At 41.7% G+C, this 72,089-nt stretch overlaps 4 protein-coding genes and 1 long non-coding RNA gene across 8 annotated transcripts in view; 2 read left to right on the top strand and 3 right to left on the bottom strand.

Moving 5' to 3' along the window:
* Nucleotides 1-1,607, bottom strand: part of LOC139422556 (multiple epidermal growth factor-like domains protein 8) — a 28,489-nt gene extending 26,882 nt beyond the window's left edge. The window contains exons 1-2 of one of the 2 annotated variants that reach the window (XM_071173710.1): nt 1,253-1,607; nt 1-203 (exon numbers count right to left, since the gene is read on the bottom strand). The exon at nt 1-203 is cut by the window's left edge and continues 49 nt beyond it. In XM_071173710.1, coding sequence (XP_071029811.1) covers nt 1-126 — 126 coding nt within the window. In that variant the 5' untranslated portion in view covers nt 127-203; nt 1,253-1,607. The remainder of the gene's footprint in view (nt 204-1,252) is intronic. The other variant, XM_071173706.1, reaches the window with a different exon arrangement.
* Nucleotides 1,608-14,113: 12,506 nt separating this feature from the next.
* On the bottom strand, nt 14,114-19,486 carry LOC139379900 (zinc-binding protein A33-like). Of its 2 annotated transcripts, none has more exons than XM_071122505.1 (6): nt 18,891-19,486; nt 16,486-16,581; nt 15,797-16,027; nt 15,591-15,613; nt 15,380-15,498; nt 14,114-15,195 (listed from the first exon to the last, which is right to left on the bottom strand). In XM_071122505.1, exons 1-6 carry the CDS (start codon nt 19,314-19,316, stop codon nt 14,657-14,659), a joined length of 1,434 nt encoding a protein of 477 aa, XP_070978606.1. In that variant the 5' UTR covers nt 19,317-19,486; the 3' UTR covers nt 14,114-14,656. The 2 variants fall into 2 exon arrangements, with proteins under 2 accessions (XP_070978606.1, XP_070978607.1); XM_071122506.1 differs by having other exon boundaries at nt 14,420-15,141; nt 18,891-19,470.
* Nucleotides 19,487-36,881: 17,395 nt separating this feature from the next.
* On the top strand, nt 36,882-37,860 carry LOC139379889 (uncharacterized). The gene is made up of 3 exons (XR_011628426.1): nt 36,882-37,235; nt 37,532-37,602; nt 37,690-37,860. It is a non-coding gene; the product is annotated as an uncharacterized lncRNA (long non-coding RNA).
* A 21,946-nt stretch (nt 37,861-59,806) lies between these two features.
* On the top strand, nt 59,807-64,691 carry LOC139379862 (C-X-C chemokine receptor type 3-like). Of its 2 annotated transcripts, XM_071122504.1 has the most exons (4): nt 59,856-59,876; nt 62,875-62,893; nt 63,118-63,273; nt 63,457-64,691. In XM_071122504.1, exons 2-4 carry the CDS (start codon nt 62,891-62,893, stop codon nt 64,189-64,191), a joined length of 894 nt encoding a protein of 297 aa, XP_070978605.1. In that variant the 5' UTR covers nt 59,856-59,876; nt 62,875-62,890; the 3' UTR covers nt 64,192-64,691. The 2 variants fall into 2 exon arrangements, with proteins under 2 accessions (XP_070978604.1, XP_070978605.1); XM_071122503.1 differs by having other exon boundaries at nt 59,807-59,876; nt 62,875-63,273.
* Nucleotides 64,692-67,186: 2,495 nt separating this feature from the next.
* Nucleotides 67,187-71,274, bottom strand: LOC139379846 (C-X-C chemokine receptor type 3-like). Its single transcript, XM_071122502.1, has 3 exons — nt 70,965-71,274; nt 69,890-70,249; nt 67,187-69,425 (listed from the first exon to the last, which is right to left on the bottom strand). The coding sequence occupies exons 2-3, from the start codon at nt 70,241-70,243 to the stop codon at nt 68,655-68,657; spliced, it is 1,125 nt and encodes a 374-aa protein (XP_070978603.1). The 5' UTR covers nt 70,244-70,249; nt 70,965-71,274; the 3' UTR covers nt 67,187-68,654.
* Nucleotides 71,275-72,089: the final 815 nt, after the last annotated feature.

Here is a 72,089-nt window from a genome sequence, read left to right as displayed (position 1 = left end):
GTCTGTGACGTACCCTGGGGGGCCCCTGAGCACCTGTCTGTGGCCCTTACAGTCTCCTGCCCAACACCCAGGGGCTACAGCCACCAGCAGCAACCCCAGCAGGGGGACATGGAGGAGGGAGGCCATCCTCTCCCCCACCTGGAATAGGTGGAGGAGGTGAAGAAGATGGGGTTGTCCGATTACCTCGCTCACAAGCCGGGAACCTAGAAACGGTTCAAACAAACAATGCAACTTCAATGAGATGGATTACATATGCTAAAAATATTTTACAAAGAGGTTACATTTCAACATAGGATGAAAGATGCTCTAGTTTTGCCTATATGTCACAGAGTAAAACATCTAAAACTCTGCAAGATAGCCTTTTGGCAATAACTTGCAATCAAACATCAGCCAAATACATATTGAAGTCACATACAGAAGTAACCAAGAGATTCTTTAATTTATGTCCATGGCATGGTGTCAACTTAAGGAATGTGCTTTTCATATGAGACTAACGTTAGTGTTATTACTTTTCCAATTATTTCTGTCTCTGGGAAAGGTAAATTAATGATTCACGTTTTGTAAAGTGGCAACGTGTACCCCGCAAATTGTGGAATATTCGGCTTGTCAATATGACAAAATCTCATTAATTTGAATTACAGACATATACAAATAGTTACTTACACTTGCCAACACATTAAGACGTTTTCTAGATATATATTTCATAGCTAATCATCATCACAGTTATGTCTATGGGTGCTGCTCTGTTTCTAGCTTACTAATTAGCAAAAATCTCAATTGAATCACGTTTAGCAAATATTTTTTTTATTAAATGCCATGGAACGGTGAGCGAGCAGCTAGCTAACGTTACTAGTAGCTAGCCACTATCAAACAATGCTTACTATCCGCAGACAAACGATAACTAGCTAGCTAACGTTAACTGTTATTGCTATGGCTAGCTAACGTAATGTCATTAGTTGGCTAACGTTAACATAATAGCTAAATACAAACTTTGCACGTTGTTAGTTGCTAGTTAGTTATAACCAGCTAGCAAGCGAGTATTGAACGTTAGTTAGCGTAGCGGATTTGCTGTTATCTTGAACGCGATACCAGTCACCACAGTAGCAGAGGACCGTTCGCTTAGCCTTCCCATTCATTTGTCTAACTAACCAGATCCCACATCTCCGTCCCCATGATATTTTACATTGTCAGATAGTTATGAGCGACACACTGCATAACTGAATGTGAGATAGCTAACGTTAGCTAGCAGTACCAAAGAGGATCGTCGGACTCCAGCACTGGACTCCAGTACTCGATGTCCGGAATCACAGGACACAGACCACCCTCCGCAGGGGCTCGCGCTTACTGGATGGCTGCTAGCTAGTTAGCGACCAAGCTAACTTTACTCCAGATGCAAAAGCGCAGTCGTTGGCCATTTATTCAATGATGGTTAGCTAAATCATAATAATAATTAAATACATCTGTCGCAGCTTCAGACATATCCTCATTCTTTTTGCCATAAACGATCCTCTTACGCATAAGCACACTAGCCAGCGTGAAATGTTACTTTCTTATTGCCTGACCTCATGAAATGTTTATTGTTTTTGTATATGACAGCCTCCCACACAAAAGGCTCCTCCTCTTCTTCTTTTTTTTTAAGGGTTTATGGCAGACTACATATATTGGTGTATTACCGCCATCTACTGTACAGGGCATTGAAACAAAACATATTCCATTGCGGGAAGGGGGGGGGGGGGGGGGGGGGGGGGTGCGGCGAGGGGACCGACAACATACAAAATACAAAGAAAAAATAAATAAATCATCCCACTCCTTCAGTCACAGATTCCCTGTCTGTATGCACCGTGCAGTTGATAACCAATGCAATAAACAATACAAAGTCCACCTTCTTAACATGCAACATGTTGACAAGGAATATTATCTGGTGTCTCTACTCCTACTACCATTAGTTCTTCAACTTCACTCCTTTCTTCCACTCTTCTCACCGACTCCGGATAGGAGACATGCTGGACAGCCCTTATTCTTGACACCTCCGTCTCCTTCACCCTAACAGGACACTTCAGAAATTCAGTTGTATGTTCACCAACACAATTGCAGAATTTAGGCTCAGCTAGCATATGATACCGCTCATATCTACATACACTTGACACATGACTAAATAATTTGCATGTATTACACTGCATGGGTTTGGGCATGAAGGCTCTCACAGGGAATCTCATAAAACCCAAATACACGTGAGAAGGGAGAGACTTCATCAGAAAACAGTAGAACGGATGGAGTAGAACGCATCCACCATGCAAGTCAAAAAGTGTGCACCAACCACTTCATCCAATTCTTCCCATATACTCTTGGCTTTTACTTCGAGCACCACCCCATGTGTTGATACCATTCCATTGACTCCATTCCAGCTATTTTTATGAGCTGTCCTCCCTTCAGCAGCCACCACTGATAGATATATAAAAAACTAAATATACCCACTTCCCGTTACTCTCATCTACGCCACCTCATCCAATGCATCCACAATTTTCTTCTTCTTCTTATGTTTTTAAATGGCGATTGGGAATCACAAGGTGCATTACAGATACAAATTGAACTGGAGTGTAAATCCATTACACTTTGTAAAACAAAAGGGAAAAAACAAAACAAAACATGCTTCTGACTAACCCTTCCCTCATTAAAACCCATTACCCCATTCCACTACTTTGACCCTATCTGCTCCTACATCATGCCAACGGCCTGTGAGGACAGGACACCACAATTAAACACACCCTGTAACTCTACTGAAGTCAAATCTCGTAAACCCAAGTACTTCTCTGCAGCCATGAACAATAAGAACCTAACCTTGTTGAAGCATATATCACTCATTGGCCAATCCCTCTGTGCTGGCACAGATCTACTACTCACAGGGATCCTCTCAGGATTCCTCACCATTGACCCATCCTCCTCTACTTTCTTCATTGCCTCAACAACGACACCTTCTGCACTACTCTGACCCTGGCCACCGCAACCTCAAAAAGGCTCCTCGTCATCTCAACATCACAACAATTGTAAACCTCAGCATTGCCTTCCAGTGGCGATGTATGGTAGAGAAACTCACCTTAGAAAGTATGAATATTGACAACTAGAAACTGTGTAACACAAAGTGTATTAGTTTGATTAGTGTATTAGTCTGATTTCTAATCAGATGTAGTGTCCATCAGTTAAACATTTATTACCATAGCTATAGCTGCTGTGCATCACCCGACGAGTGCATTATTTGAAGAGTGCAGTGGTTGTGAATCTGGACTATGTAGACTTCAAAACACTCAATCCATTTATTCATCATTATTTTACAAAATCAGTATCAGTATATACAACTTATTCCAACATAGATTACTGGTTAAACAAACATTGAATTGTGTCTGAACATCCCCCAGAGCAAAAGCTTGACTGATTCAACTGTTCTATCGTTTCAAAAAAATAATTCAACATTAAAAAACTAAGTCTAGTTTCCCATAGTATGTTTATTATTTTATAATAAATGAATAACATAAATACAATCAATTTGATTGAGAGCAAAACACTTTGGCATTCACTCAAACCTAAGACAATGAAAAGTAGGAAATCATCATAATGCATGATTTCATATAATCTAATTGTCACTTCAATGTTTCTACGAAACATTACATCAAGTCATTATAGTATCATACAACACTGTCATGACAATATGCAATCATGTGCCTTACTAGATTGTTTTTAAACATTAGATAAACAAATAAAGCATCACATAGAATAGGCTTATACAAAGACTAAGACAGTTTGGCATAGACTAATTAGTAAATTAAAGGTACTGTACCCGAACTACCTGCACTGACTCTATCTTGCACTGACCCTACACACACTCCCTAGACCAGTGCATCCCAAACTTTTTATAGTCCCGTACCCCATCAAACATTCAACCTCCAGCTGCGTACCCCCTCTAGCACCAGGGTCAGTGCACTCTCAAATGTTGTTTTTTGCAATCATTGTAAGCCCGCCACACACACTATATGATACATTTATTAAACATAAGAATGAGCTTGAGTTTTTGTCACAACCCGGCTCATGGGAATTGACAAATAGCACTTATAGGACCAGGGCACAAATAATAATATAATAATAATCAATAATTTTGCTCTTTATTTAACCATCTTACATATAAAACCTAATTTTGTTAATTGAAAATGGTGAATAACTCACCACCCGTTAATGAGAAGGGTATGTTTGAAAGGATGCACATCACTCTGCAATGTTGAGTTGTATCGGAGAGAAATTCAGTCTTAAATCATTTTCTACACAGTCTGTGCTTGTATTTAGTTTTCATGCTAGTGTGGCCGAGAATCCACTCTCACATAGGTACATGGTTGCAAAGAGCATCTGTGTCTTAACAGCACGATTTGCCAAGGCAGGATAGTCTGAGCGCAGCCCAATCCAGAAATCTGGCAGTGGCTTCTGATAAAATACAATTTTCACAGAACTGCTTGTTGCAATTTTGATGAGACTCTTGTTCAGATATCAGTAAGTGGACTGGAGGCAGAGCATGAAAGGGATAATGAATCCAGTTGTTTGTGTCATCCGTTTCAGGAAAGTACCTGCGTAATTGCGCACCCAACTCACTCAGGGACTAAGCTATATCACATTTGACATTTGCAAACAAAAAAATCATACAATGATTGAAAGACCTGTGTGTTGTCCTTGTTAATGCAGACAGAGAAGAGCTCCAACTTCTTAATCATAGCCTCAATTTTGTCCCGCACACTGAACATAGTTGTGGAGAGTCCCTGTAAACCTAGATTCAGATCATTCAGGCGAGAAAAAACATCACCCAGATAGGCCAGTCGTGTGAGAAACTCGTCATCATGCAAGCGGTCAGACAAGAGAAAATTATGGTCAGTAAAGAAAACTTTAAGCTCGTCTCTCAATTAAAAAAAACGTGTCAATACTTTGCCCCTTGATAACCAGCGCACTTCTGTATGTTGTAAAAGCGTTACATGGTCACTGCCCATATCATTGCACAGTGTAGAAAACACACAAGAGTTCAGGGCCCTTGCTTTAATAAAGTTAAAAATTTTCACTGTAGTGTCCAAAACGTCTTTCAAGCTGTCAGACATTTCCTTGGCAGCAAGAGCCTCTCAGTGGATGCTGCAGTGTACCCAAGTGGCGCTGGGAGCAACTGCTTGCACGCTCGCTACCACTCCACTATGTCTCCCTGTCATGGTTTTTGCGCCATCAGTACAGATACCAACACATCTTGACCACCAAAGTCCATTTGATGTCACAAAGCTGTTCAGTATTTCAAAAATATCCTCTCCTGTTGTCCTGGTTTCCAGTGGTTTGCAGAAGACGATGTCTTCCTTAATTGGATCCCCATAAATGTAACGGACATATACCAGGAGCTGTGCCAGGCTCGCCATGTCTGTTTACTAATCCAGCTGTAACGCATAGAATTCACTGGCTTGTATGCGAAGCAGTAATTGTTTCAAAATATCTCCTGCCATTTCACTGATGCGTCGTGAAACAATGTTGTTTGATGAAGTCATTGTCTGTATTGTTTTTTTGGCCTTTTCCCCCAGCATTGTCCCAGCCATATTTTATTTTTTAACCTTTATTTAACTAGGCAAGTCAATTAAGAACAAATTATTATTTTCAAAGACGGCCTTGGAACAGTGGTGGGTTAACTGCCTGTTCAGGGGCAGAACGGCAGACTTGTACCATGTCAGCTCGGGGATTTGAACTTGCAACCTTTCGGTCCAACGCTCTAACCACTAGGCTACCCTGCCGCGTCAGCAGGAAGAATTAAGTCCTCCAAAACAGGATGGGGCTTGCCTGCCCTAGCCACTCGGTAGCTCACCATATAAAACGCTGCTAGCCCCTTCTTATTAAGGGTATCTGTTGCTTTTATACATGTATTACTACTTGAAAGTAGTCTTAATTCTCACTCAAAAAACTTGTGACATATTTTTCAAATTGGCATGTTTTGTTTTAGTGTCTGCACAAGAGTGAAGGTTTCATCGAGTTGTGAGGTAGTACTTTTGCACATCAAAAGTACTGGCTGAGGGAAGGTACTACACCTAATATAAGTGAACCTGTTAGTGTTTAAATACTGGAGAGTTGAGACCAAATCACGGACGCTGGACAGAGTGGATTTCAGTTGTAGCAAAAGACAGTTTTAATGAGTCAGAGATATCTTGTCCCGCAGTTTTACGTGCACAGACCTAGTTCACATAACTCGGCAAGGAGCCAGGTGAAAAAGAGGCCTTATACTACGGTTACATTCATTTTTATACATAGAATAAAGTAGGTGGAGTCTTGTCGTTTCGGTCTTCTTGACTGGTCGGAGGGTTGGAGGCGGGCCTTGCTCTAGCCAGAGCGGGCCCCATTGGTGCACAGCAAAAGTCCTTTGCTCTTGGGACCGGCCAGTAGAGGGAGATGAGATGTGTGTTTCTACAAGGAAGAGGGGTCAGTCTTATGGCTGGGTGTATGTGTTCTTACGACGGAATGTCTTTGTTTATATGAGCTATGTGTATGAATATTTATATAACAAATCCCCCTCTTCACGTCTATTAGACGTGAAAACTATAGTGCAATGGTGGTGGTTGCATTCGTGGTGCTTCTAACCTTGTCTGGTGTGTATGGTGGGTCTGTAGGTGTAGTGCTACGTTTGGGACGGGAGTGATTGGAGGGAGTGATATCAGGAAAAGAGTTAGGGACATGTGTAGGGGTTGGTGTACGTGATGTGGCAGGGTGAAATAGTTGTTCAATTAACCATGTGAAAGTCCTAGGGTTACTCCAAATATCAGTAGGAATATCACAAATAAGGGACCAGATATCCCCAGCCTCACCCAGAGAGGGAGAAATGTCCCTCTAACTGGGCGAGGTTCCCTTCTCAGGGGAGGCGGAGTTTGATGCCGCATCACCTGAGGAAGGAGTGTCTTCATTTGGAATCGAATTTAGGCCGCTCAAATCAGCTCTGACTTCAGTCAGTGTTCTAGAAGGAATTGGGGCTGGGGTGCAATGTGTAAGGTGGTGCCAAGGTGCGCCTGATTTACCTTTGACCTGGACTGAGTGTGAAGTAACCTCCTTCACTTCGTACGGTCCAGTCCACCTGGGTTCCAGCCACTTTCTCTTGTGGACTTTAACCCTCACCCAGTCACCAACCTTTACCTTCAGTAGTGGCGTGTCCCCCGGCAGCTCCCCCTCCTGGACCTTGTGAACCTGGGTAGAGAGTGCTGCAGAGAGAACCGTCAGTTTTTTCACATAATTAGACATTACAATTTGTTGTACATCAAGGGCGGGCATATGACCTCCCTCCCTTGGTGGACCATGCATGACTCTACCAGTCATTATCCCATGAGGCACATACTTTAGCTATCTTAGCTTTTGCTTTTGGTTTGACGTTCCACCAGATTTTGGGATTGGGGCCTGTACACAGATCCAAATCTGTGGGTTATGCCAAATCTTTCTTCCACCTGTCTCAGGTGTTTGTTAAATGTGAGCCATTTGTCAAATTTGATTTGTCTTGGGATGCCATACCTGGGTATTAGTTTGGTTTGTAGCCACTCAAAGACTGACCTAGCATCCTCCCCTTTTGTTAGTATTGCCTCTACCCATTTGGAGAACCTATCTACTATGACTAGGAGATAGAGTTTGCCTTTAGATCAATTTTCGGGGCCCATGTCGGTGTAGTCTATACTAATATCCTGAAAACATGCATTAGGTATTAAGTATGAGCCCATTGGTGTTCGATATAGTTTCTTTGGGTTGTGTCTGTCACAACCATTGCATTCGTCACAAAATAAATCATTGTCATAAAATAAGTCAGTCATATTTTTTATGTGAGGGTGCCACCAGATGTGCAAGGCCTTTTTGGAGGGTCTTTAGTTTGCCTTCGTGTGTGGGGCCATGTGTTTCTCATAAAAGTTCTGGGACCATCAGTGTGGACTGCTTCATGGGCATGGGCTGAGTCTGTATAGATATTCAGTCTTTCCTTTTTCTCTGATGAGGGCCTGCGTCAATCCGATGATTTCAGCTAATTTGGCCGATGCTGGTTGAGGGATGATGGCTGATTGAAGGGTGACATCACGAGGTGAGCTGTTTTTTCAATAGCTTTTGCTACTACAGCAACGTATCTGGAGCATGTTGACTGTCCTACCTCAATGTGGTCAAGTTGGAAGAGTAGTACATCAAGACCCTTCTCTCCCCCTCTTGTTTCTGGAATAGGACGGATGAGGTGAATCCTTCCCTTTCAGAAACATCCAAATGGAACTTGTTCTTGTAGTCAGGTGCAGTCAGAGCTGCTGCCGCTGATAGATCTGTTTTCAGGAGTGCTATGGCTGTTGATGCTTCAGCCGTCCAGGCCAGGGGTGCATGGAGGTTCCTTGACCGTAGGATGACCGGTGCTGCCACCCCCTCTGGGCCACACCCAATGGTACAACACCTGATAGGTGGGGTCAGGTGCATCATGTCTTCGTCCCAGTCTGCAGTGTAGAGACAGTCATCAGTTTCTGTTGCATTGAGTGTGCAATGGATCTCAGCTTGGGGAGTCTTATATGGGTGCAGAGTGTAGATTTGAGCTTTCAGTTGGTTGAACTTAAACTGGATGTGAGGGGTGGCAGGCCCTGTGGGTAGGCATTTTAGCCAGTACACTTCTTGGGCTTCAGACAGTGTGGTCATCGGCAGGAGTGGCATCCTCATCATTCTTACTGGGCGATCAGGTGTTGAAGTGGGAGGGTTGGTTGTAATCTTGCTGCTCCTGCTGCATGTGTCTAGGAGAGGGTCCTCTTCCTCTTCCTCTTCCTGGTGCCCCTCCACGTCCTCTTTCTCTTTCTCTCCATTGCTGTTGCTGCGGGGAGAGTGGTTTCGTGCAATATCTGGCATAGTGACCGGGAATTCCGCAGTTATACCACTGGTAGTTTCCCCCTCTGTATGGTCCAGTGTAGGGGCCTCGTTGAGCCCGTTGCCGTTGCAGGATATACCGCTGTGGGGGAGGGTAATGGGGTGGTGGGGCTGCCTGCTGTTGGATCATCTGAGAGACAGTCTGTGCCACGATCTGAGTGTTATCTGGCTGCTCCCCTTGGTCTTGAGTTTCTACTGCAATCATTTGTTTGGGCGTGATGGCTGCAGACATTTTATCTAAGTTGTCTGATAATGTGTATAATGCGTTATTTAGGTATATTCAATCCTTACTATGTGGTGTTTATTTCTATCGTTGTATGCTTAGCCCGTCCCTGGTCGAGACCAGGGATGCACTGCTGTACTGGCTATGGCTTATCTCTTCCACCCCCACCCTCGCATACAAAGGGGGTTATCAGTATGTGACGCCCGCCACGTGTGTGTTTCTCCGGTATTTTATTTGAATTTGTTCAGCGATTCGTTTAGGTATTTTCTAGAAATGATTCGGCGATTTCCTTTTGGAACAATATATCAGTGAATATATGCGGTTCTATAACAATTTTCAGAGTAATTCTAGCTCTGTAGGAAATATAGATAGAATTTCTAGACAACTAAGAGTTGTTCAGTGAATTATTTAAATACTTTCTGTAAACAATTCAGTAACTTCCTTTATGAACTTATATCAGTAAATTTGAGCGATTCTATAGCAATTGTCAGAATAATTCTATATCTTTAGGAAATATGGATAGAATAGAAAAACCCAAAAATCAGTGTGTAGCTTTTAGCGTCTGTCAAACAAAGTCTGTACTAAGCTCGGCGGCTTATTTAAATACTTTCTAGAAACAATTCAGTAAGTTCCTTTATGAACTTATATCAGTAAATTCCAGCGATTCTATAGCAATTGTCAGAATAATTTTAAACTTTAGGCAATATCAACAGGAATGAAAAAAGCGAAAATCAGTATTCCAGCCCGGCTGCTGTCAATCAAAGTTGCACGGCCATTCGATACTAAGGTGGCTTTGTCTATCAGCACGTGTGCCTAATAGCCCAGTTACGTATCCCAACCTACTCCGCGACAAACGTTTCTTTCAATTTAATTTCCCCCATCTCCAAATCATGGAATGTCAACTCTGGTTCATATTATGTTTATTGTTTGATGTGCAATAGCCACATCATTCCCGATCTCTGTCTTGTGGAAGGCCAAACTTACATATCCTATATCTATTCGACTACACCTCTAACATAACCAATTAAACAGTTTACAACTTATTCAATAGGATCTTTTACATGCAGATTCAGTCGATCTATTAATTAACTACACCTCTAAACACAACCAATTAAACAGTTTAGAACTTATTTAATAGGATCTTTTACATGCATACTACACTTCTAAACACAACCAATTAAACAGTAAGCACTTATTTAATAGGATCTTTTACGTGCATACTTATTCGATCTCATAATAGGCCAATTGATAAAAAAATAAAAATACAAATAAAAAATAAAAACGAGCAAAACAAGATCTCCCCGATCAATGTCTTAGGTTCTTATGTAAAAAATTGGCACCGATTCATACTCACGCCCAGTACTTTCTGATCAAAATTTGGTTTAGGCTATAATACAATATGCAGATTTCGATAAAACAGGCTCTGCTCACCTTATATAGAGCGCTCCGATCAGATTTCCTGAGGCAAGATGAATGGCTGGGGAAGTCACTCTTCCGTCTGATTTTTTAGCCGTGATCAGTCTCGTCCTCTCACACTAACTTATAATAGATCGAATTCAAGAATAACCATCCTCTGCTACCAAGTTCTGTTAGTGTTTAAATACTGGAGAGTTGAGACCAAATCACGGACGCTGGACAGAGTGGATTTCAGTTGTAACAAAAGACAGTTTTAATGAGTCAGAGATATCTTGTCCCGCAGTTTTACGTGCACGGACCTAGTTCACATAACTCGGCAAGGAGCCAGGTGAAAAAGAGGCCTTATACTACGGTTACATTCATTTTTATACATAGAATAAAGTAGGTGGAGTCTTGTCGTTTCGGTCTTCTTGACTGGTCGGAGGGTTGGAGGCGGGCCTTGCTCTAGCCAGAGCGGGCCCCATTGGTGCGCAGCAAAAGTCCTTTGCTCTTGGGACCGGCCAGTAGAGGGAGATGAGATGTGTGTTTCTACAAGGAAGAGGGGGTCAGTCTTATGGCTGGGTGTATGTGTTCTTACGACGGAATGTCTTTGTTTATATGAGCTATGTGTATGAATATTTATATAACAAACCCCAAATCAATGTAGTTCTCATCATATTTGAGCCTCTTCGATGGACCAACGTCCCTGTCGGTTGTTCGGTACTTTCCCGGGTAAAGGGGAAGTAGGTCTTTGGCTGCATCAGATTCACAACTGTCAGTGTCCGTGCTAGCTGGGTTAAAACAAATGTATAATTACTGATGCTATCATTGGATGTGCTCGTGGAAGCAGAACACCTTGTGTCGTCGACAGGTGCAGGTGTAGTACTGCTGGTAGTAGTAGTACTACCAGATGAGCTGGTATGTGTCTCTATGAGCCTTACTTTAAAAAAAAAACATGTATCCATTTTCGAGCGAACGGAATGAGCAGCAGCTACGTTTGGATACTACAGACTGTTAGTGGAATTCCCGCGAGAGTAATGGTTAACGTGATTGGATGTTAATTATTTGACTAGGCTGCCTTAAATACACACGATACCCCATCACAACAAAGCAAAACGTTTTTTTATTTTAGCAAATTTACAAAAAATAAACAGAAATACCTTCTACGTCAGTCTTCAGAACCTTTGCCAAGAGACTGAATTGAGTTTAGGTGCATGCTGTTTCCATTGATTATCCTTGAGATGTTTCTACAACTTCATTGGAGTCCATCTGTGGTAAATTCAATTGATTGGACATGATTTGGAAAGGCACACACCTGTCTATATAATGTCCCACAGTTGACAGTGCATGTCAGAGCAAAATTCAAGCCATGAGGTCAAAGGAATTGTCCATAGAGCTCCGAGACAGGACTGATCTGGGGAAGGGTACCAAAACATTTCCGCAGCATTGAAGGTCCCCAAGAACACCGTAGCCTCCATCATTCTTAAATGGAAGAAGTTTGGAACCACCAAGACTCTTCCTAGAGCATGCCACCTGGCCAAACTGAGCAATTGGGGGGGACGGTTCTTGGTCAGGGAGGTGACCAAGAAACCGATGGTCACTCTGACAGAGCTCTAGAGTTCCTCTGCAGAGATGGAAGAACCTTCCAGAAGGACAACCATCTCTGCAGCACTCCACCAATCAGGCCTTTATGGTAGAGTGGCCAGATGGAAGCCACTCCTCCGTAGGAGGCACATGACAGCCCGCTTGGAGTTTGCCAAAAGGCACCTAAAGGACTCTTAGTCCATGATAAATAAGATTCTCTGGTCTGATGAAACTAAGTTTGACCTCTTCGGCCTGAATGCCAAGTGTCCCATCTGGAGGAAACCTGGCACCATCCCAACAGTGAAGCATGGTGGTGGCTGCATCATGCTGTGTGGATGTTTTTCAGAGGAAGGGACTGGGAGGCTAATCAGGTACGAGGGAAAGATCAACAGAGAAAAGTACAGTACAGAAAAGTACTCAGGACCTGACTGGGGTGAAGGCTCACTTTCCAACAGGACAACGAACCTAATCACACAGCCAAGACAACGCAGGAGTGGCTTTGGGACAAGTCTCTGAATGCCCTTGAGTGGCCCAGCCAGAGCCCGGACTTGAACACGATCAAAAATCTCTGGAGACCTGAAAATAGCTGTGCAGCGATGCTCCCCATCCAACCTGACAGAGCTTGAGAGGATCTGCAGAGAAGAATGGGAGAAATTCCCCAAATAGAGGTGTGCCAAAATTGTAGTGTCATACCCAAGGAGACTCAAGGCTGTAATCGCTGCCAAAGTTCCTTCAACAAAGTACTGAGTAAAGGGCCTGAATACTCATGTAAATGTGATATCAGTTTTTTACTTTTAAAAAATGTATACAGACCTGTTTATGCTTTGTCATTATGGGGTATTGTGTGTAGATTGAGGGGGGGAAAAAAACAATTTAATACATTTTAGAATAAAGGCTATAACGTAACAAAATGTGGGGGGAAAAAAATCAAGGGGTCTGAATACTGAATCCGACTGCACTGTATGTATGTGTATACACGCAAACCATATATTTGCACTCCCACACTTTCACTACATCACACACACCTTTACACTCATTTACTGCTGCTGCTCTGTTCTTTATTTTACTCTTATCTATCCTGATGCCTAGTCACTACCTTGCCTTCATGTACATTCCTCATACCCTGCACATTGATCTGGTACTGGTTCTCCCTGTATATAGCTCCACATTGATCTGGTTCTTCCTGTATATAGTTCCACATTTATCTGGTACTGGTACTCCCTGTATATAGCTCCACATTGATCTGGTACTTCCTGTATATAGCTCCACATTGATCTGGTTCTCCCTGTATATAGCTCCACATTGATCTAGTACTTCCTGTATATAGCTCCACATTGATCTGGTACTGGTTCTCCCTGTACATAGCTCCACATTGATCTGGTACTGGTACTCCCTGTATATAGCTCCACATTTATCTGGTACTCCCTGTATATAGCTCCACATTGATCTGGTACTGGTTCTCCCTGTACATAGCTCCACATTGATCTGGTACTGGTACTTCCTGCATATAGCTCCATTCTTGTGTATATTATTTTATTTCTTATGTTACTATTTTATTTAGATTTTTAACTTCTTATGGCTGGGGGCAGTATTGAGTAGCTTGGATGAATAAGGTGCCCAGAGTAAACTGTCTGCTACTCAGGTCCAGTTGCTAATATATGCATATTATTAGTAGATTTGGATAGAAAACACTCTGAAGTTTCTAAAACTGTTTGAATGATGTCCGTGAGTATAACAGAACTCATATGGCAGGCAAAAAACAGAGAAAAAAATCTAACCAGGAAGTGGGAAATCTGAGGTTTGTAGTTTTCAAGTAATTGCCTATCCAATATACAGTGTCTATGGGGTCATATTGAACTTCCTACTGCTTCCACTAGATGTCAACAGTCTTTAGAAACCTGTTTGATAATAAGTTTGATAATGTTTGATAATAAGTTTTTAAACTCTATTGTTGGGTAGGGATGGTAAGCAAGCATTTCACCGTGTTCGGCACAGTTGTAATTGTTATTAGTTTATTAGTATTTTATTAGTTATTTTTCACATAATTCCATACAGAAACATAATTAAATCAGTAAACATATCAATAAATCTCAGAACGCAGTAAGATTTGACAGAAAATACGTTCTTACCACTGGAATCCCTCTAGTCCTAGAAAATGTATGTATAATAGCTCAGCAATCTAAACATACCAGTTAAAGAATCAAGGTCAAAAAAAAATCCCTCATGTAATAAATGCCTGCATTATGTACATCCTATGGAAAGCATAGGAATAGTGCTATGGCACAATTTCAAAGATGATTGTGACAATACAAAAGGCCTTGATCCAAACCTCCTCAACGCAAACCTATAGCCACAGTAAAACTACTAGAATTCAACCACACCAGCCTGACAGCTGAAACAGTGGAACGCCCCATCTATTCAAGTGCACATATTAGGCTACCTTCTGACCATAACATGTTATGTCTATCCAAGCGAGTACTACTACTGCCCATCGGCTATTGAACCAGACACTTAGCAAGCTGTAGTGACTGTCACACTGCCCTGTCACGCAGTATGAATGGTCACCTTGGCCGGGTTAACCTCCATCGGGGTGGTGTGGAGCCCAGGACCAAATATGGGGAACACTCTCTCTGTAAACTTGTGTGTGAAGGTGCACAGGTGCTTCCCTCCGTTGCCTGCATCCCAAAATGATACCTCCCCCTTATCCATGTTTAGCTTGACCCGGATCCTCTCTGGCCGCCTCTCCACGACCAGTACTGTACGTTGGCCCGTCAGGGCGTTGTACACCCCTTTGCTCAGCCCGATGGTCCACACGCCCCTGTCTGTGGACACGGTGAACTTCCTCTTGCGAGCCACAGACTCCTTACAGATTCCCAGGATCCACTTCGGGTTGTCTCCCACATGGACCTCCCAGCGGTGCTTGCCGGAGCAGAAGCCCTCAGCTCCAAGGACAAAGACACAGGGGTCGAAGCGCTCAGGGTTGTCCGGGAGAGACTGGCGCTCTGGGCTGTCCCGTACGCTGGCCAGGTCTGGGGACATGGAAAGCCAGGGAGAGGCTGTGTTAGGGTCCATCACCACTGGGACTGGAGAGAGAGAGGGAGACGTGTTACGACACATTATGATTGAAGCGTAACTGTTGCTCAGTGTTTCCTCCTTCATTCAAAACATTGATCCCTTACATGTTATATAGCCATCCACACCCATTTTATTGTGTGTCATAACTTATGTAGCAAGTTAGAACCCTAACCCTTCAGTACATGTACTCACTGCATGTGACGTGAGCCTGCATGCTCTTCCAAATGCTGTAGCCCAGAGAGCCCACGTGTTTGGCCATGTTCAGGAGAGCATCTGAGGGATTCTGGGGGTCTTCACGAGGCCACTGGGTTCTGTGAAAACATGACATCATAGAAGATGACCATGATATTAGAGGGAGGGTACCCGAACTGTTGGGCAACTGATAGGATGTTACTGTACTTACTTTTTCTTTAAGGCTTGGAAGTTCTGAAAAACAACACAAATGAACCCATTAGTTCATTGTGAATAAGATTGACAAATGCTTGCATTCAAAAATGTCTCACTGTCATGCATAGTGACAATGTACAGTTAGGATGAGAGAGGGCGACCCCCACCCCACGAGAGAGAGACCCATGAACCCCCTCCATGAGGGAGACCCCTCCTGCTTACCTGCAAGAAGGTTAAATCCTCCGCCCCCATCTCCCTCTTTACTGTTTGGACCAGCTTAGTGAGGGCAGCGATGTCACTGGTCAAGGAGCTGATCCTTTCCTCCATACCGGATCTCTTGTCCTCCTCCTCGTCTGCCAGGGCCTTCAGCCTGGCAGCCTCCTCTACACACAGCACCTGACGGAGCCTCTCAAACTCTGCCTTGATCTGCTTCTCTGCCTGCTCTGTCTGGATCTGGGTACGAGAGAGGTTGGAGGAAGAGTGCCATTTTGTAATGATACGGACATACCTCTTGCAATTCATATCTCACACAACATTACTCATCTATAGGCTATAATTATAGTTTCCTCTAGAGGCTTTCCTGGAGTTTTTCCTTGTCAGGACTCCAGGCCCTAGGTTTGATCTACAGTCAACTATTTTGTTATTTCCAATTCTTTCTGGAGGCTCAAGGAATCTCAGTCTGTCCCTACCAGTCAAACAGGTTGGTTCACATATCTCATTACAGAACAATGATGAACATCAAACTGTTGGGCTCTGGATAGGCTACACACGTCTGGATAGAACTAGTGAGGGCATCAAAGAGCTCCAACAAATCCCATTATCTTACACAAAACCTTCACCATTAGTCATGGTCATGGATAGGCCCTACAGTGTAGATGTCAGCAGGTCAAGCAGATACAGTATTATAGTACCTTCATGAAATCAACTGTGTTAGAGTATTTCTTTTTCATTCTCTTGAAGGTCTCCACTTTCTCCTCCAATATGTTGACTTTAATGGTCAGTTCTTCCTGCAATAGAACACATAAAACACAATTAATATGCATATTAGTTTGTGATCTAGTGACTACCAGATAATAAAAACATCCAGCAACTTATTTTTCAGTATTGTTTCAGGTCCTAAGCTATTGGGTGTTGATTAAGGCCTTGTTCCATAATAACAATAAAGCCTTGTTCACACTACAGGCTTTAAATGCTCAAATCTGTTTTGGAATACTGATTGTCCAAACACCAAGTTACAAGTGACCAAATTAGATGTGTGTGTTCAGACAGCAGTCATTAGCTGACATGGCTATGCTAGTTGTCATAGTAACAACAGGTGTGTCCACAATGGTGTAGGATGATTGGTGGTGGTGCTCATGGTTCCTATCACTCAGAAGTTATATAGCAAGCTAAGGTGACAACAATGCCTGCCGGGAAAGTTTGATTGTTTTAAGCATTAACTTGGGGAGGGAGAGCAATGGCGGAACCAGAAGCAATGCTTGATTCTGTTGGTGCGAGTGAAGACAGATATTTCCGTATTCCAATCATTTCCTCTAAGAACGGAGCTAAAAAGGACTAAAGTTGTAAATCAAGATAAGCCTCGGTATGATACTGCCTCATTCCTTGTTGGAGTGCGATTCATGAGCAAGGATATTTTTTGGGGAAACCCGTTTGGTCACAAAAATGGTAAAGGATGCATTGGGAGAAGTGGAGTCAGAGTGACCAGGAGTGGTATGATGTTGATTTCATGTGTGTCAAAGGAACAAAAAGGAGAATGCACAAATGATCGACGCACAAAGTGGAATGCTATGATTATCGGAGTAGGTCACCAATAAAAGGTGTCATATCTGGCTATTGAGGCTATATAGCCTTATCTGGCTATTGGATATTGAGGCTTCAATGGTTTAAGATTAACATGTAAGGAATAGTTTATTCACGTTGCTTAATCCGCACTGTGAATGGAAAGGAGGAAAGCCTTTCTGTGTTATTGATGTTCGATTAAGAATTTCTTCCAACCCATGTAAAGCTGGGATATATGAGATATGTGGTGCGAGTTTATGTACAAAAGCAACTTCAATGTCATAAATGTAAAAAGTTTGGTCATGTGTCAAGTGTTTGCAAACGGAATATCATTGTTGAAGAGTCTGAGGATGCACAATGTTGCCATTGTGATGGGAATCACATCCCAGAGTTCCCCGAGTGCCCTGTTAGGATGGAGGAGGTCGAAATAGGAAGGATCAGGGCTGTTGAGAAGGTCTCCTATGCAGAGTCAGTGAAAATTGTCAAAGCAGCAAGTAGAGATGATGAAGCTATGGCAGTGGATGCCCATCAGTCTGTGAATGTCAGTAAGTTGAGAGATCCTGAAACACTAATCGTGAAGAATGTTGATTTTTTTGCGTTCATTGCGCAGGTGATTAATTGTATAGGACAAACAAAACCAAAAAAATATAAATATTGTGAAAGCGGCTAAGAGGTTCTTATAACTCCAGGATTTCACATCTGAAACATTGCAGGGAAATAATGTCTGGAGACACATCCCCTCTCAGGCCCTAGAACCTGTGTAGGGTTCTGAGTACATTTTGACTAAGTGAAGGAGTCCATAGACTTTGTTATGTTTTTTAAGAATAATATGAGTGTTTTATTATGTATTATTATTATTTATTTTCGTTGTCAGTTCTATCCCCCCCCAGTAGGTGGCGACAATACACCTTTCGGATGTAGTCTGCCAATAACATCTTGAAGAAAAAGGCCTGAAGAAAAAGCCCTGCCATGGACGTTTCCCAGTTGCTTTGAATGTTCAAAATCATAGTGTAAGAACACGCTTAAATCCTCAAAGGACAAGACGATCGAACGTTTTGGCTAGCCACTGCAGTTCATACAAGTCACATGGCCAGGAATCAGATTTGTACCTGACTTCAAACCACCTATCAAGGGCAAAAGCGGTGAGGGAGGAGAGCCCTTCTCAAATGAACAGTTATCTGTAGCGCTTGGTCATGTTGTCAACAAGGCAGCATGGTGCATCGTTCAGAAACATACAACATATATTTAACATAAAAGAAAATGTTCTAATTTTCAAACGAGTTTTCATTGGGAATGCAGATAAAGCGCTATTAAACGCAATCGCTTTGCATGTTAAAACACAGCATTCTATTAATTACTCCACGTTCTTAATTAACCTGTCACTTTTTTTTGCCAACTTCGCCGCCGGCCAGATCCGGGCACCTGGCTCAAGCCCCGGAGGAAAATCGGTTCCAAAACGATTGCAATCACTTTTCACCCAAATCAAACCCCTCTCACCTAGGAAACCCGGCCCAGATAATCAAATCTCCTCACTTACCTTACACAACGGCGCGCCCTTGTTGAGTGGCAGTAGCTCGTGAGTTCGATGTAGAGTGACACAGTCAACGCACACGGGCTCCTCGTCCTTTACGCAGTAAAGTTGAAGCTCCAGACGGTGCAGGTTACAAAGAGGCACGTTATTGATTGCGTTCGGTCCCCGCCAGCGCTTCTCCTTCTGAAAGGACTCGGTAGCGGCCATCAGCGCCCGGTTAGAGATTGGTTGCTCCCCGTCACAGCTCTTCCTGCACACGGGACACCTCTGCACCATCTTTCGGCTTTGCTCCAAGCACTCCTTGCAGAAGCTGTGGCTGCAGGAAAGAAGCACGGGCTCCCGGTAAAGATCTTTACACACCGGACAGGTCAGATCTTCCTGAAGGAGGTCTGGACCCTCTGACATCTCCTCATTCCAAGCACATTCAGCCATGGTGTCGCTGTCGGCAATGCAGGCCCCTTCTGAAAACGCGTAAAGTTTACTTTCGCTTTCTTCAAAATGCTCCTTTTTATACGCGGACTCTTCCGTTCTGTTTGACGGTTTACCTTTATTGTTTGTAGGTTTGTTAACACCAACACAAAACTTCAGTTTGTAAACAGGTAAAATGTGTATTTTTGGAGAGCCATCGCTTACAGTTTCAACTGTAACCTCCCTTCTGACTTCCTTCCGCAATGGAGTGGGTGTGTGTATGGTGCGCACCTTTCTTCTTCGATGAGCTTCAAATAAAGGCGGTTGCCACCCAATAAACGTTGCATTACCGCCATCTACTAGACTGGAGTACTACTTTCCTTGAAAAAAAATATAAATAAACAAATACCCTACCATCTAACACTAGTCTCCAATAAAATAATACAAAAATAACACCACCCTACTCCACAATTTAAATCTATTTAGTCCTACCTCAGGCCAACAACCTGAAAGGATGGGACACCACTTAACACACCCTGTAACTCTGATGTCAAGTCTTGCACACCCAAATACCTCTGCAGCTGCCAACACAACCTCAATTTTCTGTGACTTACATTCCATCCCTGCAGTACAGTTAATAACCATTGCTTTAAATGCTAAAAATCTAATCTTACTGAAACATCACTTGTTGGCCTATCCCTCTGTACTGGTACAGATCTACTACTCACACCACTCCTCTCAGGATCCCTCCCCTTGACCCGTCTTCCACACTGCCTCAGCATATGATACCTTCTGCACTACTCTAACCCTGGAAACCTCAACCTGCCTCTCTCTCACGGGACATTTCTCGCACGGACTTTCCCCAATGCTACACATTCCTTTGTCTCATGCCCTTCTGCACACTTCTCACATCTACTAACCTCCCTCCTACACATTGCTTTCACATGTCCATAAGCTTGACACCTGTAACAACGTAATGTATTCAGCACAAAAGCTTGTGCGGGATAACTTACATATGCTAACATCACTTTGTCAGACAAAGACTCAACATCAAAACTCAAAAGAACAGACAATGACTCTTCTGTTTCACCACTCCCACCACACTGTCTGTGTCGCACCAAATGAAGAGCATCAAAAACCCAGGGAATCTTCCCCTTCAGTTGGTCAACTTTTACATTTACTATTACCCCAGCAATCACTCCTTTCAATGGTGTCCTTTTCTTGAGACCATTCGTTTAACTCGGAGCACCTTTTCCATCTGACCAGCTGAAAAACAAACAATTATCTCAAGACCACTTTTGGTTACCCTCACCGATTTCACCCACCCTGAAACCACAAATGGATCAGCCAAAAGGCAAGGGTCCACTTTTTCCTAATACTTTACTCCTACTGTCACAGACTCATCTCTATTCTCTTTTCTGATCCTCGGTGCAAGCCTCTGGCTCAGAGAACTTCACCACACCTACCACCTCCGATACTTTGTCCTCATTCACTTCCATTTCTCCTCCTGTCTTCAGCTCATTCTGCTTACACTTTCTACCATTCTTCTTTAACAAACCATCTCAATTTTTTCTGCCATTTTTAACCAACTCAAGCTCACTGCACAACGGTCCCTAGCGGAGCTTAGGGTGTACACTGGTACATGTAATGCAATGTAAAGTATACATGATTGAAGGCTGTGTCAAGATGCATTTCATTGTATACATTGTGCCAGCGGGTAAATTGCTCCTGTCATTGCTGTCTCCCCCCTTTCCCCCAATCCATGATATCCTCCTAAATGGATTTAGGCCTAGAAACAGACTACATGTATGTTCATGATCAATATTTTCTCTCCAACAGAGGGAGCCCAAACATTTGATAAATTATGTTCATAATTGCTCATGAGAGTTTTACCATTGTTTGTGATTTATGAATCACATTTATTTAATGAAATTGTGAAATAATGTTTCCACCATCAAATATTTCTAAATGCAAAAAAATGAAATGCACATGATATCATTTTTTATTATTGTAAGTATATTTGCATTACAAATCAGTGACAATAAGACCTGAGTTCCACATTATGTGAATGCAAATGTCTCATTGTCGATCAAATGATCTTCATCTGCTGGATGAGTCGCTCCATGGCTCCACTCTGCGTGTCCAACACCATGGAAACTATTTCCAATAATAAACACTTGTTTTATACCTGTTCTCATTATTAACAAAAACAAATCAGTCAAGCTTAGACACACTCCACAGGTAATACTGGTTTTATATGTTGCTAATAGGATCTGATTCTATGGTCTGATTGGTCACCATTTCAGCACTGAATCTCACTTGCATTTTAGCAGACACTGTTATCCAGAGTGACTTACAGGCACCATTAGGGTTAATCGCCTTGTTCAAGTGCACAGACAGATTTTTCTCCCAGTCAGCTTGGGGATCTGAACCAGCAACACTTTCAGTTATTGGGCCAACACTCTTAACCACTCTTAACCACCCCTTGTGGTCTGTGAGTAGTAGCCATAGACACAATATGACATTATTGATAGTAATAGCAGTGCTTGACTTGCATTCAACCTATTTTGTTGTCTTACAACCTGGAATTAAAATGGATTTTGGGGGGGGGGGGTTGTATCAATTGATTTACGCAACATGCCTACCACTTTGAAGATGTAAAATATTTTTTATTGTGAAACAAACAACATAAGACAAAAAAACTGAAAACTTGAGCGTGCATAACTATTCACCACAAAGTCAATACTTTGTAGAGACACCTTTTTCAGCAATTATAGCTGCAAGTCTCTTGGGGTATGTCTCTATAAGCTTGGCACATCTAGCCACTGGGATCTTTGCCCATTCTTCAAGGAAAAACTGCTCCAGCTCCTTCAAGTTGGATGGGTTCCGCTGGTGTACAGCAATCTTTAAGTCATACCACAGATTCTCAATTGGATTGAGGTCTGGGCTTTGACTAGGCCATTCCAAGACATTTAAATGTTTTCCCTTAAACCACTCGAGTGTTGCTTTAGCAGTATGCTTAGGGTCATTGTCCTGCTGGAAGGTGAACCGCTTTCCCAGTCTCAAATCTCAAGACTGAAACAGGGTTCCCTCAAGAATTTCCCTGTATATAGCGCCATCCATCATTCCATCAACTCTGACCAGTTTCCCAGTCCCTGCCAATGAAAAACATCCCCACAGCATGATGCTGCCACCACCACGCTTCGTGTTCTCGGGGTGATGAGAGGTGTTAGGTTTGCGCCAGACATAGCGTTTTTCTTGATGGCCAAAAAGTTCAATTTTAGTCTCATCTGACCAGAGTACCTTCTTCCATATTTTTGGGAAATCACCCACATGCCTTTTGGCAAACACAAAACATGTTTGCTTCTTTTTTCTGGCCACTCTTCCGTAAAGCCCAGCTCTGTGGAGTGTACAGCTTAAAGCAGTCCTATGGGCAGATACTCCAATCTCCGCTGTGGAGTTTTGCAGGTCCTTCAGGGTTTTCTTTGGTCTCTTTGTTGCCTCTCTGGTTAATACCCTTCTTGCCTGAGATTTGGTGGGCGGCCCTCTCTTGGCAGGTTTGTTGTGGTGCCATATTCTTTCCATTTTTTAATAATGGATTTAATGGTGCTCCGTGGGATGTTCAAAGTTTTGGATATTTTTTTATTACCCAACCCTGCTCTGTACTTTTCCACAACTTTGTCCCTGACCTAGTTCCTTGGTCTTTATACTGCCTCTTGCTTGGTGGTGCCCCTTGCTTACTGGTGTTGCAGACTCTGGGGCCTTTCAGAACAGGTGTATATATACTGAGATCATGTGACAGATCACATGACACTTAGATTGCACACAGGTGGACTTTATTTAACTAATTATGTGACTTCTGAAGGTAATTGGTTGCACCAGATCTTATTTAGTGGCTTCATAGCAAATGGGGTGAATACATGTGCACACACCACTTTTGCCTTTTCTTTTAAAAACATTTTTAGAAATAAGTAATTTTTTTCATTTCACTTCATCAATTTGGACTATTTTGTGTATGTCAGAGAGAATAAAGTAGACGGCACGCGTCAAAATGATTGATTGATGACATTACGTCATTTTGACCTTTGCGTGTCCGAATATGTGCCCCCTCCCCGTCCCCCTGTTCCCGTGGTCACGTGTTATTTGGTGTTATTTCAGATCTCTATGTCATCCTTTGAAGTAGTCCAGTTGATGGATGTCTAGGGGCCTGGTTGAACTGTGGTTGTTGTGTTTGAACTTTTGGACCTGGTATGACCCCCCAGTTTTATTGCCCTTATGTTTGTTATCTATGGAGCAGGAATGTGTGTCTGTATGTGTGTGTGTGTGTTAGAAACAAGGTCCCTTGGCATTGTGTCCATTTCAGGCTTTAAACAACAATTAAACAGCCATCTAAATAATGTTTCTCAGCCTAGTTTCCTATTTAGTTATCTTTATATGTACAGGCACAGAGCTTCAAGATGGCTCCAGCCTAAGGATTTTCAGTGCATGTACACCTGGGGAGATTAGAACCCCAAAGAAAAGATCCTAAAGGTAATTTCAGGTTTATCATGACAGCCACTTTATGAAAGGCCTTTACTTATGGCTAAACAGCTTCTGCACAGCTTATTAATTAAGGCTGTGGGATGAAATGAGGTGTTTCTAGGAGGGCTTAAACAAATCTACAGTGAAACAAACATGTACACTTTACACACATATTTATTGACTTTTAAAAATACCACAGTAACATGACCGAATTTGTGCAAATGCGACGAAATCTGCTAGTGGATATTAAATGTACAACAGTAGTATTAGGTAACAAGCAATACGTGTTAAACATGTGGCACAGGCAATCATGACAGCCTCTTTATGAAAGGCCTTTAATTAGGTGTTTCTAGGAGGGCTTAAACAAATCTACAGTGAAACAAACATATACACTTTACACACATATTTACTGACATTTAAAAAGACCACAGTAACATGACCGAATTTGTGCAAATGCGACGAAATCTGCTAGTGGATATTACATGTACAACAGTAGTATTAGGTAACAAGCAATACGTGTGGCACAGGCAATCATGACAGACTCTTTATGAAAGGCCTTTAACTATGGCTAAACAGTTTTCTACACATCTTATTAATTAATGATGTGGGCATACCCAGGATTTACAGGCAGGAACGGTTGATCTACACATGGAGGGAAAACTTACGGAGTTTTGATGGATCGGACAAGCGTCTTTGAGTTGATGAATTTGAAATGGATAATGGTCGTGGCTAACCGGACCATCTATCTGTAAGAAATAGTAAACATTTTGGAATTATAACATGTGTTAAAATGTATGTACTAAATATTATGAATTAAATCACTGGTTTTAAAAATGTATCTCACGATTTAACGATAGGGGAAGAGGTAATTTCATATTTCGGCCAACACATCAAGAGCTAACAGGGGTGAGTGGGGATTCATAGTACAACAGGAGGCTTCGGTAACCTGCAATACGGGTTAAATATGTTTTACATACATCCACGACTGAATGGTTTCACAAACTACATTTAAAGGTTTTGTCAGAAAGCTGTAACAGGCCTCATTCACCAGTCTAGAGATGAACATAGAGACACCAAAAACATCGCCGCTTAGAGCAGCTTGGAGATTATTACCCATGTAAGGGGGGAGCAAAAGAGTGGATTTAACCAACTCTGTACAAACCCCGACACGTGGTATGATAACTCTGACGCGTACGTCTAATGATTATTGTAGATGTTTACAACTGAGGGAGTTGACAGTAGGTCAATGAGATGTATAAAGGCAAATTGACATAACGGACCTCAAAGACCAACAGCCTACTTTATAATATAGAATGCAGGGGTGTGTACTGAACATGTAACCATTATAAAACAAAACATGTCTCGAAACACCTCCTAGTTAGGGACAGAACGCGGAGCATATACTTTAACACTATGTTACCACAGCTTTAGCGCAAACCCACAGCCCCGAATATGTAGATGCCAGGACAGATTAAAAAAGAGATGTGAATAAGTGAATCCCTCCTAATAGATATTTCTGAAGGCTACTGGACATAGGTGATTGGGAAGCGACTGTTAGACGTAGATTCTCAGAAGCAATTTATAGTATTTCCTACAATGGTATGTTATAAAGTTTGTAATAATGTACAACTGTAGGCCTCCAATGTTTTTACATAAAAACACTAATGATGCATGTTTAAATAATAGTACAATTTGTTAATTAATTCTAACATGTCGTTAAAAAGTTAGTACTATATATTTTGGTATTAAATCAATGGTTTTAAAAAAGTATCTCACCCTTTAACGAAGGGAAAATGTCCTTTCCAGCCATCAACCCGGTCTGTCACGAAGAAAAAAGACACAGAAAATCCGGGTGCATGCGTGAGTGTGCAGGCCTCCAATGTTTTTACATAAAACACGCGTGATGCATGTTTAAATATTATTCAAATGTTGTTACTTAATTCAAACATGTCTTAAAGGTTGTACGAAATATTTTGGAATTCAATAAAAGGAGTTTTAAAAACGGTATCTCACCCGTAACTATGTGAAACGGTATTTCACATCTTCAGCCAACTCTGTCGCGAAGAAAAAGACATTGAAAATCAGGGTGCGTGCATGAGTGTGCGTGTGACGGAGCAGCAGGAGTGTGTGTGTGTGCGTTTCAAAAAACAAAGGGTTTGTTTGTGTGGGTTCAACATGGGGTCCCATCTGTAGAGAATCGTTTGAAATTCAAAGTTTGAACTATCCAGCATATGACATGTCAAGGTATCGGCCGACCGCCCGGGGTTAAACCTGGATATCTAATCAACGCCCCCCAGGACCCCCCAAACAAAACGCATGACAGAACGGCTCTTTGAATTCACAGCCTTTTGGTCTAAAGCAAACATACAGTTAGTTGGTTGCATACAGGCTATCTCTCGAAACTCATTCCGTACTTTAACAAGTTAGGGACAGAACGTCTATTTTTAACACGTTTAGCACGGCTTTAGCGCAAACCCAAAGGCCCGAATATTTAACTGCCAGGACAGATAGCATAGTCTGTAAAGCCCTCCTAATGGATATTTCTGAAGGCTACTGGACATAAGTGATTGGGAAGCGACTGTTAGACGTAGATTCTCAGAAGCAAACGGCGCCCTGTCCTTTACGTAGCCCTTCACGATCACACATTTTTAGGCGTAAGTCCAAATAATCACATACCCAAGAATATTTATATATTAAAAAAAGAAAAATGTGCACTCTGAACGACGTCGTAAGACAACAGGCAGCAGTCCCAGGACAGATAACAGAGTATGTGAAGCCCTCCTAATGGATATTTCGGGAGCTGAGTAAGTGAAAAATGTATTTTAAGTTTTGTTTGAATATTATCGGGATATTATTGTAATATTAAACACGCGTTATTTGTGTTTTAAACAGGGGGGACAACGATTTTTTATTTTTTTTATTTTGTATTTTATTTTAGGTATGATGGACATCGGACACATAGGGTGACTTGGATGCATTAGGGACTCTGAACGATATCGGAGGAACCGATGAAACAGACAGTATTCGGTCTTTTTGTATGAACGTTTTTCCAAACACTCCAAGAACAGAGAATTTAAACGTCCCGACAACAACCCAGGGAACCACCACCCCCACACAACATAGTCCAGACCCCAACAACAAAAGCACAACGGTGGCCCAAGTGCATTGCGCAGAATCACCAGAGGTATTAATTCTAGGCATTTACATGTATGTTTTTAAAAATGAAGACTATTTATACAATGAAACAATGTTTTTTTATTCACACTGTTTGTAAACAATAACTTTTGCCCTCTTAGGGTCTACTTGACCTGCTTATTGATTAGAAAGTATGATTAGAAACCAAGGCTGTGGAATATATTCGCTCTCACAGGCTATGAAAAAGACAAAAGCTAGGACATTGACTCCGGAGTGTTGAACTTATGCCCACTCTACAACAACCCTGGTTGTTATATGACCCTGAGGATCATCTATGAACGTTGGAACATCTACAACTATTGAAGATGCAAAAAGGGGTTTTCAGAAACACATGTGGTTTACAGATATGTATTATTATAAAAATAATATAACATTATTATCATAATCTAAAACACTTTAAAGGATCTCTAATTCAAACATGCAACGATATATATATATATATGATACGATTAACCACTTTAAAACTGTTGCTGCAATATCACTTCTCAATGTGTGTACATTTCAAGCTTTCAACAACAATAAACAAACCAGCTCAATAATGTTTCTCAGACTTACAAACTGTTGAGTTTTCCTAGTTAGTAAAGAAACAACCACTAAGCCAAAACCCCAAAAGTTGTAATATAATCTGTATACAAGTCATTCTATACAGAAAACAGGTACATTTTGATTGATCAAGAATTCCCAATAGGTATGTGTCACGCCCTGACCATAGTTTGCTATGTATGTTTATAGGTTTTGTTTGGTATGGGTGTGATATGAGTGGGCATTCTATGATGTATGTCTAGTTTGTCTTTTTTCAGTGTTTGGCAGGATATTGTTTTCAATCAGAGGCCTGTGTTAGTCGTTGTCTCTGATTGGGAACCATATTTAGGTAGCCTGTGTTGTCATTGTTGGGTGATTGTCTATGTTAGGTGCTTGTGTCAGCACATTGGGTATATAGCGTCACGGTCGTTGTTCATTTATTGGCTTGTTCAGTTTACTTTGTGTTTTCGTCATCCATTAAAACGATGCATTCACACCACGCAGCGCTTTGGTCCGCTTCTTATTACCCATGAAGCTCGTGACAGCATGATCTGATCCACAACCCTATTACGACAGCATATAATGCACAGTCATATGCAAAAACCATAAAACTCTGACAAGAAAACAATGAAAACCTTAACACGACTACACGCAATGCCATTATTTTAGTTAACAGCCACCCAGGGTTGAGTTTGGTACTTTTTCTTTGTACAAGCACCATGCCTCCAAGGGCTGACAACCGTATTCACAATGAGAAATATAGTCTAATAAAACAAATGTCTGCATAATGAAAGACATGAAAACTGTAGCCAACAATGTATTTCCATCTGTTTTAAACGTGGATATTGTCAGTAAGGTCACGGAGACTAACAACAGACAATAGTTATTGTGGGAGGTTTAGGGTTAAAATATATGGGAACGATCAGGAATGTTAGAGATTTGGTCACTGGGGCGATTTTGAAAGAGGGAGATTAGAACCACAAAGTAATAGGGGGGTAAGAGATCCTAAAGGTAATTTCATATTTCGGTCAAAACATCAAGACATACATCCACGACTGAATGGTTTCACAAACACCCTTTAAAGGTTTTGTAAGAAAGTTGTAACAGGCCTCATTCACCAGTCTAGAGCTGAACATAAAGACACCAAAAACATCAACGTTTAGAGCAGCTTGGAGATTATTACCCATGTAAGGGGGGGCGCAAAGAGCTGATTTACCTCTACGGTCAAATGCATCTATAGTTTTTAATGAAGTGGTCGCTGCATTCATTTAGATGCTTTCAACATACTCTAGAACCAGTAAGAACATAGATTGAATGATAGGCTTTGTGCTATTGAGTAAGAGGCCTGACCCATTTCTAAGTAAGAAGCCACGCTTTTTATATTCAGCTTCTGAATTAACTAACTCATAAATATGTTTTTAAGGCAGCTTAACGTATATACTAGTACAACATACTAGGTACAGTGCCTTGCGAAAGTATTCGGCCCCTTGAACTTTGCGACCTTTTGCCACATTTCAGGCTTCAAACATAAAGATATAAAACTGTATTTTTTTTTTTTTTTGTGAAGAATCAACAACAGGTGGGACACAATCATGAAGTGGAACGACATTTATTGGATATTTCAAACTTTTTTAACAAATCAAAAACTGAAAAATAGGGCGTGCAAAATTATTCAGCCCCTTTACTTTCAGTGCAGCAAACTCTCTCCAGAAGTTCAGTGAGGATCTCTGAATGATCCAATGTTGACCTAAATGACTAATGAGGATAAATACAATCCACATGTGGGTAATCAAGTCTCTGTATAAATGCACCTGCACTGTGATAGTCTCAGAGGTCCGTTAAAAGCTCAGAGAGCATCATGACGAACAAGGAACACACCAGGCAGGTCCGAGATACTGTTGTGAAGAAGTTTAAAGCCGGATTTGGATACAAAAAGATTTCCCAAGCTTTAAACATCCCAAGGAGCACTGTGCAAGCGATAATATTGAAATGGAAGGAGTATCAGACCAATGCAAATCTACCAAGACCTGGCCGTCCCTCTAAACTTTCAGCTCATACAAGGAGAAGACTGATCAGAGATGCAGCCAAGAGGCCCATGATCACTCGGGATGAACTGCAGAGATCTACAGCTGAGGTGGGAGACTCTGTCCATAGGACAACAATCAGTTGTATATTGCACAAATCGGGCCTTTATGGAAGAGTGGCAAGAAGAAAGCCATTTCTTAAAGATATCCATAAAAAGTGTCATTTAAAGTTTGCCACAAGCCACCTGGGAGACACACCAAACATGTGGAAGAAGGTGCTCTGGTCAGATGAAACCAAAAGTGAACTTTTTGGCAACAATGCAAAAGGTTATGTTTGGCGTAAAAGCAACACAGCTGAACACACCATCCACACTGTCAAACATGGTGGTGGCAGCATCATGGTTTGGGCCTGCTTTTCTTCAGCAGGGACAGGGAAGATGGTTAAAATTGATGGGAAGATGGATGGAGCCAAATACAGGACCATTCTGGAAGAAAACCTGATGGAGTCTGCAAAAGACCTGAGACTGGGACGGAGATTTGGCTCCATCCATCTTCCCATCAATTTTAACCATCTTCCCTGTCCCTGCTGAAGAAAAGCAGGCCCAAACCATGATGCTGCCACCACCATGTTTGACAGTGTGGATGGTGTGTTCAGCTGTGTTGCTTTTACGCCAAACATAACCTTTTGCATTGTTGCCAAAAAGTTCACTTTTGGTTTCATCTGACCAGAGCACCTTCTTCCACATGTTTGGTGTGTCTCCCAGGTGGCTTGTGGCAAACTTTAAATGACACTTTTTATGGATATCTTTAAGAAATGGCTTTCTTCTTGCCACTCTTCCATAAAGGCCCGATTTGTGCAATATACGACTGATTGTTGTCCTATGGACAGAGTCTCCCACCTCAGCTGTAGATCTCTGCAGTTCATCCCGAGTGATCATGGGCCTCTTGGCTGCATCTCTGATCAGTCTTCTCCTTGTATGAGCTGAAAGTTTAGAGGGACGGCCAGGTCTTGGTAGATTTGCATTGGTCTGATACTCCTTCCATTTCAATATTATCGCTTGCACAGTGCTCCTTGGGATGTTTAAAGCTTGGGAAATCTTTTTGTATCCAAATCCGGCTTTAAACTTCTTCACAACAGTATCTCGGACCTGCCTGGTGTGTTCCTTGTTCGTCATGATGCTCTCTGAGCTTTTAACGGACCTCTGAGACTATCACAGTGCAGGTGCATTTATACAGAGACTTGATTACCCACATGTGGATTGTATTTATCCTCATTAGTCATTTAGGTCAACATTGGATCATTCAGAGATCCTCACTGAACTTCTGGAGAGAGTTTGCTGCACTGAAAGTAAAGGGGCTGAATAATTTTGCACGCCCTATTTTTCAGTTTTTGATTTGTTAAAAAAGTTTGAAATATCCAATAAATGTCGTTCCACTTCATGATTGTGTCCCACCTGTTGTTGATTCTTCACAAAAAAAAAAAAAAAAATACAGTTTTATATCTTTATGTTTGAAGCCTGAAATGTGGCAAAAGGTCGCAAAGTTCAAGGGGCCGAATACTTTCGCAAGGCACTGTACCTAGTATGTTGTACTAGTATATACGTTAAGCTGCCTTAAAAACATATTTATGAGTTAGTTAATTCAGAAGCTGAATATAAAAAGCGTGGCTTCTTACTTAGAAATGGGTCAGGCCTCTTACTCAATAGCACAAAGCCTATCATTCAATCTATGTTCTTACTGGTTCTAGAGTATGTTGAAAGCATCTAAATGAATGCAGCGACCACTTCATTAAAAACTATAGATGCATTTGACCGTAGAGGTAAATCAGCTCTTTGCGCCCCCCCTTACATGGGTAATAATCTCCAAGCTGCTCTAAACGTTGATGTTTTTGGTGTCTTTATGTTCAGCTCTAGACTGGTGAATGAGGCCTGTTACAACTTTCTTACAAAACCTTTAAAGGGTGTTTGTGAAACCATTCAGTCGTGGATGTATGTCTTGATGTTTTGACCGAAATATGAAATTACCTTTAGGATCTCTTACCCCCCTATTACTTTGTGGTTCTAATCTCCCTCTTTCAAAATCGCCCCAGTGACCAAATCTCTAACATTCCTGATCGTTCCCATATATTTTAACCCTAAACCTCCCACAATAACTATTGTCTGTTGTTAGTCTCCGTGACCTTACTGACAATATCCACGTTTAAAACAGATGGAAATACATTGTTGGCTACAGTTTTCATGTCTTTCATTATGCAGACATTTGTTTTATTAGACTATATTTCTCATTGTGAATACGGTTGTCAGCCCTTGGAGGCATGGTGCTTGTACAAAGAAAAAGTACCAAACTCAACCCTGGGTGGCTGTTAACTAAAATAATGGCATTGCGTGTAGTCGTGTTAAGGTTTTCATTGTTTTCTTGTCAGAGTTTTATGGTTTTTGCATATGACTGTGCATTATATGCTGTCGTAATAGGGTTGTGGATCAGATCATGCTGTCACGAGCTTCATGGGTAATAAGAAGCGGACCAAAGCGCTGCGTGGTGTGAATGCATCGTTTTAATGGATGACGAAAACACAAAGTAAACTGAACAAGCCAATAAATGAACAACGACCGTGACGCTATATACCCAATGTGCTGACACAAGCACCTAACATAGACAATCACCCAACAATGACAACACAGGCTACCTAAATATGGTTCCCAATCAGAGACAACGACTAACACAGGCCTCTGATTGAAAACAATATCCTGCCAAACACTGAAAAAAGACAAACTAGACATACATCATAGAATGCCCACTCATATCACACCCATACCAAACAAAACCTATAAACATACATAGCAAACTATGGTCAGGGCGTGACACATACCTATTGGGAATTCTTGATCAATCAAAATGTACCTGTTTTCTGTATAGAATGACTTGTATACAGATTATATTACAACTTTTGGGGTTTTGGCTTAGTGGTTGTTTCTTTACTAACTAGGAAAACTCAACAGTTTGTAAGTCTGAGAAACATTATTGAGCTGGTTTGTTTATTGTTGTTGAAAGCTTGAAATGTACACACATTGAGAAGTGATATTGCAGCAACAGTTTTAAAGTGGTTAATCGTATCATATATATATATATATCGTTGCATGTTTGAATTAGAGATCCTTTAAAGTGTTTTAGATTATGATAATAATGTTATATTATTTTTATAATAATACATATCTGTAAACCACATGTGTTTCTGAAAACCCCTTTTTGCATCTTCAATAGTTGTAGATGTTCCAACGTTCATAGATGATCCTCAGGGTCATATAACAACCAGGGTTGTTGTAGAGTGGGCATAAGTTCAACACTCCGGAGTCAATGTCCTAGCTTTTGTCTTTTTCATAGCCTGTGAGAGCGAATATATTCCACAGCCTTGGTTTCTAATCATACTTTCTAATCAATAAGCAGGTCAAGTAGACCCTAAGAGGGCAAAAGTTATTGTTTACAAACAGTGTGAATAAAAAAACATTGTTTCATTGTATAAATAGTCTTCATTTTTAAAAACATACATGTAAATGCCTAGAATTAATACCTCTGGTGATTCTGCGCAATGCACTTGGGCCACCGTTGTGCTTTTGTTGTTGGGGTCTGGACTATGTTGTGTGGGGGTGGTGGTTCCCTGGGTTGTTGTCGGGACGTTTAAATTCTCTGTTCTTGGAGTGTTTGGAAAAACGTTCATACAAAAAGACCGAATACTGTCTGTTTCATCGGTTCCTCCGATATCGTTCAGAGTCCCTAATGCATCCAAGTCACCCTATGTGTCCGATGTCCATCATACCTAAAATAAAATACAAAATAAAAAAAATAAAAAATCGTTGTCCCCCCTGTTTAAAACACAAATAACGCGTGTTTAATATTACAATAATATCCCGATAATATTCAAACAAAACTTAAAATACATTTTTCACTTACTCAGCTCCCGAAATATCCATTAGGAGGGCTTCACATACTCTGTTATCTGTCCTGGGACTGCTGCCTGTTGTCTTACGACGTCGTTCAGAGTGCACATTTTTCTTTTTTTAATATATAAATATTCTTGGGTATGTGATTATTTGGACTTACGCCTAAAAATGTGTGATCGTGAAGGGCTACGTAAAGGACAGGGCGCCGTTTGCTTCTGAGAATCTACGTCTAACAGTCGCTTCCCAATCACTTATGTCCAGTAGCCTTCAGAAATATCCATTAGGAGGGCTTTACAGACTATGCTATCTGTCCTGGCAGTTAAATATTCGGGCCTTTGGGTTTGCGCTAAAGCCGTGCTAAACGTGTTAAAAATAGACGTTCTGTCCCTAACTTGTTAAAGTACGGAATGAGTTTCGAGAGATAGCCTGTATGCAACCAACTAACTGTATGTTTGCTTTAGACCAAAAGGCTGTGAATTCAAAGAGCCGTTCTGTCATGCGTTTTGTTTGGGGGGTCCTGGGGGGCGTTGATTAGATATCCAGGTTTAACCCCGGGCGGTCGGCCGATACCTTGACATGTCATATGCTGGATAGTTCAAACTTTGAATTTCAAACGATTCTCTACAGATGGGACCCCATGTTGAACCCACACAAACAAACCCTTTGTTTTTTGAAACGCACACACACACACTCCTGCTGCTCCGTCACACGCACACTCATGCACGCACCCTGATTTTCAATGTCTTTTTCTTCGCGACAGAGTTGGCTGAAGATGTGAAATACCGTTTCACATAGTTACGGGTGAGATACCGTTTTTAAAACTCCTTTTATTGAATTCCAAAATATTTCGTACAACCTTTAAGACATGTTTGAATTAAGTAACAACATTTGAATAATATTTAAACATGCATCACGCGTGTTTTATGTAAAAACATTGGAGGCCTGCACACTCACGCATGCACCCGGATTTTCTGTGTCTTTTTTCTTCGTGACAGACCGGGTTGATGGCTGGAAAGGACATTTTCCCTTCGTTAAAGGGTGAGATACTTTTTTAAAACCATTGATTTAATACCAAAATATATAGTACTAACTTTTTAACGACATGTTAGAATTAATTAACAAATTGTACTATTATTTAAACATGCATCATTAGTGTTTTTATGTAAAAACATTGGAGGCCTACAGTTGTACATTATTACAAACTTTATAACATACCATTGTAGGAAATACTATAAATTGCTTCTGAGAATCTACGTCTAACAGTCGCTTCCCAATCACCTATGTCCAGTAGCCTTCAGAAATATCTATTAGGAGGGATTCACTTATTCACATCTCTTTTTTAATCTGTCCTGGCATCTAAATATTCGGGGCTGTGGGTTTGCGCTAAAGCTGTGGTAACATAGTGTTAAAGTATATGCTCCGCGTTCTGTCCCTAACTAGGAGGTGTTTCGAGACATGTTTTGTTTTATAATGGTTACATGTTCAGTACACACCCCTGCATTCTATATTATAAAGTAGGCTGTTGGTCTTTGAGGTCCGTTATGTCAATTTGCCTTTATACATCTCATTGACCTACTGTCAACTCCCTCAGTTGTAAACATCTACAATAATCATTAGACGTACGCGTCAGAGTTATCATACCACGTGTCGGGGTTTGTACAGAGTTGGTTAAATCCACTCTTTTGCTCCCCCCTTACATGGGTAATAATCTCCAAGCTGCTCTAAGCGGCGATGTTTTTGGTGTCTCTAGGTTCATCTCTAGACTGGTGAATGAGGCCTGTTACAGCTTTCTGACAAAACCTTTAAATGTAGTTTGTGAAACCATTCAGTCGTGGATGTATGTAAAACATATTTAACCCGTATTGCAGGTTACCGAAGCCTCCTGTTGTACTATGAATCCCCACTCACCCCTGTTAGCTCTTGATGTGTTGGCCGAAATATGAAATTACCTCTTCCCCTATCGTTAAATCGTGAGATACATTTTTAAAACCAGTGATTTAATTCATAATATTTAGTACATACATTTTAACACATGTTATAATTCCAAAATGTTTACTATTTCTTACAGATAGATGGTCCGGTTAGCCACGACCATTATCCATTTCAAATTCATCAACTCAAAGACGCTTGTCCGATCCATCAAAACTCCGTAAGTTTTCCCTCCATGTGTAGATCAACCGTTCCTGCCTGTAAATCCTGGGTATGCCCACATCATTAATTAATAAGATGTGTAGAAAACTGTTTAGCCATAGTTAAAGGCCTTTCATAAAGAGTCTGTCATGATTGCCTGTGCCACACGTATTGCTTGTTACCTAATACTACTGTTGTACATTTAATATCCACTAGCAGATTTCGTCGCATTTGCACAAATTCGGTCATGTTACTGTGGTCTTTTTAAATGTCAGTAAATATGTGTGTAAAGTGTATATGTTTGTTTCACTGTAGATTTGTTTAAGCCCTCCTAGAAACACCTAATTAAAGGCCTTTCATAAAGAGGCTGTCATGATTGCCTGTGCCACATGTTTAACACGTATTGCTTGTTACCTAATACTACTGTTGTACATTTAATATCCACTAGCAGATTTCGTCGCATTTGCACAAATTCGGTCATGTTACTGTGGTATTTTTAAAAGTCAATAAATATGTGTGTAAAGTGTACATGTTTGTTTCACTGTAGATTTGTTTAAGCCCTCCTAGAAACACCTCATTTCATCCCACAGCCTTAATTAATAAGCTGTGCAGAAGCTGTTTAGCCATAAGTAAAGGCCTTTCATAAAGTGGCTGTCATGATAAACCTGAAATTACCTTTAGGATCTTTTCTTTGGGGTTCTAATCTCCCCAGGTGTACATGCACTGAAAATCCTTAGGCTGGAGCCATCTTGAAGCTCTGTGCCTGTACATATAAAGATAACTAAATAGGAAACTAGGCTGAGAAACATTATTTAGATGGCTGTTTAATTGTTGTTTAAAGCCTGAAATGGACACAATGCCAAGGGACCTTGTTTCTAACACACACACACACATACAGACACACATTCCTGCTCCATAGATAACAAACATAAGGGCAATAAAACTGGGGGGTCATACCAGGTCCAAAAGTTCAAACACAACAACCACAGTTCAACCAGGCCCCTAGACATCCATCAACTGGACTACTTCAAAGGATGACATAGAGATCTGAAATAACACCAAATAACACGTGACCACGGGAACAGGGGGACGGGGAGGGGGCACATATTCGGACACGCAAAGGTCAAAATGACGTAAGGTCATCAATCAATCATTTTGACGCGTGCCGTCTACTTTATTCTCTCTTATGTCCATTACATGAAATCCAAATAAAAATCAATTTAAATTACAGGGGCCTGTTGCACAAAAGTAGAATTAAGACATCCGGGATAAATGACTCAGCTGAGCTCAATGAAGCCAAAACATGTGCGTCCAGGCTTAATTGGTTGCACAAAGACCAAGCCAGGATGAGCAGACACGGATTCATTAAGCCAGGTGAAACCAATCCTGGATAGGTGCGCGCTCACGGCTCACTCAAATAGACCCCGCCACAGATCACAGATTAACTGATTTACCATGGCAACTAGAGCCGCGTACTTTTCCCCGTCGGAAGCACAAATCCTCATGGAGGCATACGAGGAGGTAAAAGATATAATTAAGAAGAAAGGCAACACCGCCACAGTGATAAAGCAAAGAGAAAAAGCGTGGCAAAGTATTGCAGACCGCCTGAATGCGTAAGTAGTGCACAATTACACACTCACCGCTCCGCTGAAACATCACAATTACAATTCAAATATTTAATTCACATCTCCAAAAATGCAGTTGTACTGTAATTATGAAACGGTTAATTTTTTTTATTGAAATGCACTGCAGATATGAGTGAAATTGTGTAAAGTAACTCCATCACACTGTATAAAGCTATGATAAAATTTTTGATATTTTTACTGAAAACAAGACAAAAATACCAAGTAATTTTTTGCAGTGTGACTCCATTAAGTGTGTGTGTGTGTGTGTGTGTGTGTGTGTGTAGATTAAACATGAACGGGCCAAAACGGACATGGCAGCAGGTCAAAATCAAATACAAGAACATTCTGCAGAATGGTATGGTCCCTGACTAATATTTAACAAAGCACAAGCATATATTGTACCCAGAAGGTGCCTGCTCACACATTGTCTGTACTGTTTTAGCAGTGAAAAAGAATACCCACAGACAAGGCACGGGTGGTGGGTCACCAAAGGCTGACCTTACCCCAGCAGAGGACATGGCCTTGGAGCTAAATAAAGGCAGGCCCGTCTTAGAGGGGATCCCTGGGGGGAAAGAGACGAGCATAGGTTCCTCCCAAGATGCCACCCGCTTCATTCAAGGTATGTCCTTCCATCTCTACATGGGATACAACCACATTCATATTGAATCAATTTGGACTGTCTGACTTTGGTTTACCTATTGCCTTGCAGTGTCTGGCAGCACTGTGTTCCTGTTAGAGCCACCAGCACAAGCACCAGACGATGCTGATCCAGTGAGTACTCCATCAAAGGCATACTGTAGGCCTGGCATGTCTTGTCTACTAGCTTCAATATGAATCCGATTAAATGTGATAGGGTGAAGGCCCCAGTGCAGCAGCAACAGCACATGATGGAGACGATGATGAGGAGGAGACCATCTCTCTGGATTCCAGAAGGCATGAGGTATCATGTTAAGACTGTGAAAGTACTATTTACTCTACAATGGTGAGGAGTCCTCATCAAAATCAAAAAATCTAATTTCTTTTACAGGACCCAGATGCTATACAGTGGGAAAACCAGCCTGGCAACATAGTGCGTATTAATAAAAGGACACCACATCCTGCCAAATTCCAGCTGCGCTAATTGTATTGTGTTCACAGAGCTCACAAGCTATCAGAAAGTTGTATGGCAACCACCTCCGGTGCCAAATAGAACTGGCAGACATAGACATTCAGTACAAGAAGAAAAAGATGGAAAATCTTGCACTGGAGTTCGAAATAAAAAAGAGGACAATTAGGAAACTGGACCTTGAAATAAAAAAACTTGAGAGGGAGGTGAGATATGCCTTCAATGTACACTGTATGCTAACTGTAACACAAATGTATTAATCATTATTTTTCTTTCCTCCCCCAGCTCCAAGAAGATGACACAGCTCAAAATAAAAATTAGGTATATTCTCGTAAAGTCAAGTGAGCCATGACATATGAGCTCTTATTGTGAGCACACAGGACGGTGGCATCTTTCTAAGGTTTTTTTTATTTTCCCAGCAATCAGTACAACCAAGTCATCGTTATAAGGCATCGCCCTCTTTTGCCCACCCCCCCCAGCACCAGGTATGGCCACTAGCCTATATGAAGGCCCAAAATTGTGTGTTCCTTTCTGCTCTGACAATGGCATGCCCATTCGTGCGAGATGTGGTGGATGAAGAAGCACTTGTGCTGAGGAGAGCCTTCAGGTGAGAAAGGGTCTTCAGGGACCGGTTGGACCCACTGGCCTTCCCTGATGACCATCTATATGAAAGATACAGGTTTTCTGCAGATGGCATCAGGTATCTATGCAGACTACTGGGTCCCAGGATTAAGCACCGCACTGCACGGAGCCATGCACTGAGTGTGGAGCAAATGGTTTGTGTGGCCTTGCGCTTTTTTGCTAGTGGAGCCTTCCTGTACTCAGTGGGGGATGCAGAACAGCTGAACAAGGCCACAATTTGCCGCACAATAAGGAGTGTGTGTCTGGCTATCAAAGCATTAGCAGATGTCTTCATCTCCTTCCCTGGCCACAGAAGACTCTGTGACATCAAAGAGGAGTTCTATAGGATTGCAGGTAAGAGGATCTACAAATTACAGGACAACTGTTAACACATAGTAGGATACTCATTACTTTGTGTGACAGGTTTCCCCAATGTCATTGGTGCAGTGGACTGCACACACATAAGGATAAAAGCCCCCTCAGGTGCCCATGAGGCCGATTTTGTGAATAGGAAATCCTTTCACAGCATTAATGTTCAGGTGAACATAACTTTTTGATATTGTCCATTGACGAACACTCTGCATTGCCAGTGATGTGCATTGATTGGTGTAATATTCCTCATCTTATGATTTCAGATGGTCTGCAATGCTGACTGTGTGATCAGCAATGTTGTGGCAAAATGGCCTGGCTCAGTCCATGACTCCAGAATCTTTCGGGCCTCTGAAATCTATCAGTGCCTATCACAAGGTAAGCCACACAACCCCTATTTATAACCATCATGGCTGTGTCAAGAATATCACTGTGTTTATGAGGTAGTAATGATGAGATTTTGTGTTGACAGGTGAATTCTCTGGTGTGTTGCTGGGAGACAGGGGGTATGGCTGCCAGCCTTTTCTCCTGACACCTTTCACAGACCCCCAGGAAGCACAGCAGGCCTACAACCATGCCCATGCCAGGACCAGGGCCAGAGTTGAAATGACCTTTGGCCTCCTGAAGGCACGCTTTCACTGCCTTCACAAATTAAGGGTCAGCCCTGTTAGGGCATGTGATATTACTGTGGCTTGTGCTGTCCTTCACAATGTGGCCTGCCTGAGGAAGGAGAGGGCCCCCAGAGTGCCACCAGCCATGGACTGGGACAATCCGGCAATCTTCCCTGATGACGACAGTGGTCGGCTGCTGAGGGACCAATATGTGTTGAATTATTTTAGTTAGTATGTGTGCTTTCAATTTTGGTTAAATATGTCCTGCGGTGGCAGAGGAATTTGGTTTTTTTTGGGTTCGTTTTTTGACGAATTTGGCCTCTTATGATGTTTGTGCGGTATACTGTGTGTAATACAAGGCTGCAGGGAGGCTACTGCATCCATTCATTTGTCTGTTCAGTTGATGTGTATGGATTTGTCCTGCATTTATTTTAATGTGCAGACATGCAGGGTGTGTTATACACATTCAAAGGTCTGTATATGTATCATTTTGTATAATATGCTTAGATTCTGTGCTTTCCATCTTGTAGAGTCACTGTGACTTCAGTTTTGAAAGGAGCTGATGGTTTACCTGCTTTGTTTTGTCCTTATTCAATAAAGGAACATAATGTTACACATTGTGTTTTTATATTCATATGGAATGTGTATTTGTTTATATGACAGAGTACTAGGGCCACACTGAAGAAAAAGGATAAAGTCATAAATTTATGAGGCTGGTTCTTTCGGCAGAAAAGCTACATATTGTTTTTACAGTTTTGATACTTATGACAATGTGATACTTAATATTCTGGCACATCAGCATGTCTTTGTTTATGAAACCATACTGAAGTACAATTTCACGAAATGCCCCACATCTGTCATTTTAACAACTGTCCTCCTTTAAAACAACTGCTTACAATATTATGACTTGTGTTTTTTTCCCCTCTGTGGCCCTAATATTCTAGCATTTTATATATAGCCTTATAGTCTATGGGAAACTGTAAATTATCTAATGATAGCAACATCATCTAAAAATCATTTTTTATCCAAAATCATTGAAATTAATGATCACAAACGTTTAAATAACAGTGGGTCTAGTTATATGTGATAACAATGTATAGTGAGCAGTGAAATAACTATTGGTTTCCATTTGTGGTGACTGCTGACTGACATTAGGGATGAGATTAAATAGATCCTGGAATTTAGCCTGGTCTGGAGCAGGCTAGCTCCACAGAATAAATCTCCATGGTAATTTATACCATAACATATCCTCCTGCCCCCTATCCATCTTTAGTGCAACCGGATTACGGATCAATTGAGCCAGGATCACCAAGATATCCTGGCTTAATCCCTTATCCTAGTTTTGTGCAACAGGCCCCAGGTTGTAATGCAACAAAATAGGAAAAATGCCAAGGTACCGTTTATATTTGGGTGCAGGTGCACCACAAGTCAAGTCAAGCACTGAGTACTACTAGTATTTTAACTAGGCAAGTCAGTTAATAACAAATTCTAATTTACAATGACGGCCTACCCTGGGCCAATTGTGCACCACCCTATGAGACTCCCAATCACTGCCAGACGTGATACAGCCTGGACTCAAACCAGGGACTGGAGTGACACCTCTTGCACTGCGATGCAGTGCCTTAGACCACTTCACCACTCAGGAGCCCAAATATGAAACCATCGCTTTAAGCTTAAAAGGCCTCAGGCAAAGAGACACAGGAAACCGACAAAGGTGCAGCAGACAATGTGAGAAGGTTATATGCCTGTACCACATACACACTCACAAACACACACACTATAGGGACCACATGCTACAACATCCTCAACACACACATCTAGATCAGACCATATATAGAAATGTATCTATATGGATACGTTGTAGACGCTACAAACTTATCTCTGTCACACAAAGGCTATAGCAGAGCACAACCTACACCCCTGTGGCCAAACTCACACATACACACCATGTCTGTGGGTGTACAACTGTGCCAAATTGATGATTGGAGACATAGGCATAATTACTCTGATAATGTAGCAATTACTCAGAATAGAATTGATAGCAAGGATATCAGCTCCTGTGCCAGATTAAACAGGGTTCAGGTGATTACAGATGACTGGAATGATAAGAAACTGTAGCAGACATGTATGCAAATAACACATTTGTAGGTATTGATATTGTTTCATATCTAGATAGAGCTTGTCATCCCCTTTGATTTCAGCTGTGTCTGACTGTGTCAGTGTGTCAGGTTAGCGGCTGGCTGTGTAGTGTGCTGTGGTGACCCCATTTCTTCCACCAAACAGAAAAATTGAGAGATGAGGTAGGAAAGAGTGGTTTTACGAGAGACCTATTCAAAGTCATATCTTCAGTGCAAATGGCAAAACTCTGGTTTTAATATAGATTCAGTATTATTTTTCTCAGAAAAAATCAGTTGGTGTGTACACCAATTTGAAAACACTAAGAATATATTAAATAACCTTTTAAACTCGGTCAAATTCAGTCCTAATATTTGTGATGTCATTGATACGGTTTGTTTGCTGCTCAAGCACCACAGTGAACTATAATCACAGCTCATGTGTTTTGTGGTACCAGTTCCTGGAACAACAACATCTATAAAATAGTTTCCTTTTGACTATGTTTCAGTTCCTGTACCATGTGGAAGTAGTGCACTCAGTCAAACGTGTTACCTTTTTGAAACAATTGCCTTTTTGATATGTTTTGAGAACCTAATATCACGGTTTTCGGGGAAACTAAAAAGGTAGACGACAGGCAGGCAGGCGGCAGTGGAAAGAAAGGGGGAGGAAGTGCAAGTTTAGGGTTTTAAGCGGCACAGTGGTTCAGAGTGAACTAAAGGGGGAGAGAGAGAGGTTCCCTTATGACACATCTTTGACATGAAGTAATAATAATAATTTTCATTGTTTTTCACAACACTCAGTCACTTTACATACACAAGAAAATCAGCAGGATAAAAAGCAATACAATCACACAAAATACGTCAGTATATAAAAGTAGACAAACCATTGAGAACACTAACCATGATGACAGACTAACCAGGGAGAACACTAAACATGATGACAGACTAACCATTAAGAACACTAACCATGATGACAGACTAACCAGGGAGAACACTAAACATGATGACAGACTAACCATTAAGAACACTAACCATGATGACAGACTAACCAGGGAGAACACTAAACATGATGACAGACTAACCATTAAGAACACTAAACATGATGACAGACTAACCAGGGAGAACACTAACCATGATGACAGACTAACCATTGAGAACACTAACCATGATGACAGACTAACCAGGGAGAACACTAAACATGATGACAGACTAACCATTAAGAACACTAACCATGATGACAGACTAACCAGGGAGAACACTAACCATGATGACAGACTAACCATTGAGAACACTAACCATGATGACAGACTAACCAGGGAGAACACTAAACATGATGACAGACTAACCATTAAGAACACTAAACATGATGACAGACTAACCATTAAGAACACTAAACATGATGACAGACTAACCAGGGAGAACACTAAACATGATGACAGACTAACCATGGAGAACACTAAACATGATGACAGACTAACCATGGAGAACACTAAACCTGATGACAGACTAACCATGGAGAACACTAAACATGATGACAGATTAACCATGGAGAACACTAAACATGATGACAGACTAACCATTAAGAACACTAACCATGATGACAGACTAACCAGGGAGAACACTAAACCTGATGACAGACTAACCAGGGAGAACACTAAACATGATGACAGACTAACCATTGAGATGACTAACCATGATGACAGACTAACCAGGGAGAACACTAAACATGATGACAGACTAACCATGGAGAACACTAAACCTGATGACAGACTAACCATGGAGAACATTAAACATGATGACAGACTAACCATGGAGAACACTAAACCTGATGACAGACTAACCATGGAGAACACTAACCATGATGACAGATTAACCATGGAGAACACTAAACATGATGACAGACTAACCATTAAGAACACTAACCATGATGACAGACTAACCATGGAGAACACTAAACATGATGACAGACTAACCATGGAGAACACTAAACATGATGACAGACTAACCAGTGAGAACACTATACATGATGACAGACTAACCATGGAGAACACTAAACCTGATGACAGATTAACCATGGAGAACACTAAACATGATGACAGACTAACCATTAAGAACACTAACCATGATGACAGACTAACCATTAAGAACACTAACCATGATGACAGACTAACCATGGAGAACACTAAACATGATGACAGACTAACCATGGAGAACACTAAACATGATGACAGACTAACCATTGAGAACACTAACCATGATGACAGACTAACCAGGGAGAACACTAAACATGATGACAGACTAACCATTAAGAACACTAACCATGATGACAGACTAACCAGGGAGAACACTAAACATGATGACAGACTAACCATTAAGAACACTAAACATGATGACAGACTAACCAGGGAGAACACTAACCATGATGACAGACTAACCATTGAGAACACTAACCATGATGACAGACTAACCAGGGAGAACACTAAACATGATGACAGACTAACCATTAAGAACACTAACCATGATGACAGACTAACCAGGGAGAACACTAACCATGATGACAGACTAACCATTGAGAACACTAACCATGATGACAGACTAACCAGGGAGAACACTAAACATGATGACAGACTAACCATTAAGAACACTAAACATGATGACAGACTAACCATTAAGAACACTAAACATGATGACAGACTAACCAGGGAGAACACTAAACATGATGACAGACTAACCATGGAGAACACTAAACATGATGACAGACTAACCATGGAGAACACTAAACCTGATGACAGACTAACCATGGAGAACACTAAACATGATGACAGATTAACCATGGAGAACACTAAACATGATGACAGACTAACCATTAAGAACACTAACCATGATGACAGACTAACCAGGGAGAACACTAAACATGATGACAGACTAACCATTGAGATGACTAACCATGATGACAGACTAACCAGGGAGAACACTAAACATGATGACAGACTAACCATGGAGAACACTAAACCTGATGACAGACTAACCATGGAGAACATTAAACATGATGACAGACTAACCATGGAGAACACTAAACCTGATGACAGACTAACCATGGAGAACACTAACCATGATGACAGGTTAACCATGGAGAACACTAAACATGATGACAGACTAACCATTAAGAACACTAACCATGATGACAGACTAACCATGGAGAACACTAAACATGATGACAGACTAACCATGGAGAACACTAAACATGATGACAGACTAACCAGTGAGAACACTATACATGATGACAGACTAACCATGGAGAACACTAAACCTGATGACAGATTAACCATGGAGAACACTAAACATGATGACAGACTAACCATTAAGAACACTAACCATGATGACAGACTAACCATGGAGAACACTAAACCTGATGACAGACTAACCATGGAGAACACTAAACATGATGACAGACTAACCATGGAGAACACTAAACATGATGACAGACTAACCATTAAGAACACTAACCATGATGACAGACTAACCATGGAGAACACTAAACATGATGACAGACTAACCATGGAGAACACTAAACATGATGACAGACTAACCAGTGAGAACACTATACATGATGACAGACTAACCATGGAGAACACTAAACCTGATGACAGATTAACCATGGAGAACACTAAACATGATGACAGACTAACCATTAAGAACACTAACCATGATGACAGACTAACCATGGAGAACACTAAACCTGATGACAGACTAACCATGGAGAACACTAAACATGATGACAGACTAACCATGGAGAACACTAAACATGATGACAGACTAACCATTGAGAACACTAAACATGATGACAGACTAACCACGGAGAACACTAAACATGACGACAGACTAACCAGGGAGAACACTAAACATGATGACAGACTAAATTGGACTGAACAACAACAGGGAAACGTATCAACTGTGTGTTGATCCAGAGGAAAGAGAGAAGGCTGCGCGTAACCCACTTTGGGGAGTCAACTCTTAATCTCCTGATTGATGGCAGAATTGCTGGGTGAGTCTAGACCAATATCCTTTTAAAAGAACCAAATCAGATTAAAATAATGCATGCCATGAGTGATATGTATCTGTTATATACAAGGGTTCAAGTCCTTTTTTTTTATTACAGAGTTTAGTTCTTTGTTTGCTCGGTTAGGGGTTCAAGTCCTCTTAGGGGTTCGAGTCCACTATTAAAGGGTTTTAGGCCTCTGTTTTTGTTAAACCTTCTTGTTGCATAGAAGTGAGTTGCTAGTTGAGTAGCAATTTTTACACGTGCGGTAAATGTAAGCCTTTAAAGCGTTCAACAATCTTTGACGTGAACATAAGTTTTATGGGTAACAAGGCCCTACATAAACAATTTGTGTTCTAGAGGATAATAGAGGTTTGAGTCCACAAAGGGGGTTACATAAATATATATGTATATTGGGGTTAAATAAATATATAAACATAGAGATATATATTATACAACTTTTGACTTTAATGTAATGTCATTGTTAAGTGAAAAAAACACGGAACAGCTCTTCCGCATGTGAACATGAAACAGATTTTAAACTCACTGTCCAGTGATATAAAGAACCATTGCAAAGTAGAGGAGGAGACATGGGGGTGAAAAAGTCAGATGTGACCCCCACCTGTAGCCTCTCTGTTCCCTCTATCTATCCTCGCGTTGAGTTGTGCAGCACAGATCTGGTCAGTACTGCCTGGCCTTTAGTCAATGGATACTGACAGCAGTGAAAAACGATGTCTTAGGCAAAACAGAACAAAGGCTGTAAAAGGTAGTAAAGATAAACCTCTAGTGACAGTAATCACACATAGTGGGGCAAAAAAGTATTTAGTCAGCCACCAATTGTGCAAGTTCTCCCACTTAAAAAGATGAGAGAGGCCTGTACACTTCAACTATGACAGACAAAATGAGGGGAAAAAATCCAGAAAATCACATTGTAGGATTTTTTATGAATTTATTTGCAAATTATGGTGGAAAATAAGTATTTGGTCAATAACAAAAGTTTATCTCAATACTTTGTTATATACCTTTGTTGGCAATGACAGAGGTCAAACATTTTCTGTAAGTCTTCACAAGGTTTTCAAACACTGTTGCTGGTATTTTGGCCCATTCCTCCATGCAGATCTCCTCTAGAGCAGTGATGTTTTGGGGCTGTTGCTGGGCAACACGGACTTTCAACTCCCTACAACGATTTTCTATGGGGTTGAGATCTGGAGACTGGCTAGGCCACTCCAGGACCTTGAAATGCTTCTTACGAAGCCACTCCTTCGTTGCCCGGGCGGTGTGTTTGGGATCATTGTCATGCTGAAAGACCCAGCCACGTTTCATCTTCAATGCCCTTGCTGATGGAAGGAGGTTTTCACACAAAATCTCACGATACATGGCCCCATTAATTATTTCCTTTACACGGATCAGTCGTCCTGGTCCCTTTGCAGAAAAACAGCCCCAAAGCATGATGTTTCCACCCCCATGCTTCACAGTAGGTATGGTGTTCTTTGGATGCAACTCAGCATTCTTTGTCCTCCAAACACGACGAGTTGAGTTTTTACCAAAAAGTTATATTTTGGTTTCATCTGACCATATGACATTCTCCCAATCTTCTTCTGGATCATCCAAATGCTCTCTAGCAAACTTCAGACGGGCCTGGACATGTACTGGCTTAAGCAGGGGGACACGTCTGGACCTGCAGGATTTGAGTCCCTGGCGGCGTAGTGTGTTACTGATGGTAGGCTTTGTTACTTTGGTCCCAGTTCTCTGCAGGTCATTCACTAGGTCCCCGCGTGTGGTTCTGGGATTTTTGCTCACCGTTCTTGTGATCATTTTGAGCCCACGGGGTGAGATCTTGCGTGGAGCCTCAGATCGAGGGAGATTATCAGTGGTCTTGTATGTCTTCCATTTCCTAATAATTGCTCCCACAGTTGATTTCTTCAAACCAAGCTGCTTACCTATTGCAGATTCACTCTTCCCAGCCTGGTGCAGGTCTACAATTTTGTTTCTGGTGTCCTTTGACAGCTCTTTGGTTTTGGCCGTAGTGGGGTTTGGAGTGTGACTGTTTGAGGTTGTGGACAGGTGTCTTTTATACTGATAACAAGTTCAAACAGGTGCCATTAATACAGGTAATGAGTGGAGGACAGAGGAGCCTCTTAAAGAAGAAGTTACAGGTCTGTGAGAGCCAGAAATCTTTATTGTTTGTAGGTGACCAAATACTTATTTTCCACCATAATTTGCAAATAAATAAATTAAAAATCCTACATTGTGATTTTCTGGATTTTTTTTCTCATTTTGTCTGTCATAGTTGAAGTGTACCTATGATGAAAATTACAGGCCTCTCTCATCTTTTTAAGTGGGAGAACTTGCACAATTGGTGGCTGACTAAATACTTTTTTGCCCCACTGTACATCAGCATCTCCAAAGCAGTTTGATGAATGGTCAAAAACTTTTAAGCATCCACGAGACGTGGGTATCAGAGTTGTGCAGGATCAGAGAGAAACCAACAACATTATTCGTTCAGCAAAAAAGGAGCCTGGTGTATGTCATTACTGCGGGATTTCTGTTCACTGGTAATGAGTATGTTGGAAAAGAAAATGTGATTTTATGAGAAGTGGCCAGGAGAAGTAGGGTACGTCTAAGGGAAAATGGAATCAAGACAACAGCCCCAATGACACAATGCTAATGCAGAAATTTAAGAAGCTCTCTCCGGCTCAGCAGCAGAGTTTTCTAGATGCTGTGGAGGTAAACTAACAGGCCGTACAGAAACAATTTGTGTTCTAGAAGATAATAGAGGTTTGAGTCCTCAAAAGGACAGTTGAAGTCGGAAGTTTACATACACTTAGGTTGAAGTCATTAAAACTCGTTTTTCAACCACTCCACACAATTAGGACATCTACTTTGTGCATGACACAAGTAATTTTTCCAACAATTGTTTACTTATTTCACTTATTATTCATCCCAATTCCAGTGCTTCAGAAGTTTACATACACTAAGTTGACTGTGCCTTTAACAGCTTGGAAAATTCCAGAAAATTATATCATGGCTTTAGAAGCTTCTAATAGGCTAATTGATATAATTTGAGTCAATTGGAGGTGTACCTGTGGATGTATTTCAAGGCCTACCTTCAAACTCAGTGCCAGTTTGATTCACATCATGGGATGTCAAAAGAAATCAGTCAAGACCTCAGAAAAAATTGTAGACCTCCACAAGTCTGGTTCATCCTTGGGAGCAATTTCCAAATGCCTGAAGGTACCACGTTCATCTGTACAAACAATAGAACGAAAGTATAAACACCATGGGACCACGCAGCCGTCATACCGCTCAGGAAGGAGACGCGTTTGGTCACCTAGAGATTAACGTACTTTGGTGCGAAAAGTGCAAATCAATCCCAGAACAACAGCAAAGGACCAGATGCTGGAGAAAACAGGTACAAAATGATCTATATCCACAGTAAAAATGAGTCCTATATCGACATATCCTGAAAGGCAGCTCAACAAGGAAGAAGCCACTGCTCCAAAACCGCCATAAAAAAGACAGACTACGGTTTGCAACTGCACATGGGGAAAATATCTTACTTTTTGGAGAAGTGTTCTCTGGTCGGATGAAACAAAAATAGAACTGTTTGGCCATGATGACCATTGTTTTGTTTGGAGGGAAAAGGGGGAGGCTTGCAAGCCGAAGAACACCATCCCAACCGTGAAGCACGGGGGTGGCAGCATCATGTTGTAGGGGTGCTTTGCTGCAGGAGGGACTGGTGCACTTCACAAAATAGATGGCTTCATGAGGAAGGAAAAATATGTGGATACATTGAAGCAACATCTCAAGACATCAGTCAGGAAGTTAGAGCTTGGTCGCAAATGGATCTTCCAAATGGACAATGATCCCAAACATACTTCCAAAGTTGTGGCAAAATGACTTAAGGACAGCAAAGTCAAGGTATTGGAGTGGCCATAACAAAGCCCTGACCTCAATCCTATAAAAAATTTGTGGGCAGAACTGAAAAAGTGCGAGCAAGGCCTACAAACCTGACTCAGTTACACCAGCTCTTGACAATAGGATGTTGGGGAATAATCAGAATTAGTTGGGAATATAGGTAAGATGTTTTATATTCATCATATGTTTGTAAGTTACTTCTCATCAGAATGTGTTTGTATAATACTGTGGCGGCGTTGCAGTATCTGTTCTATGTCAAGACTAATTTGCTTGGGCCGGGGAGAGGTCAAGCGTGTATCTTTTGGCTCCACAATGTCTGTGTGCCAGTCAGTGTGACTCTGTGATCTTGTCAAGATAGGATGGATTTGATATATGCCTGTTGATATGGAGGATTGGTTTATGGTTCTGAGTTTGAGAAAATAACATAGTTTAGGAGACAAAGCTGAACGATAAATTATGCCTATGCTGTCTGGATATGTGTGTCTCTGCTATAAAGGATCTCAGTTGCAATGTGTAAGGGACTCTCAGAGAATTCATTGATAGACACTGAATTGATCTGAGAGTCACAGGGTTGTGATAGAGCTCATATAATTAAAGATGGACTTTTGTGATAACTAACTCTGACTTGTGTGTGGTTTGCTCTCATGATTTGGTAAATAGAGGAAATTTCCACGACAAGGACTATTGAATATTATTGTCTTGCAGACAAGTGAAAGATGTTTGAAATTATTTTCCTTGTGAGCTTCCTCCAAATACAGTATGTGGGTGGTGTTTCCATTTCTAACACAGAGATGAATCAGAAGGATGAGGGACACTCGGGCGTCAATACGTTTCTAGCTCTCTCGCTACACTATGCCACAGTAGTCGTAGTCAATCAAAGTAGTTGTTGGGTTTGTACGCATGCTCCATTTACATCAAGGCCAGGTATTCCATTAAGGGCTATTCCTCTTAACCAGAGTGAAATGTTGGTTATATGGAGAGATAATAATTGGTATAAGGTGATTATTGGTACTAATTGGGGTGAGAATGTTGAGTATCAACATGCAAGAGTACCTAGATCTGCAGATAGGTGCTGAAGGAGGTCTGATACTCCTGGATGTGTGTCCATTCAACAGCATGTGGATGAGTTGGGGGTGTAAATGACATTACCTAGTTATTACAGAAAAACAGAAAAACCCTGGGATTACAGAAAAACCCTGGGATGTCCAAACTTTTAACTGGTACTATATATATATACACATATATAGACAAAATTAATTACTTTAAAAAAATGGCATTTCTTATGGGGGGTGGCAGCACCCACAGCACCCCAACATCTCGTTGCTATGAGTGTAGGGGTGCATGAGGTCCGTAAGGTATGTGGTCGCCAGTCCATTGAGTGCTTTATAGGTGAGCATGAGCAATTTGAAGATGATCCTGTATTGAACTGGGAGCCAGTGGATTTTGATGAGAGTGGGGGTGATGTGGTCCCAAGGTCTGGTGTGTGTGATGACTCGTGCGTAGGCCAGGTACCAAAACAAAGGCATGAATGAGAGTTTCTGCAGTGGGGTCAGTGAGATAGGTTCTGAGTCCTGAGATGTTTTTGAGATGGAAGAAGGCTGACTTGGTGATATTCCCGGATGTGGGGTGAAATGAAAGAGTTGGGTCAAATGTCACCCCAAGATTCCTGACTTTGGAGTTGGAGTGGATAGTGCAGCCGTCGACTGTCATGTTGAGTTGAATACTCTGACCCACTAAAATCTTTTCAGTCAAAGAATCGAGGGCAGGGGTAGGCAACCTTGTTCCTGGAGTGCCACAGGTACTGCAGCATTTTGTCCCAACTAGGCACCACACCTGACCAACTGAGCTCATTGATCAGTTCAGTGATTGCCTAAATTCAACATACCTGGTTTTCCAGGTTGGGTAAATCAAAAACATGAAGTGCCTGCAGCAGTCCGGGACCAGGGTTTCCTACCCTTGGTTGTCTATCCCTGGTCTAGGGTCACATCTATCCACCGCTCATCCTCTTACACTCACTGAGACACAGGAAGTCAGACCCCACGGAACCATGTTTTGTTCAAGTCCTGGGTGGGATTGTTTGCAGTAACAGTAAAAAACAAAGACTCTGAACAATAGTGTTGAGGGAGTCGCACAATAAATTTGAGGTTTTGGTACCGCTTAGTTTTTCACTGTTAGCATGTAGGCGTTTTGTCTGGAGTCTGTAACGTGTTTTCTACTTTAGGGGGTCTCCTGTTTATCATGTCCTTGAAACTGTCTCTGTTAGGAGCCTACAAAAAACTGTTAGGAGCCTACAATAATGTCCTGCCATTGCTGTCACGTAAACTCCCTCTCTGGCCTCTAGGTCATCAGGCTGCTGATCCTGCACACCTGTCACCATCATCTTGCGCACCTGCGCCTCATCACACTCACCTGGACTCCATCACCTCCTTGATTATCTTCCCTATATCTGTCACTCCCCTTGGTTTGCCTTGGGTCCGGAAACTGCTACAGGGAACTCCCCTTGCGCCCGGGAACTCCCCTTGGGTCCGGGAACTGCTACAGGTTCTCATGCCTCAACCAGATCGTCGGGCTTCCCCCCCTTCAGCCGGCTCGTCAGGTTCCTGCACCACAGCTGAATCGACAGGCTCCCACGCCTCAGCTGGCATGACCACAGCTCAACCGGTCTGACAGGTTCCTGAGCATCAGCAGGGATGACCAGTCTTCTCCTGATCCCCGGGTTCGTCCCCTTTGACGGTGTCCTGCGGCTGAAGCCGCCCGTCAGGGAGGGGGTACTGTCATGTATACTCCCTCTCCGACCTCTAGGTCATCACCTGGACTCCATCACCTCCTTGATTATCTTTATCTGTCACTCCCCTTGGTTCTGTTATTGACTATGTGTTCATGTCGGTGTGTTTGTTTCGTGTTTATTCTATTTATTAAAACACTCACTCCCTGAACTTGATTCCCGACTCTCAGCACACTCGTTACAATTTCAATGCTTTTTTGTTGATAATATATTGTTTGATACAGTATTTTTATGAATGCAGTATATGTCGATGTTCTGAAGTTCTTGTAAATTATCCCGTAAAATATTGACTGTCTTCCTCTTTTTCTCTTCATTCCTCTCAGATGCATCTCTTCTGGTGGATCACCCACATCTTTCTATCCCTCCCTTCTCTCCTCTCTTGTCCAATCCTTCACGTGCGACAATGAGACACAGTATGCTTGGTAAGCCAATGGTGCTGCAACAAATGTCCACCAGGTAAGCCATTTTGAATAAGACGTGTGTGTGTGTGTGTGTAAAATGTACTGTATTGTCCTATGCAGGCCAGCGTATGGTGGGACGCTGCATTGGTCAGAACAGCCCTAACAAGAGTGCTGAATAGTCTGAATGTAATTGATAGCAAGGATATCAACACCTGTGCCAGATTTAACTGGGTTGAGATGTTTAGAGGACATAAAATGTTTTGTGATTCAGTATTATTCTCTCTCAAAAAAAGTTACCCGCTGGGCACAGACGTCAGTTCAACGTCTAGTTTTGATTTACATTTGGTTGGGCTTTCAACTAACGTGAAATCAACCAAAAATGTCAACCTGTCATTGGATTTAGGTTAAAAGTTCAACATCATGACATTACATTTTTTACTTGAAATTATGTTTTGCCTTCTGTGGTTTCAAAAAGCCAGTGTAGTCTGCCTGTAGAGTTGTGATACTTATTTACTACCATCATCAAGTAGTCACAACTCTGCCTGATTACTGTTGAAAAGACTGTTTAGTAAAGCTGTAGTGTTTTGGCTAGTTATGAACTACCAACATAAAGTAAAAATCTCTACCTGATTCCAACTGGAGACGCTACTGTTTTCCTAATGAACACTAAACAACTCTACTTATGTATCTTGAGTAGTGCATAAATTACACATTCACTACACAATCCCTGCAAGTCTCTAAATAGTCGCAAATGTACAAATAGGTTTTGTGTAGTAATTCAGTAGTACTTTTTTATGAGGATATATTTAACTGTCAATCAGCCCAGAACAATAACAATGTGAAACACCGTACGTTGCTACACAGTAACAAAGAGGAAACATTATTTTGGGAAAAACGCTGTTTCCCTTCACAATTACTCATCACGTGCTTCGTTCATATTTTCAACTGTCTACATGTGTCTTTGTTAAAAAAACACATCTTGAATGGGTGAGGGGTAGTGAGAGTGGAAGTGGGCTGCCTGGCAACTGTACTTCACCTTTCAAATGGCAGACCAAATGGCACATTACTTCCTGTTTACGCTAATAACTCATAATATATCAATCAGGCTGTTTGACCACAAATGTTTAGAATTCATTGATATCCAATTTCGTGAGTGCATCTGTGCATCTGTGTGTGTGTGTGTGGTTGGTGGTTGGTGTTGGGTGTCTTTGCATGTGAACAGTGCTGAGAAGAGCAGAGTTTAGGGTCCATTATAGAAATATATAGAGGACTCATTGTGTATATATAACCTGTTTTAGCATAAACATGGCCATTGAGGGCTTCCACTATGCGCTGGCCATGCTGTCACAGATGCTATAATGGCACAGATATAAAGATGAGATCTCTTTGTGTTCCACATGCAGCTTGTTCTATCGATAGCCCACCTCACATACCACAGCTGCACCGGACGCTGCAAAGGTGTGAAAAAAACACTGCAACTACACCATGTGCACAGACCAGACAAGAAGAACAGAGACCGACACTGAAACAAACCAGATGTGTGTGTGTGTGTGTGTGTGTGTGTGTGTGTGTGTGTGTGTGTGTGTGTGTGTGTGCGTGTGTGCGCGCGAGAGAGAAAGGTGATGTGGTTTGATGGCTTCGGTGGGGATTACAACATGAAAGAAAGTAGCAGAAAAAGGATGTAAAGAGGGTTAGAAAGTAAGATAAGATTTTTTTTCATCAAAAGTTTGAAATCTAGATAAAGAACATTTGGTTCATTCATAATGAAAACCTTAGAGATCACAATGTCATAATACTAGTTCCGCATTTAAGATGCCATATGTCTGTGGCAGAGTTATTGCACATGATATATCTCTTTTTTCATGGGCCTAATGGGAAAGACGTAACTTAACTGTAAAAATGTGAACACAACCAGTCATAATGTTTTTATCTGATTGTCAGAAAAGCCACCTGCTCAAGTTTTTCTACTCCAAAATCATTCCAGCATCCAAACAGTGCACTGTGTGCACCTGCCATTTGATGAATGGAAAGACACAATTTGTTACAAATTGCTTAGAAGTGACATTTGACGATTGTCATTAGGTCCACACTTTTGTTGCCTGAATTAATTGATGCATCTTGCTGATAGATTTTCATTTTTTGAAAAAAGAAAACTCAAGACACCTGAAAAGGGGCTGAAATACGTGACTGTCTGTCGTAGCAGAATCAGAATTAGTTAGGTAACATTGATAAATCAGATGTTTTATCTACATTCATAAATATGCTTATGTGGATAAAGTCACCTGGGGCCCAGAGAGGGGAGAGGTCAGGCTTGTCAACATACAGTGCTTTGCGAAAGTATTCGGCCCCCTTGAACTTTGCGACCTTTTGCCACATTTCAGGCTTCAAACATAAAGATATAAAACTGTATTTTTTTGTGAAGAATCAACAACAAGTGGGACACAATCATGAAGTGGAACGACATTTATTGGATATTTCAAACTTTTTTAACAAATCAAAAACTGAAAAATTGGGCGTGCAAAATTATTCAGCCCCTTTACTTTCAGTGCAGCAAACTCTCTCCAGAAGTTCAGTGAGGATCTCTGAATGATCCAATGTTGACCTAAATGACTAATGATGATAAATACAATCCACCTGTGTGTAATCAAGTCTCCGTATAAATGCACCTGCACTGTGATAGTCTCAGAGGTCCGTTAAAAGCGCAGAGAGCATCATGAAGAACAAGGAACACACCAGGCAGGTCCGAGATACTGTTGTGAAGAAGTTTAAAGCCGGATTTGGATACAAAAAGATTTCCCAAGTTTAACCATCCCAAGGAGCACTGTGCAAGCGATAATATTGAAATGGAAGAAGTATCAGACCACTGCAAATCTACCAAGACCTGGCCGTCCCTCTAAACTTTCAGCTCATACAAGGAGAAGACTGATCAGAGATGCAGCCAAGAGGCCCATGATCACTCTGGATGAACTGCAGAGATCTACAGCTGAGGTGGGAGACTCTGTCCATAGGACAACAATCAGTCATATATTGCACAAATCTGGCCTTTATGGAAGAGTGGCAAGAAGAAAGCTATTTCTTAAAGATATCCATAAAAAGTGTCGTTTAAAGTTTGCCACAAGCCACCTGGGAGACACACCAAACATGTGGAAGAAGGTGCTCTGGTCAGATGAAACCAAAATTGAACTTTTTGGCAACAATGCAAAACGTTAGGTTTGGCGTAAAAGCAACACAGCTGAACACACCATCCCCACTGTCAAACATGGTGGTGGCAGCATCATGGTTTGGGCCTGCTTTTCTTCAGCAGGGACAGGGAAGATGGTTAAAATTGATGGGAAGATGGATGGAGCCAAATACAGGACCATTCTGGAAGTAAACCTGATGGAGTCTGCAAAAGACCTGAGACTGGGACGGAGATTTGTCTTCCAACAAGACAATGATCCAAAACATAAAGCAAAATCTACAATGGAATGGTTCAAAAATAAACATATCCAGGTGTTAGAATGGCCAAGTCAAAGTCCAGACCTGAATCCAATCGAGAATCTGTGGAAAGAACTGAAAACTGCTGTTCACAAATGCTCTCCATCCAACCTCACTGAGCTCGAGCTGTTTTGCAAGGAGGAATGGGAAAACATTTCAGTCTCTGGATGTGCAAAACTGATAGAGACATACCCCAAGCGACTTACAGCTGTAATCACAGCAAAAGGTGGCGCAACAAAGTATTAACTTAAGGGGGCTGAATAATTTTGCACGCCCAATTTTTCAGTTTTTGATTTGTTAAAAAAGTTTGAAATATCCAATAAATGTCGTTCCACTTCATGATTGTGTCCCACTTGTTGTTGATTCTTCACAAAAAATACAGTTTTATATCTTTATGTTTGAAGCCTGAAATGTGGCAAAAGGTCGCAAAGTTCAAGGGGGCCGAAAACTTTCGCAAGGCACTGTATGTGAGGGTATCTGTTAAACCATGTGAAGGGTTCCACAAGGCCTGTACACCAGTCACTCCCTACTTTTCCCATTGGGGGGAGGAGTATGGCAGTGTCTGGAACCATTGTATGTCCCCTCTGATGTCGAAACTTGTCTTTCATAGTATCTGACCTAGAGGCTCACTCCTCTCCGTGAGCTTGTCCAGGAGGAGTTGTATTTGAGATGGGAGTATTTAGAATTGACAATTGATATATGCCATTGGATGAGGTAATGTTTTGGTAATATGAAGTACCAAGAACGAGAAGTAGAACCTTGTCTTAGAGAGCAAACTGAACAATAATTTATAGCTAATGCTGTCTGGCTATGGGATACTCCTCTCTCAAGTAAAAGTCTTCCTTTGTGCAGTTTTCCTAAGACCTGTGGTTCGTCATTGTGGGTTGAGAGGGGTGGATCTTTGCTATAAAAGATCTCAGTTGCCATTTTGTTGACACTCTCAGAATTCATTTATAGACACTGAATTGAACTGAGAGTCAAAGGGCTATGGTGAAGCTTTATATTATTAAAAGATGAAGTGTAAAGTATAACTCTGACTTGTGTGTGGTTTGTAAACTCTCCTTTCACTTAGTAATACAGGAAATTACCACGACACTGTCCCAGGATGAAAAGTGCAGCTACATGGGAAAAACAATGTTAAAACTATGACCAATTACTTTGCAGACAGAGTTCAGTGTGTCAAATCGGAGGGCATGCTGTCCGGTCCTCTGGCAGTCTCTATGGGGGTGCCACAGGGTTCAATTCTCGGGCCGACTCTTTTCTCTGTATATATCAATGATGTTTCTCATGCTGCGGGCGATTCCTTGATCCACCTCTACGCAGACGACACCATTCTATATACTTCCGGCCCGTCCTTGGACACTGTGCTATCTAACCTCCAAACGAGCTTCAATGCCATACAGCACTCCTTCCGTGGCCTCCAACTGCTCTTAAACGCTAGTAAAACCAAATGCATGCTGTTCAACCGTTCGCTGCCTGCACCCGCACGCCTGACCAGCATCACCACCCTGGATGGTTCCGACCTTGAATATGTGGACACCTATAAGTACCTAGGTGTCTGGCTAGACTCTAAACTCTCCTTCCAGACCCATATCAAACATCTCCAATCGAAAATCAAATCAAGAGTCGGCTTTCTATTCCGCAACAAAGCCTCCTTCACTCACGCCGCCAAACTTACCCTAGTAAAACTGACTATCCTACCGATCCTCGACTTCGGCGATGTCATCTACAAAATTGCTTCCAACACTCTACTCAGCAAACTGGATGCAGTTTATCACAGTGCCATCCGTTTTGTCACTAAAGCACCTTATACCACCCACCACTGCGACTTGTATGCTCTAGTCGGCTGGCCCTCGCTACATATTCGTCGCCAGACCCACTGGCTCCAGGTCATCTACAAGTCCATGCTAGGTAAAGCTCCGCCTTATCTCAGTTCACTGGTTACGATGGCAACACCCATCCGTAGCACGCGCTCCAGCAGGTGTATCTCACTGATCATCCCTAAAGCCAACACCTCATTTGGCCGCCTTTCGTTCCAGTTCTCTGCTGCCTGTGACTGGAACGAATTGCAAAAATCGCTGAAGTTGGAGACTTTTATCTCCCTCACCAACTTCAAACATCTGCTATCTGAGCAGCTAACCGATCGCTGCAGCTGTACATAGTCTATTGGTAAATAGCCCACCCATTTTCACCTACCTCATCCCCATACTGTTTTTATTTATTTATTTTTCTGCTCTTTTGCACACCAATATCTCTACCTGTACATAACCATCTGATCATTTATCACTCCAGTGTTAATCTGCATAATTGTAATTATTTGCCTACCTTCTCATGCCTTTTGCACACAATGTATATATAGACTCCCCTTTTTTCTACTGTGTTATTGACTTGTTAATTGTTTACTCCATGTGTAACTCTGTGTTGTCTGTTCACACTGCTATGCCTTATCTTGGCCAGGTCACAGTTGTAAATGAGAACTTGTTCTCAACTAGCCTACCTGGTTAAATAAAGGTGAAATAAAAAAAATAAAATAAAAAAATGACAGCGAGTTGGGAGTGTTCGTTTCATTTGGAATAAGATTAGATTTTCATATTTACCACTGTAGCAGTACAAAATTGCATCTTAAACAAATTGGACAATGGTTAAATTAGCTGTAATTACTTAGAAACCCCCCAAAGTTTGACTTTTGTTGCATTTAAGGCTGCTTATCTCTCATTCAAGGGGGTGTAGTCCCCCGTAATTCACACTCTGGGATAGGTGGAGTCTGTTCAGTGTGACTGTGGTTAATTGTGCCAACCTCAGCACAGGATCTTATCATATCTTATCATTCTTCACCTTTGTGGTAGAATGTGCAAGCCAACAGCGTTTATTTTTTTTAAATTCTCATCTCTCTTCTTTTTGTTATGGTGTTCAACAATGTGTTTTAATTAATAACACATTCGTTACAAACAACAGGAAAACAAGCCATACGGAATATAATGAATACAAACTAATGCTCATTCACAGATAAATCTGATACAAATCAGTGATCAACATTGGGCCTGTAGACGTATTACATATTTCCTCTCTTGGTTCCTCCCAATTTACTGAACATAGCAGTTCTGTTTGACATCATGCTCACAACAGCGCCAGCCCATCATCTCTGTGGAAACTGATTAACAGACTGCATCAATACCATTCAAAGGCATGGTAAGTGTCCCTATACACACATATTTCAACTGCATATACAGAATAATCACTATCATATTGAATAACAACATTGATTTTGTACCAATGGGTACAGGTTTATTTTATTTGTCTATTTATAACAAATAAAATAAGTTGGTGGCATTAATGGTATTATAAGCAATTTTATATTACTTGTCACAATGCACATTGTTAATAACAATAGGCTTTCAATTATTTAAATGCACTGAAAAAAAATTATACATTTGAGTCAGAACTAAGAAAAGCACCTTAACATTAATTGTAGGTGTGAAGGGTCTTTGAATGAGTCAAATTGAATCGTCTGAAATGACAGAATCTCGACAGATGATTTTATGATACCAAAACCCATAAATTATTGACATTTGACAACTCCGATAGGGCTTTAGTGTCCCCACATCACATTTAGCATGTTTCACAGGTGCAGTGCAGGGTATAGAATATGTGTGAAAAGAAAGACAGTATCCACACATTTTGTTCAGATGTTCAGATGTTCCACAATAACACACCAATATTTTGACTCACAGTTGCATTATTGGGGTGCATCTGAAAATGCTGTGACTATATTCTCCTTCTTCTCATAGTATGTTTTGGACATCTAACCCCTTTTAAACATTGTGTGAGTTACAGACTTCTGGGTTGTACCATTAGATTTGTTTATAGATAGATACCAACCATTAACAAGGGTTGAGTGGCATTTGTGAGACATGGGTGGATCCCTGGTCTTGTTACAAAAATGTATGTAAAAGCTATCTATGAAAAACTGAAACTCTCACAAACACACACATGTAACATGTTTTGCTCTATGACGCTCACAAGCTACACAAGAGTCGTTAAAACAGAAGGGGTTCTTCTACATAGAAGATCATAGTGAATCCCAGGACATAGTGTCTATAATACTGTAATAAGCTAACATAGTTGCTGTGACAACTCTGAACTCCACACAGTTGTCACTGACTAGTTGGATATTAATTTCCCAGCAAACATTCTGTACTTACAGCATTCATATACATTCATTTTTCATGTGTTTTTTGTGTGTTTTTTTTGCTTTAGCAGAGTTTAAACATGTGTTTGTGTAATTGTTTATGTCAAATAGTTTTGTGTTGTACTTACAGCCCTGGTTGTCCTGAAAATAAAATGTTCAAACATTTAATTGTGAGGCAAATTATAAGGGCTGGACATGCAGATAAAAGTCCATTTTTGTTGGGGTCTCTGGACTGATAGGGTTAACTGAAGACGATGTTGGCGATGAAACTACAGAAAGGCATTCATATCCAATGGAAGAGAAGCAAAGTGGGCCGCTTTCCCAAACTTTGGTTCTGCCCTGTTCAGACTCCACCATCCATGCTCGCATCGCCCAACGGTCCCCTCGCCCACTTCCCTTCATTGAAAATGTATGGGGCTCCGCTTGTGTTATGTGGAAATGCACTATAATGGCTGTTGATACCTAGCACTACCTGGCCTGCTTGCTAGCACCAAAATGAGGGCGAAGCTAGTGTGGCTATGCAAATGATTGTGTTATGTGTAAATTCACTGCAAGGCAATCAGATCAAGTGTTAACCAGTGATAGTGACACCTGCATAGCTGTTGTTTTGGTGGTGTTCAAATCAAGTCAAATTGTATTGGTCACATGCAATGTTAATGCGAGTGTAGCGAAATGCTTGCTCTTGTAGTTCCGACTATGCAGTAATATCTAACAAATTCACAACAACTACCTTATACACACACATGGTGTAGAATACAGCATTGTAATGAAACAGTAGGGAGCAGGTCTCGAACCCTCGAGGTCCGGTGCGCTATTGACTGTGCCACAAATGCATGCGTTTATAAACCCAAGGTCGTTACACTACTCCCTCCTTTCAAAGAACGCGTCCTCGCGCTAGCTTGTGCGTCTTACAGGAACGCGCTCAACGGGCAAGCACACGCACTGTCGTGGATGCAAGGTCTGATCACTTCTGACACCAATGTAATGAAACAGCAGGGAGCAGGTCTCGAACCCTCGACCTTCTAGCCCGAGGTCCGGCGCGCTATCGCCTGTGCAAAAGCATGCTCATCCGGCAGTCTTATAACCCCAGGGTCGTTGCAGTATATACATATGAGATGAGTAATGTAGGATATGTAAACATGATGAAAGTGTCGTTATTTATAGTGACTAGTGATCCATTTATTAAGTCTGTTTATTTAAGTGGACAGAGATTTGAGTCTGTATGTTGGCAGCAACGATGGCTATCTCAGTGATGGCTGAGATAGAAGCTGTTTTTCAGCCTCTCGGTCCCAGCTTTGATGCACCTGTACTGACTTCGCCTTCTGGATGATAGCGGGGTGAACAGGCAGTGGCACGGGTGGTTGTTGTCCTTGATGATCTTTTTGGCCTTCCTGTGACATCGGGTGCTGTCGGTGTCCTGGAGGGCAGGTAGTTTGCTCCCGGTGATGCGTTGTGAAGACCGCACTAACCTCTGGAGAGCCTTGTGGTTGAGGGCGGTGCAATTTCCGTACCAGGCGGTGATAAAGCCCGACAGGATGCCCTCGATTGTGCATCTGTAAAAGTTTCTTCAGCCTCCTTCTTCAGTAGATGTACCTTATTTTTGGCGTTTATCCCAAAACCCCATTTCTTTCCCCATTAATTTCCCGCTGTTGCGCCTTCTTCACCACGCTGTCTGTGTGGGTGGACCATTTCAGTTTGTCCGTGACGTGTATGCCGAGGAACTTTAAACTTACCACCTTCTCCACTACTGTCCCGTCGATGTGGATGGCGGGGTGCTCCCTCTGCTGTTCTTACTTTGTCTCTTCCATAGTAATGGCCGTCTTTTTGTAAGCACTAACTCACACATATATCATACTAAAGCCACATAAATCCTACTGGTGAAACACTCCAGGAAAAACAATACTTTTGGCACTTTTTCTGACATTGTGTTTTACTCACTTACCGTGAAGCCTAAGTCAAACCTAATGTAAAACTGAATTTATTCTGTTTCCTTTACAGGATTCTCTCATGGCCAATGGTGAGAAATTTACAATTAACATATCTGTCAGTGACCTCGAATATTATTATGACAAGGAGTATAGTAACTACACCGATACCAGTGACACGTGCTGTTCAGCTGGGGAGGTGTGCAGCTTGGAGGAGGGTATGAGTTTTGATGCTGTGTTCCTGCCTGTGTTCTACTCCCTGACACTGGTTCTGGGGCTGCTGGGTAACGGGTTGGTCCTGTTGGTTCTGGTCCAGAGGAGGCGGGGCTGGAGCGTGACGGACACCTTCATCCTGCACCTCTGTGTGGCTGACATCCTGCTACTCCTCACTCTGCCCCTCTGGGCTGCTCAGGCAGCTGAGGAATGGAGCTTCGGGACCCCCCTCTGCAAGATCACTGGAGCCATATTCACAGTAAGGGGGGTGGAGGGTAGAGGCTGGTCTGGGAAGCAAGAGTATACTTCTCTGTAATAACACATAAATAAACTGCAACAAAATTGTTATCAAGATACCCAATTACAGCAGTAGTCTTTGTCTGAACCTTGTAAAAGTTGTATAACAGTCATGTTTCCCTCTGTCTCGGTGTCTCTGTCTCAGATCAACTTTTACTGTGGCATCTTCCTGCTGGCCTGCATCAGTCTGGACCGCTACCTGTCCGTGGTCCACGCAGTCCAGATGTACTCTCGCAGAAAGCCCTGGATGGTGCAGGCCAGCTGCCTGTCCGTGTGGCTCCTCTCCATCCTCCTCTCCATCCCTGACTGGCACTTCCTGGAGTCTGTGATGGACACCAGACGAGACAAACAAGAGTGTGTCCACAACTACCCGTCTCTCTCCCAGTCTGGGTTTGACTGGCGCCTGGCCTCCCGCCTGCTCTACCATACAGTGGGCTTCCTCCTCCCATCTGCCGTGCTGCTCTTCTGCTACTCCTGCATCCTGCTGCGGCTGCAGAGTGGCTCCCAGGGCCTCCAGAAGCAGAGGGCTGTCCGGGTCATCCTGGCCCTGGTGCTGGTCTTCTTCCTCTGCTGGACGCCCTACAACATCACCCTAATGGTGGACACCCTCTACTCCAACAACACCCTGGAGGTCAACTGCGAGAGCCATAAAGCCCTGGACATCTCCCTGACGGCCACCTCCTCTCTGGGCTACCTGCACTGCAGCCTCAACCCTGTGCTCTACTCCTTCGTGGGGGTGAAGTTCCGGCACCACCTGCTGGACATGCTGAGGTCCCTGGGCTGCAAGCTGAAGAGTGGAGTCAGGCTGCAGACTGCCAGCCGGAGGAGCTCCATGTGGTCTGAGTCTGGAGACACCTCCCACACCTCTGCCATCTATTAAGGACTTATCTCTCTATCCCAAGGTCTCCCAAACTATGTCCTAAGGACCCCAAATGGTGCATGTTTTGTTTTTTACCCTAGCACTACACATCTGATACAAATAATCAGCTAATCGTCAAGCTATGATAATGTGAATCAGCTGTGTAGCGTTAGGGCAAAAACCAAAACGTGCACCCCTTGGTATCCCGAGGACCGAGTTTAGGAAACACTGCTCTATCCTGTTGCTCTTGAGTTGTTGTTGACTCAAAAAGTGGATTATCAATGTGACCTTTAGCCTACTCCAACTTCCCCTCCAGCAGATTTGGACTGGAGGAAAGGTTGTTAGATCCGCACTGTTTCACCATCATCTTTTCCCAATAGAGCAGACTCAGAAAACTAATTATTTTGTAGAATTATTGCCTATTAAAGAAACTCTTTGTAAATAATGGGGCCTATAATGAAGTTACACATAAGTAAATCAGTTGTACACAACTAAAAAATAATAAAGTGATTACAAAATTACATACATTTTTTTAGAGTATGAACAATATCTTATGAGTTTTAAGCTTGTCATTTATAATTTTACTTACCTGCTTTATGTTTTGTTATTAAATGATAACTGGCATATGTGCTCTGTTATAGTTAATGCATTTGTTATTACTGACACATGCAATGATTTGATGTATATTTTTTCATTACAAAAATGCACAGTATCCTATGACAGGTTACAATTTCAAGGAACCATAGTGAAATACTGAATAAAGTTTTATTCTTTATACTATCATTCAGAATCTCTGTCTTTTAATGGTTGGTTAATAGATGTCTGTACACCAAAAACGAAAACCCCTACAGGAAGCCAGACCCAGATCAGCAGAGATTTAGCCACACCACCAACAAGGGCCTGTTCAGGATGATTGAACATCAAAGAACAATCATAAACATGTATGATTGTCTGGCATGTAGAATGGGGAATTGTGTCAGCTCTATACATTACACTTCTATCTATAAACATTCTGAACATTTCACCTCACTAAACACAACACTGTAGGCCTGCTGGTAGCCTAGCAGTTAAGAGTGTTGCACCGGTAACCGGAAGGTCGCTGGTTTGAATCTCTGTGGAGACTAGGTTCAAAAAAAAATTGTCAGATGTACCCTTGAGCAAGGCACATAACCCTAATTACTCTGGAAAAGAGTGTCTGCAAAAAGATAACATAATTACCCAAATTCTCTGTGATTTCAGCTGAAAAATACATACTTTTACTGTGGCAGGAAGCCAAGTAAAGCTTACCAACATGGGGTGACAAAGCTTTGTACCAAAGGGCTTTGCACACAATAAAAAAAATATATAACACAGGAGTGAAGAACGATATGAGAAGTCACCACCCAAGATGACGAAGAGACAGTCTGCCTCTCTTCCTGTCCCTTCTCTGCTTTACTACAGCATCTGTGCACCTAAATGTTTATTCTAGAAGGACATACAGTAGCAACAAAAACGTTCACTTGTTCCATTCAAGAGCTTCATAAGCACTTCAGCCTTTAGTTAGCTTTACTTAATCATCAACAATATTGAGTGACAAGACTTAAATGGACAGCATCACTCAGTCCAACTGAACAGCTTGCCTCTACCACCTTTTAGCAAGAAGAGAAAAGTATAATCAACTTTAGCTGATACAGGAAGAGAAACAGGAAGCAGGTCATATCTTGAGTTTGGTGTGTTGCTGCTACTGCCACATGATTTCTCTGTCCTCCATATCTCATAGAAAACAAGTGGTGAAATATCACACAGTGAAACAAAACCAAAACATGTATGGTCATAATTGAAAACAGGAAGGAGGAAAAGTGGTTAAAATTGTGTTTTGTGCTAAAAAAATTGGAAACCAGACATTCAGCTTAACCAAAATACAAATAGGGTCAAGTTCTGTCATGAATATTCCATGTCAGTTCTTCTGTACCATTCCATGTCAGTTCTTCTGTACCATTCCATGTCAGTTCTTCTGTACCATTCCATGTCAGTTCTTCTGTACCATTCCATGTCAGTTCTTCTGTACCATTCCATGTCAGTTCTTCTGTACCATTCCATGTCAGTTCTTCTGTACCATTCCATGTCAGTTCTTCTGTACCATTTCATGTCAGTTCTTCTGTACCATTCCATGTCAGTTCTTCTGTACCATTCCATGTCAAATTTGTTCTGTATCACAGGTACAGTACCAGTACAAAGTTTGTACACACCTACTCAATCAAGGGTTTTTCTATATTTTTACTATTTTCTACATTATATATATATTATATTTACTATTTTCTACAATTATATTGTATAATAATATTAGTGAAGACTTCAAAACTATGACATTTTGATTAGTTTAACACTTTTTTGCTTACTACATGATTCCATATGTGCTATTTCATAGTTTTGGTCTATTCACTATTATTCTACAATGTAGACAATTATAACACATTTAGAAAAACCTTTGAATGAGTAGGTGTGTCCAAACTTGACAGTTTCAGGATATTTTTTTACAACTCATTTACATTACATAATCTGGTCAAAAATAGCCCATTGTATTTAAAAGACATGTATTGACTTGTATGATAATGTTTAGCATTGAAAACAAAGGATTAGTGCGTCACGCACCATGCAACCCTAAAAACATCTCTCTTTCTCACTACAGTCCTCTCTTAGTAAAATAAATAGTGGAGTATTCAGATGGATATCGATTAACCATGGCTGTGTGTGTCATCAGGCCTGCCAAGGGCCTAAACAGCCTGTTGCAACAAATAAATTAACTCAAGCCTGGGATTCCTGGGACAGAGTGGGAAACCCTGTCTCATCCTGCTGTCAGACACGTTAAAACCAGTCAAAAGAAAGGGTAAAAACAACATCGGGCTTCCCCAGAGTGGGTCAATTTACAGGATATTGTGACACCGACTTGAGGAAATCAAAAGTGAAACAATTGTTGTAAAAAGGGAAAAATACTCTTATTCATTAATTATACACAGTAATGGAATAATACAATAACAGGATATACTTGTTTAATATAACATTATAGTTACACAATAGAACAGTAACATATACAAGTCCTACTAAAACTTTTATATTCTGTGAGAAAAGTTTGGGATTTCTTCATACAGATAATTATGAATGAATCGTGAATAATATTGAGTGAGAAAATTACAGATATATAAATATCATACTCAGAAATATCAGAAATATCATGCAGAAAATCCTATGCTCCCCTGTTATTGGTAATGGCGAGAGGTTAGCATGTCTTGGGGGCATGATCTGTAACTTTCTTACTCATCATTAATCACGATTGATTCAGGATTATCCGTAATCATGGTAGCCACTTTAATATAGAAGAAAACACATTCTATTATTATTTATAATAAAAGTGACTCCAGAATGAAACAATACAATATTTATCATTAATTTCTATTGGGCACAAAATAATCTGAAACAAAACCAAAACAAACTGCAAACGCATCCAACAAGTTTGTAGAGTCACATGCTTGATGTAATCATTGCGTGCTAGAATTATGGGACCAAACACTAAACTTTTGACTAAACGTAATACACTAAAGTGAATTGGTCCAAATACTTATGACACCTTCTAATAGGGGGACTAGATACATAAAGTGCATTCATTTCTAAACAGTGAAACTGTCACGTTCTGACCTTAGTTCCTTTGTTATGTCTTTGTTTTAGTATGGTCATGGCTGAGTTGGGTCGGTTGTCTATGTTCATTTTTCTATAATTTGGGATTTCTGTGTTCGGCCTAGCATGGTTCTCAATCAGAGGCAGCTGTCAGTCGTTGTCCCTGATTGAGAATCATACTTAGGTAGCCTGGGTTTCACTTTTGGGTGTGTTTGTTTTCCATGTGAGTGTTTGGTCCACACGGTACTGTTTTGGGTTTTGTATATTCACGTCATCGTTTGTTGTTTTGTTCGAGTGTTCTATTGTCTTTATTAAAAAACATTATGGACACTTACCACGCTTCGCATTGGTCCTCCGATCCTTCTCGCTACTCCTCCTCAGAAAAGGAGGAGGAGAACCGTTACAAAAACAGAAACGTATGAAAACACCCTCAAATAAAAGGTGACATGATGTACCATCGCCTAATATAAAACATTTGATTTCAAATCCCAAATGCTGGAGTATAGAGCCAAATAAAAGTTTGTAGGTTTGAATAATTAATGCATGAATCTTTCCAACAGATTCTACAGAGCCGGACGACATCGATAGGTAAAACAAAACGTGAAGATCAGACAACCCACTGACTTTATACGAATATACATTTAGTCTGAGCGTTATCCATTAAAGTGCAATTCAAAGAAAGCAGTCCTCATAAGGGGCTTTCTACTATGCATGTCTTTCTCTCATGACCCAGGTTACGGTCACCCACCAGTCCCCAGACCCATGACCCATACAACTTCCCCCCAAGACAGGAAGACATACTATATTAGTCATTAGGATCCTCTTCCTACCCATCAGCTCTGGGTGGACTGTACCTGTCCCATGGTTGTCATTGGGTTCAACGTCCCCATCTCTTCTGCTTGGTCAGGTGAGTCTTCAACCACACCTGAATCCCATAGTGAGAGTTTCGGATCGTTCTGCACCCCCTCAACACACCCCACCATATCCAGTCGCCGGAAGTTTCTACACAGTCCGAGATGGAGCACTGGGTTGAGGCAAGCGTGCAGGCAGGCTAGAGCGAACGTAACCACCAGACTGTTCTCGAGAGCTGTCCTCCCGTTCTCACAGGACCCAGAAACAGGCTCCCCAGGCCTCCCCTGAAAGGTGTCCACCATTAAGGTGATGTTGTAGGGAGTCCAGCAGAGGAAGAAGACCAGCACCAACACCAGGATGACCTGAACAGCCCTCTGCTTCTGGAGGCCCTGGGAGCTGCGCTGCAGCTGCAGCAGGATGCAAGAGTAGCAGAAGAGCAGCACGGCAGATGGGAGGAGGAAGCCCACTGTATGGTAGAGCAGGCGGGAGACCAGACGCCAGTCAAACCCAGACTGGGAGAGAGACGGGTAGTTGTGGACACACTCTTGTTTGTCTCGTCTGGTGTCCCTCACAGACTCCAGGAAGAGCCCGTCTGGGATGGAGAGGAGGATGGAGAGGAGCCACACGGACAGGCAGCTGGCCTGCACCATCCAGGGCTTCCTGCGAGAGTACATCTGGACTGCGTGGACCACGGACAGGTAGCGGTCCAGAATGATGCAGGCCAGCAGGAAGATGCTACAGTAAAAGTTGATCTGAGGAGAGAGAGAGAGAGAGAGAGAGAGAGAGAGAGAGAGAGAGAGAGAGAGAGAGAGAGAGAGAGAGAGAGATAATCTCGAGAAAGCTCTTAGCTGGAATGAACATTAAGATGAAACAGCTGTGTTCCTCTTCGGTACTTCCTCTTTTCCCAGAAATATTGACAGTTTATTATTGGACTCAGAGGAAGAGCCCCTTAAGAGTACATTAAACCTGATCTGGATTGAATGATGCATTGAAAGTGTATCCGATGACTTAATAGGATGCAAAAACCCTTCCTCCCCTTCCTATCCAACACTACCCAGCCCTCGGATTTCACAGCACTAGAACCCCCCATCATATACCACACTACTCCACACTAGTCCTTTACCCCCTCTCCCCATTCCCAACCCCCAGTTCATGTGTTCATACAGATATATACACTTGCTAGACCAGTCCCCCCCTACCCCCCACAAGTCCTTACTGTGAACATGGCTCCAGTGATCTTGCAGAGGGGGGTCCCGAAGCTCCATTCCCCAGTGGCCTGAACAGCCCAGAGGGGCAGGGTGACCAGCAGCAGGGTGTCGGCCAAGCCCAGGTGCAGGATGAAGGTGTCCGTCACGCTCCAGCTCCGCCTCCTCTGGACCAGAACCACCAGAACCAGCACGTTACCCACTAGCCCCAGGACCAGCGTCAGGGAGTAGAGCATTGGGAGGAACACCGTGCCAAAACGCACTCCAACGCCATCTTCAGGGGAGCATTCCTCTTTATAAACATAGTCCCCATCGTAGTTATAGGTGCTATTCTCTAGAAATATCCCTCCCAGGTCCAAATCCATGTCTGTCTGTAGAGAAGTCGAGAATCAGTTTATCGTTTGGGTAGTACAGATCAATCTATTGGGTTTAAGACAAAAACAATGCGAGCAGAATGTGTGTTGGCGAGGACAACAATTTCCTTTTTCACCAAGTTACACCTAGAGAGATCTGTCTTTAGTCTCCGGTCCTCTGCTCTAACACTGACAAGTTGTGTGAGAAAGAGGTATCCCCTGAAGTGTCTCATCTGACAAGGGCCAGAACATATTATATTATCGCTGCTCACATGATTTCCATGTAACCAGACTAGGCAACACTACACACAGCATAGTAAGAGAGGAAAGTACAGTTCCCCTTAAGGGGGATGTCCACTGCACTACAGACCATCTGACTGGTGCCATTGACACACTATGGGAGCTTGTCTCGTTGTGCTCGAACCACACTCTCTAACCTCTCTGTAGGTATTCTATACTTATCAGATTTTCTGTTAAATCAGAAAGACTGGTGAGAGATGGCAAGAGAGAGGGGGAGACAGAGAGAAAGCAAGAGAGACAGAGAGAGAGAGAGAAGACTTGTCCTGGGAAATTTGGATGCACAGACATATGCACAAGCACACACAGGAATTCAAATAGCATGAAAGACATAAGCGGAGTAAAGAGAACTTGTGAAGGACAAAGACCACAGACGAGGAGAAAAGAGAAAACAACATAGACAGTAGAAGGGGTTTGAAATGAGAAATGTACTTACCACATAAACCGTGTTCTGTAGTTAAATAAACGTTCAACTAAAAATAAAAATAGCCGATCATTCAGTAGTCCCAGTAGCATTGGAGAGACTGGAGACAAACACTGCTCTGTTTGCTTACACTATAAATAGAGAACATACCGTTTGTTTGAATGGCTGCATTCCCTGAGCAGGAAAGAGAGAGGACAAATTGAACTAACAGTTCACACAAAACAAAAGTGAAGGAGGTCAATGGGATGATGTACGACTTTTAGAAGAGAGGAAGTATAGTCATTTCAGTCCTCCATTCTCACGGTAAGCAGAGTTGTACAGTACACATGTCACACACCCAGAGAACCAGCGCCAGTATTTTTGGAGCTTTACAGAAGAGAGGTAATTCATACCTCAGCTGCCGGTTGTCCGTCAATAACACGTACTTGGCAGGGCTTACGCTAACAAAAGCAGTGATGTGCGCAGTGTGAACACCGTCGCGAGCCGGTGAGAGTGGATTTGTCAGAATGTATTGTGTCGATGTTGCAGCCTGGTCTCATAGACAAGACTTAACATAGTAAACGTAAATCCGGATCCAGGACACTTAAATTAGTATCATATGTTATGTTTGGGATGGTAACACAAGACAGATGGTTACTTAAGGAAACAATGAAAGTATGGTGGTTGGTCGGGGTTGGTGTATAATGGGAACGTCTAGCAACCCAAAGGTTGTGAATTCAAATCTCATTATGGACAAATGTAGCATTTTAGTTAATTAGCAACTTTTCAAATACATACTACTTTTAAACTACTTTGCAACTACTTAGCATGTTAGCTAACGCTTCCCCTAACCATAGCCTTTTTAGCTAACCCTTCCCCTAACCTTAACCCTTTAATCTAACTCCTAAACTTAACCCTAACCTCAAGGCTAGCTAAGAAAGGGCAAGCTAGCTAACATTAGCCACCTAGCTAGAATTCGTAACACATCATACATTTTGCAAATTCATAAAATAAACATTTTGCAGATTCGTAACATATTTTACGTTTTGCAAATTCATAACAATATAGCAATTTTAATTTGTAACATATCTCACGAAATGTGCGATGGACACCCACATATTAATACATACCATACTAAACGTAACATATCATAATAAA

The sequence above is a fragment of the Oncorhynchus clarkii genome, chromosome 2 (assembly GCF_045791955.1).
Source record: "Oncorhynchus clarkii lewisi isolate Uvic-CL-2024 chromosome 2, UVic_Ocla_1.0, whole genome shotgun sequence".
Taxonomy (NCBI): domain Eukaryota; kingdom Metazoa; phylum Chordata; class Actinopteri; order Salmoniformes; family Salmonidae; genus Oncorhynchus; species Oncorhynchus clarkii.
This window is presented reverse-complemented; position numbering and strand designations above follow the sequence as displayed.

Coding starts and splice junctions, on each gene's coding strand:
- LOC139379846 (XM_071122502.1), bottom strand. CDS start 70,243: ATGGATTTGGACCTGGGAGGGATATTTCTAGAGAATAGCACCTATAAC. Junction 69,426..69,889: donor TCACTGGAGCCATGTTCACA/GTAAGGACTTGT, acceptor CTCTCTCCTCAG/ATCAACTTTTACTGTAGCAT.
- LOC139379900 (XM_071122505.1), bottom strand. CDS start 19,316: ATGGCTGAATGTGCTTGGAATGAGGAGATGTCAGAGGGTCCAGACCTC. Junction 16,028..16,485: donor ACACAGTTGATTTCATGAAG/GTACTATAATAC, acceptor TCTCGTACCCAG/ATCCAGACAGAGCAGGCAGA. Junction 15,614..15,796: donor AGGATTTAACCTTCTTGCAG/GTAAGCAGGAGG, acceptor GTTGTTTTTCAG/AACTTCCAAGCCTTAAAGAA.
- LOC139379862 (XM_071122503.1), top strand. Junction 63,274..63,456: donor TCACTGGAGCCATATTCACA/GTAAGGGGGGTG, acceptor TCTCTGTCTCAG/ATCAACTTTTACTGTGGCAT.